Here is a 69,212-nt window from a genome sequence, read left to right on the forward strand (position 1 = left end):
TTCTCCCTTTGTGACTCCTCTTTCCAGAACCTCACTCGCCTCACTTCCCACTAGGGTAGTAAATCTGAGCTCTGCCTTCTGGTTCTTTAAGTGGAGGTTTGGTTTTGTTTTCTTTTGTTTTTAAAGATTTTATTTGAGAGAGAGAGAGAGAGAAAGAGAATGAGTGAGAGAGAGGCCACAAACAGGGGGAGTGGCAGAGGGAAAGGGAGAAGCAGGCTCCGTGCTGAGCAGGGAGCCCGATGTGGGGCTCAGTTCCAGGATGCTGGGATCAAGATCTGAGCCAAAGGCAGATGTTTAACCAACTGAGCCACCCAGCACCCCTAAATGGGGTTTTAAATAAAGTTTAGTTGGCCTCTTTTATTTGATTATGACTATTTAAAATTTGAAAGAAAGCATTGGTCATTTTTGGTGACTAATCCTTTTTGCTGACTCATTTAACAGTGTCATTTAAAGTTCTAATTTCCTTTAAATTAACATGTTCTGCCATTACGTTCAAATGCCTACCTACAATAACAGTCAGAATGTGCTACGAACACTTAGCCACCCACACTAGAACTTTAAATCTACATTCTTTTTCAATGCTGTTTTGGTGAATTTCAATGTGGGAGGTGAGATGATTTCAAAGTTCACATTTTCTATCATAGTCAAAGGCATAATTTTTCTGACATCTTTTTTCATTCTGGATAAGAAATTATACTAGCATAATGTTTTAAATAAAATTTTTCCATGTAACAAAAACGTTTTTCTGTTCAATCTATCTAAGCTAAAAAATCCCAAAAGCATTTATTTACTTACCATAACTGTTAAGAAATTACATTCATTATACCCACCAGCTGTTCTCTTCCACATCATGCTGGAACAGAAAGAGTAGATCACTTTGCTTCAGAAAATCTCCTGTATTTCTCTGTGAACTTCATCAATTGTTTGAGCCTTTGGACAGCTGAGCAAAATATAGAATATACCCAGCCTAGCTTCTGCCTCCCAGAGCTTGCTTCCTAAAGAGGAAAGTTCTTTTCAATGCAGTAAGGAGGAAGAGTATCTTTCTTAAGTGTCATGAGCTCTGCAGAACAGAACGTGGATGTAGAGTCGGCCAGGGGAGAACAGAAATAACGTACAAGGACTAGGACTTGGTATCCGTTCGCTGCTTGCATGAAAGGCATTGGTATTAAAGGCAGGTGACATAACTGCGTTAGATTTGACCGTGAGTACATTATCACGGAAATAAATACCTCATCTCATATAATCGAGAACTCAAATCCTTATTTGATTCTTTAGCTATTACATGATCAATTAATATTAAATTGAAAAATAACATTAAAAAACAAAAGCTGGGTGATGTTAAATACATTTTAAACTAGATACTTAAAATAGCATTTTAAGCATTAGTATTTTTAGCACTAATAGCATTAGTATTTAAAAGTCATTTGGCCCTATCATAAAATGGTATTTGAGGACTTGTTTTTTTAAGTGAAAGTAGCTATCAGTAGAAGTGAGAAGCCAAACTGAATAGCATTATCTTCTTTTTTTTTTTTTTAAAGATTTTATTTATTTGACAGAGAGAGAGATCACAAGTAGGCAGAGAGAGGAAGGGAAGCAGGCTCCCTGCCCAGCAGAGAGCCCGATGTAGGGCTCTATCCCAGGACCCTGGGATCATGACTTGAGCTGAAGGCAGAGGCTTTAGCCTACTGAGCCACCCAGGTGCCCCGCATTATCTTCTTTTGTGAGCTACCATCTTTTTCCACTTCTAAGAAATTTGTTGAGTGCATATGGTGGGCTTGGCACCGTGTTTAGTACAGTCTTTCAACCCAGCGGGTTCATTGGCGCATGGGAACAGCACATCAGCATGGCCCAATTTTGTGGTTGCTCAAGAGAAATCTTTTGTGCAAGTCAGTATACTGATTTTGAAATGCTGGCATCTAATTCATAACTACTTAGGACATTGTGAAGGCCACATGAAACATGGTGAATGGCGCCTTGAGCTCACGGGCTGCTCTCCTGTGGCCCCTGAATTAAGGCAGAACCCTCATGAAACACGAGGAGTGCTGCCCAGCAGGGCACACACAAGCCATTCTCAGTCAATGGCACCTCTACGTGATTTGTTTTAATGCCACCTAGGCACCCTACGTGACTTGTTTTAATGAGCTTTTCCCCAGCACTGGCTGCTCCCAAGACAGTTTCAGCTAGAAAAAATATGAGAGGAAGAGCATAGAGACACAAGTGCATGCGGGGGGACAGCAGGCCTACCAGAGGATACTCAGAAAATGCGGCTACAGACTCAAAAGGAAGATTTCAGCAAGCAATACTGAGCATCTGCTGGGACAGGCGTGCTTTGGGGCCATACGTGCGTGGGAAAGGGCTGCCATTTATGTAGAGATTGGCAGGGGCTTTCACAGTAACCCCGCAGAAGTTAGGCAGGATTTGGCTTTCAGGCCATGGGAAGTGACAGTGCAAATGGAATTGGTGCCTTCTGAAATGGACTCAGCTGATTTTGATATGAAACTGGATTTGAAAGAGAGAGAAGTGTCAAAGAATAAAGATTCCAATGGTCCATGTACCAAATCAGGGACACTGTAGGTGAACCAGGTGTGGGAGGATGGGTAAAAGACTGGTTTCCATTCTAGGGGAGTCAAGTTTCAGATAGGAAATAAACAGGAGGACCAGGGGTCCAGTCCTTAGTAAAGGGGGCTGGGTGGGGCCGGCCGGGAGTCCCAGGCATCTGCGCTGAGAAAGGGATGTGCAGGGGGCACGGGGAGGAAGAAGAGGCCGACACCACGCCCTCTGTGTGTCCTTGGCCCACTGTCCTCCAACTGCAAGTGCAGAGAATGTGTGTCACCAGCGAGGCTCTTGCACTGTGCACACACACTCACACGTGCTTCCGGGCTGACACACTGAGTGCAGTTACATTGCTCAGAACTACTTACAATATATTTTACAAACAGCTTTTGTTAACTCACTAATACGAACACCCTTTTAAGAATATAAATTGGCATCATAAACCTCTTGCAATTAGTTCTTGGGAACTTTGCCAAGTACATCAGGTAGGTCCCACGAAATCCAAAATGTCACATGATGCAACCTACTCTGGCGAGTGTGAACCAAGCTTAATAACAGAATATCCAATACCCATCAATACTCAACAGGAATCGATCTTCCCATGCAGCAGAGGAAAAGTAGATCATTGATGGATACCCCGTAAGACTCCTACCTCCTTTGAGTCCCATTTCTTTTTTAAGATTTTACTTATTTATTAGAGAGAGGATGAGAGCAGGGTGAGGAGCGGAGGAGAAGCAGGCTCCCCACTGAGCAGGGAGCCCGATGCGGGGCTCAATCCTAGAACTCCAGGATCATGACCTGAGCTGACAGCAACTGCTTAACTGACTGAGCGACCCGGGCTCCCCTTGAGTCTCATTTCTGAGACAAGACTCAGGGTAAGCTGAATCACAGGCCCTATAGTGCAGCCCTTTTGGATGTGGTCTTGCAAATGTTAAAGCTGACATTCCAAGAATCCACAAAGAGATTAAATGTGTTAGGCTTTGATTTTATTTGTAATCATAAGAGAAACATTTTTAATAAACTCTTAAGTTCTCCATTAATGTGATTTAAATAATGACTTTATAAAGATTGAATTGATTTGTTTACATACACTTGACTGTAGAAAAATTATTCTGTTTGTTTGTTTACACCATCAAATGCAATCGAGCCAAACAAGATGGTTAACTAAAATGATTACTGAATGCAGCATTCGCTGATGGCTTTAAATTTAGAACCTGTTACTGGTGTTGGGGCTGATTAGATTTGTTCTCTATCTAAATTTGATGCTATTAAAAGCTTTAAGCAATTTAGAAGTAGTCACTAAGTAAAATTCCAACAAGGTGAGAGAAATTCTATCAGAATTGATTCTGCGGTGGTGACTTTATATGTGCACAGATGTTGGCAGGGGTGGGAGGGGTTTCAGTGATGGGGTAGCAAGAAAGAAAAGGGTGCAGGAGGGGTGGTCAGTTGGCATCAATCCAAGAAAGGTAAAGAGCCTTGGAATAGAAAAAGTACTGATTTTCACACAGGGAATCCCAAATGGCCTAAGGATATGACTATTGCTTGTTTCTGTTTCAGAACTTCCAAAAAGCAGGCAAAATAAATGAAGGGAAAGCCAGAGGTTAATATGGCATCATGCTTTAGTTATTCCTCTACAAACGAACCCACAGGGAAATCCTGGTAGCCAGTGGTGGGACCAAGAGTTTTACTAATAAAAGGAACGTGTGGTAAGAGCAAGGATAATCTACACACTGTGCGGAATGATGATGTATTATGAGCACCTTGGAAGCTAAAAACCCACCGCGGGGATCAGACCCATCAAACTGCCAGGGAGGGTCTAATGAAAGAATTGTCCTTGTGCTCCAGGGAAAGAGTGAGTCCAATCCTGGGGCTTCTGCAGCCGGACTTGGGGAGATGTTGCAGGTAGTGGGGACTTTGGAAAAGTGTCCCGTGGGGACAGTATGCCATTTTCAATGGCTGTGCCTTTCAAATATTTTAGGACTGGTCCAAATGTCCTAAGACATTTTAAATGGGAAGGAAACATTATTTCCTGGACCTGAAGTTCTCTGGATATTTAGATTCTGTTCCTCACCAGGTGTGTGGGAGAGCGCATCTGTCAGTAGGTCAGATCTAAGCCGGAAGGTTGCCCTCATTATCAATGCAGCTTAGCCAGCTCTAGGAAAAAGGCAGCAAATAATTTGGATCCCTCTATGTAGTTCCACCTAGCAAAGAAGAAATCAAGAGAAACGCTGTTATTTCCATTCAGATGATGGGGGAAGGCAGTCTACGATGTAAATAGGAAGATTTGGTGATGTGAATTCAATCTCCAGTACGGAGCACGTGGGGAGGTGATGACGTGGAGACCCGGGGTTTGTGCAGTGAATGACAGCCCCCCGCCCCCACAGGAATCCACTGACCTGTTGATTTTCTCATTCTGAGCGTGCTCCCCATCATCAACAGCGCCCAGCGGGAGCATCATCACACTCTTTTGGAGGGTGTCCTGGAATATTCTGGCAATTGGTATGGTTGACCCGTCCCGAATCATGTCTGGCTCTGTTCCAAACACTGAAGCACAGGGACAGAGGGCATTTGAATGAAATAATGACAAGACTACCCTAGTCATCTTCTCAAATGTAGTGTTTGTTTTATCTTTCCCCTTTTTTTTTGTTTATTTAACCATTAAATTTGCTGCCTGGGGTAAGTAAGCTTCTTGATACCATGCAGTTTTTTCTTCTAAAATAGTCAATAGAGTCAAGAAGAAAGCCATGGATGCATTCTTTACCATTTAAAATTCTTTTAAATAAAATTTTTATTTTGAAGTGCAGATTTTACAGAAAAGTTGCAAAAGTAACACAGAAAGAATTCCCATATGTTCCTTACTTTACTCTCCGTGATGTTAATATCTCACGTAACAATCGTACAATTATACAGAACAGGAAGTTAACATTGGAATAATATTATTAACTCCATTCAGACCTTATTTAATTTCACCAATCCTTCCCTTTATCCATTCCAGGATCCAATCCAGAATCCCACATTGCATTTTGTCACTGCTTCTTATTCTCCTCTGGTCTATGACAGTTTTTAATCTCTCCTTGTCTTCCATGACCTTGACCCACTTGAAGAGTACTGATCAATTGTTCTGTAGTGTCCCTTCATTTGGGTTTGTTTGATACTTTCTCATGATTGGAAGAGATCTTGCATTTCTGGCAAGAGCATTAGAATACAATGTACCTACTTTTATGGTTGCTTCGTGAATTAAATTATTTGGAAAGTGGGACTTCTTTGGTTTTGTAACCAGTAGACAAATAAACAGCTTTATTCAATTACCACCTGAGTGTTGCGGTATTTGTGCTCCACTGTCAAGGTAGCCCATGAAACAGTGTTAATAGACACCCGAGGGCCTAAGGAGCAATGACTTCAAACCATCCAGGCCGGAAGATGAGTTGTCAGTGACGGGAGTGGAGACACAAAACAAAATGAAGTCACACAAGGTAGCATGCCATGATGCCCTGTCTTCTGTATCCGCAGAGTACAGTGTGAGTGTGAGTAAAGACGAAGTACTTTGTTGGAAGAACTGGTTTTGCACACGATAAACCAAAAGGTACCTTTCCTGCAAGAGTATTTCTGGTCTTCACTGTTGACCTTGACATTTCAATCACACCTCCCTCTTCAGCTGGGATTACATTCACCTTCCTAGTATCTTTTCTTCCTCTTTTCTTAACTTCCAAACTTCACTGGTAAAATACTGCTACAGCTGGGAGCAGTAGGAATGATTATGTAGAAAAGTGGGGCTCTAAGTCTTAGGCCTGTCCTCTAATTTTTAATGTCTCTGTCCTTTGTACAGATAACCCTGATAAAGTGTTAGTGCTCCCAGGTGGTCTGGACCTCCAATTCCAGCTCTGCTCTGTTAGGGAAGTGCCTAAGGCCTCAGCTGCAATATAGTGCCAGAAGTCCCTAGAACCACGTGCAGGGTTTCCCCACCTGGCTTTTGGGGACACCCTGAAAGTCCCACTGCCTTTCGGAGGGTCCACTATGTTGCAGGCATTGGCAGTGTCACCTTCCTGCTGCAGAAGCCAAAGAGACTGGATTTTCCTTCACCCTGCCCAGCAGCCAGGACCCAGATGTGTGTCCTGTGCTCACCAACCACATGATTCTGCCCAGGACATGAAAGCATAGGCAGTCAAAACAGGCACCATCTGAGAAATTCCAAATACGGCTCTGCTCCCTTCCCTACTTCCAGGGAAGCAGAGCGACCCTGAAAAGACTACTGGTTCTAGAGTCAGATAGGCCCGAATTGAGTCCCTGTGTTTGATAATTTTATAAAATGAGCATCCGCAAGAAGCCTCTCTGTGGAAATCCCAGGTGGCCTGCCATGGGGCTGTTCGTATCAGAACTGGGCCCCACGGAGAAAGAATCTTAAGCGACTCTGCAGTGAACCCCGCCCAGAGCCCGACGTGGGGCTTGATCCCACAACCCTGAGATCATGACCTGAGCTGAAACCGAGAGTCAGATGCTCAACTGACTGAACCACCCAGGCGCGCCTAGCTCCTTCATTTTTAACCCCAGATTTCCTATTCTTCCATGCAAATGCAGCTATGCCTTTTAAAGGACATTTTTATACATTGGCCATCATTTCCATAAGTATCAGACACTCACAAGTCCGTCATTTTGTCCCAAATTCAGGCTTCCAGATATGAACCCAGCTTTGCCACTTCCACCTGGGTGCCCTTCATTCAGTAAATTCTTAAATCTCTTCCAGGCTTACTTAGTAAACTGGGGCAGGCTGTGGGGAGGGGTCAGGGGGGCAGTGCATAGGAAGAACCCTGGATGGAGTTGCTGACACTCTACGGAGCCTGTCTGAAAAGGAGGGCCGAACGGAAATTCTGAATGAGCCTGCTTTGTCCACCAGCCCCACCAGGCACCACACCCTGGTCCCACTGAAAACTGTCAACTCGAGGTACCGCACGTCTAACCTGTTCTGATGGCTCTTTTTGCTGCAAGATACTGATTATCTTTAATATTTGCGATCCACGGCTGCAGTCCTAGCGTCATAGAAACAGCCATCTGGTTGGAACTGTTTCTTTTGGAGAATATATTTTCAAGATGCTGTTTCACCTGAAAAGGAACATTTTCAGTTATATGAGAAAATTTCAAGTTATTCTCCCATGCAGTGAATAAACAGCAGTCTTTGATCAAGAAACTGAAATCCCGGCCCAACAAATTTGAGGGTCGTGATTTTACCCTCATTCTCGCGGAGGGCTGAGTAAGCGAGCAGGGCCCCGGGACTGAAAGCTTTAGCAGTGAGAGAAACGGGTCTCCCTCCCTTTCTATCTCCAATCCCCTAATATCCTCCAGTTCTCAGCCCTGCGCCCTCCCCATCCTGACCACAGTGACAGACTGCTCATGTTTGGCAGTTATGAAGCACAATGCAAATTCTCCATTTGAACATCCCTCTTCTCAGACTTGTCAGTACCTTAATGACAGCTTGGGGAATATTAGGCATTTGTTAATTCTTGAAAAGGGGGGGGGGTGATTCCAAACCAAGCTATAAAGGAGCCTTTTGTCAGCCTCCTTCTCTGTCCCCTGGGCTCCATTCCAGTGGCCACTGTGGAAATCCTCCCAAGAAGAACTCCCTACTCTGAAATATCCCTCCCATTCATCCCTTCAACACGCATTTGTTGAATGCCCGTCACGTTGATAGGAACGGTACTAGGTGCTGGGAACACAGCTGTGAGCAAAACCAGGGTGGCAGGGGGGTCCCTGGCGAAATCCATACGTTGTAAGAAAGAGAAACACCACATCCAAAACAGGAGGGGGGAAGGGCAGGAAACAGGGATGGACACAGGGAAGGAGGTTGTTTTAGGATGTAATTAACGCTACAAAGACAGTAAAAGAGGTCACCGGGGTATAGAGATGTGGGTGACGTATTCGCGGAGCTCATTATTCAGAGTGTACTTTCTGTTGAACTTGAGGTAAACTGATGATAGTTTGAGAATTTAGACAGAAAACTCCTTCCAGATAACATTTTCATTAAAACGGCTGCCTTCAGACTGTGGACTCCAGACACCAGGGCAAACCAGCTACAGGCCTGAGCGCCTGCAGCCCCATCAAGCCACGGGCAGCGGGCTTCCCCATCTGCGCGTCAGCCAGTCTTGCCCTGATGTCACCTGTTCAATGCAGAAACACTTCCCATCACTCCAACCGCAAACGATTATTTATCTGACTCCTGTAATCGCATATAATTACAGACAGAGATTTTTACCGAACGAAAATTATATTGGTTTCTTGACATTTGTTCCAGTCCCTTTTCTATCGGGGAAAAAATGGAACTTCAGCGCTAACAGCTGAACAGCTCACGGACTCCGGAGTGCGGCTGCAGGGAGAACCACGCACATCTGGTACCTGTTTTTCCACCGCAGACGTATCCATGTGAGGGACCAGACGGATTGAAAATTTCCCTATAACTTGGCCAGGGATGACTGTTTTAGCTCCAGGCTCATCAAAAGCACCCTCAATCCCATGGATTGAAAGAGATGGGTACCTCCAGAGGTGCATTAGAATCTCCTCCTGAGGGAAAACAAGATTATTTTACGACATAAGAGAAGGTTCCGTTAAAACTCTGTTGACCTGTGCCGCCTGTATCACCCGTCTCGGTACATCTCTGACACCGCTCATGACAAGTTAATTATCACCTTCCGTAGACGTGCCTGGACTGTAGCACAAGTCCTTCCCCTCGGGCCCCGAGTCCCTCTGCCGCCCCCACCTGAGCGAGCTGCTCCATGGACGCAGGCCCCTCATCGCCTCAGCTCTGAAGTTAATAGATGGCAAAGGGGCTTTCAGAATTGGGGACTTGATTAGAAACTTCTATCCCCAATCACCATGATGATCAGTTGCACAGAAAAGGCATTCTCTTTTCCAGAAGGCTTCAAAGAACTCAGCATATGTTTGAGCTACTTTTCTTGCCTGCTATGGCCGAGGCAGAGCTGGCCGCAGGGAAGAGATCTATCACTTCTGTTGGACATGATTTTCCCCCTCCTGGCACCCCCCAGAACGAGCATTAGCCACCACACACCGTAGCAGGCACAGGATTTAAAAAGAAGAAGGGGAAAGAAAACATGCAAATTTTCCAGAAATGAATGCTTTGGGCTCTGTTTTTTTTACTACCCCAAGGTAGCCATGTAGCGACGTACAGATGAGCCCCAAAGGCTCTTAATTCTGTCTGCTGAAATGAACACTTAGAGGGCTCGGAGCTAGAAAAATCTCAGAGCGTTTTCATCTTTGAGCAGGTAGGAAGCACGGGCAGCCGAAGGCTGGCATGGGATCAAGTCCAAGAAACTGACTTGGAAAATCACTTGGAACTGAGTGATGGCCGCCTGAGGCCAGTGCCAGTCGGACCCCAGAGTAAGTTCTGGCTGCTCTAGACTGAGGGAGGTAAGTGGCCACGAAAGTGAAATTCTTCCTCCAAATGACCACCCACACTCAGTTCTGAGATGCGCAGATTCGCAGCCCATGGTAAATGTGGAATGGGAAAGACGGGCTTTATTACTGGCAGGCCTTCAAAGTAGCCACCAGTTGTGACCATACCTTGGTGTCAAACAGAAATCTCTTAACCCGGCTACTTCTACGGTATTCTTCTAGGTCCAGATGGATGGCTTTGTACATTTTTCTCTCCTCTTCCGTAAGAGGTGCCACCTGGTCATAGATTCCGGGGATCAGAATGTGCCCAGATGAGTCTACAAGACTACCTGCAAAGGTACACAAGGGAAGCAAAGCCAGGAAGAAGTTACGGGGGCGCTGATGTTCTGGGTCCTGAGCAGGACCATGGGTGACTCTCCTGGGGCTGCAGTGGGCCTTGTGACAGGCCCTGGTCCCCTGGCAGAGCTACTGGCACCATCCCCACCTCCGAGGGGGTGGCTGGAGGAAGGAGCTGGTCTCCAGGCAGACTCAGGTTGAGTCAGACTCGTTCCAATGTCCACCTCGTCAATGGAGAGATGGAAGCACACGGGAACCGGCTGGGACTTGCCTGCCTTACAGAGTTTCAATGACACCGCCTGTGTTATAAATAAGGTTCCGTTCGAACTTTCAGTTGATCCTGAGTTAAAAAGTACTGTATGTTCATTATAAAAACTTCAATGCGTATGTATGTGTCTACACAAACATTCCTGAGGAACTGACAATCCTCTTTGCTTCTTGGCTTCTCTCCCCCTGCACACACCATCATATAATAAACACTCACCTTTAATCAAAGCACAATACCCTTGAGGTCTAGCCTATAAGGCTTGCCTCAACCACAAACATCTCCAGAGCGAACACGCAGACGCACTTGTCTATTATTTATGAAAGCTTGGGGATTACCAGGAATGGAGGAAGCGACCACCAGTGACTATCCACAGAGAAAGTCGAGGTGGAAGCTCAGTAAACACTGCCCACGACCTCGAGAACGTGCTTACCAAAGCAGCAAACGGACTATCAGAAATGGTGACAAATGTATTCTGGGCATCTAAATTCACCCTCAGGCCCCCTGGGGCCTTTCATTCAAGTAAAGACACTTCAGAAAAAAAATGCACTCCACATTCTTAATGTGACTATAACTTGACAATGTCAAACTACTGTGAAGCACTGTATTTTCAAATCTTCCTGTCGAGGCCGACAATTACAAAGCAGAGGCTGGAAGGCTCCGGTGGGACCCCCCTCGCGACTGGAGGCCGGCTATGTTCAAGGCACGAGATGGATGCCGGGGACCAGAGGATGTGTGAAGACCCCACTTTCATCAGCAACAGCGTCACCACTCAGCACACAGGCTAAATGACAAGTGTGACCCTCCCTAAACCCAATGGCAGGTGATTTGGCTCTCTGTGTAGACACAACAGAATCCACGGTAAACACCCTAGCAGCACCCACAGGGATGGCCGTAGTGTGGGACATACTGGGTGTCCCAGCATTGAGATGATCCTAGAAGGCGAACCCCAAGCTCAGAGATGTCAAGGCAGCAAAATAAGAAGGGAAGGCTTTGCTGTTTGGTTTTCAACCATGTCCTCCTTAGTGCCCGCTCCCGGTCCCCCGCACACTTCACCCAAAATTCTACCGCCACGTTGGGGTAAGGTCTGCAGCCTACTGTGCGTGGAGCAGCCTCTGGCAGCACTGACTTACAGAATTCCCTGCATTTAGCCCAAAAAAGCATATAACATAGTAAAAAATGGTACCAGCCCGTTAGTAAAATTCAAGTCAAACAAACGCTGGATGCCAGTGATTGGGACTGCCTGTCGTTGACTTGCAGGCCACCCTCTGTACCCACACCAAAGTCAAAATCAAACATAAAAGCACCACCAATAATACAATCACTAAGTCTTCCCTTAGCTCATGTCCCTAAACTTCTGCTGACATGCTCATAGGCAAGGACAGAGCTGCAAAGAGTAAGCAACAGACCCTGCTCACAATCTGCCTGGAAAGAAGCAGGATGAAGAGACCCTGTGGGACCACAAACAAGCAGCTGCAAAGGGGCACAAACCGCAGGTGCGCAGAGCAGGCTGGGAGCCCGCAAGGGGGGACAGCCGGGGAAAGCCAAGGCGGCATCACCATTGGGCCCCAGAGATGGTGTGAGACGCGCCTGGCACAGCCTCGGTGGTGAGAATCAAGGAGTGCTGGAAACAGCCAAGTCGGCCACACTTCAGACCTGCGATGCTCTAGCGGCCAGGATGTTTGGCCTCTATCCCAACACCGAACTCTGACGTTCTTCGGATTTTTCCAGCTGGTCTTGCCAGATACTGTCATGGGCAGCGTGGAGGGGGTCAAACTAGGACGGGGTTTGCGCAGCGTGGCCTTTCTACATGCTCACTGCGCTTCTCTAGCACCCCTGGCCCGGCCCCGTCCTGGGTATGGTTTTGAATCACGGATCCTGTTTCCTCAGGACGCGGGGCAGCCTTCCCAGCTATGGTCTTCCCAGCAGACACAGATCCCGAGAGCCGAGGGGTAGCATGTCCTCCGCTCCCTGCCCCTCCGACCCCCGGCAGAGGTCTGTTTAGGCGCCGCTCAGCTGAGCACAAGGTGTCCTCCGGCACTGCCCCGGCAGAGCCAGGCAGTGGGAAAACGCCCCCCACGGCTGTCCCTGCTTCTGCGATCCGCTCTAGCCCCAGTTCTAGGGCACTGGCTGCGTTCCCGTGCAAACAGGATGTTGCTGAGAGAGTTCTTCTCCCCACCACACCCCTTTTCCCCTAGAAATCATGATCCTCTGAATTTGAAGTAATTTCTGCAGCCACTAGAGCCTCCTCGGCCAGGAGCCCAGCCGGGAAACGCATGGGAGGCAGAGAGGGTTGAGCCTTTGCAAACTGCACTGGGAGGCAAATGTAATCCTTGATCCCCGGGAGTCCGCTTGGATTTTAACATGTTAATACTATGGGGTAGTTGGCTCTAGTAAGAGGGCCCTGCCCCGACTCCCCTGCTGTGACCTTCCCTGCCTTGCGACTTTTAGGAGAGAGCAGGGAATGGGATTATCCACCACAAGAAAGTGTTGGAGCTGAGGGCTCTGTGCAAACTGGGCATCTGCACCCCTGCCATCCCCCGCCCTCCAAACACACGGCAGTCTAAGTCTCTTTGAAGATGGGGGTGAGCCAGTTTCCCTGTGTCCCCCCCCCCATGGGGACTCCTGTGACTTTCACACAGCTAGCACTCAATAAAGCTTTATAATCTATTAGAAATCACAGTTCTCAGGGCTATAGAGCTGAGGAACTCAGAAGGCAGAGAGATTGGGAACTTGCACAAAGTCACACAGCAGCAGGGGGTTTCCTCACTAATGTGCAGGGCACCTGTCCGCTACAGGGGGAAGACCTGATGGAACCAGCTCTCCTGGGTCATCGTCCCTAACCAGCAGTGACCCCACAGGAAAGCATGGGAGCCAAGACGCTATTGGGGTCAGCAAGCAAAAGTGCTTGTTATCAGTCTGAAGTTCAACCCTAAGTCCTTCGGTCTTTGTACAACACATATGAAAGCCATGCAGATGATCCAGTCCCGAATCACTTCATTATGGACTGAGTATTTGATTTGTCTCCAAAAATTAAAGAAAGTGAAACCATATGCTTTTCATTCTGTTCATGTTCCTGACCTGATTTTTCCTTGCAGGCCCATATACATTTGTAGGACTGAATGGAATTCTATGCCTGGGTGAAATCATATAGTCTAAGAGAATGTCGTGCAATGATCATGATTGGGAGAGACTGAAATGCACTGTAAAGATCTGATGATGTCGGGTGGCTCAGTGGTTTAAGCCGCTGCCTTCGACTCAAGTCATGATCTCAGGGTCCTGGGATCAAGCCCCACATCAAGCCCCACATCGAGCCCCACATCAGGCTCTCTGCTCAGCGGGGAGCCTGTTTCCTCCTCTCTCTCTCTGCCTGCCTCTCTGCCTACTTGTGATCTCTCTCTGTCAAATAAATAAATAATATCTTTAAAAAAAAAATCTGATAAGCCAATCCTAGGGAAGAAAAAATTAGTTCTGGTAAAACAGAAAATTAATTCTTTCACCCCTCACTACCAAATATTGAGTTGCATGCTATCTGAATTCTTCTGGAAACATTTTAAACACTTTAAAGGAAAATGGATTGTTGTTCCCAGCATGGGAAATATTGTCAAGATTTACATTTTAGGAGAACTAGATGACCATAAAGAATAGATAGGTGACAGGCAAATAGAGAAAAAACAGGTGGACGGTAGAGCGTTGACACCGGAGCCAGACAACACATGAGAGGTAGACATAGAGATTTCATTATTTTCTTCGGGGAATGAAGGGGCAAGAAGCTCAACAATTATAGAGATGGTCCTGAAGACCACCCAGCAGGTGGCCCAGGTGCGCTCATGGTGCCCAATCTGAGACTGCCAAGGCCAAGGGGATGCAAGTGAGTGGCCAGAGGTAAAGCCGTGTCAAATAAAGAAAAGAGACTTTTGCTGATCAATCCCCATAGAGGACATGATTTTGGCAGTTTGCCCAAAAGGGGCATGCTGTAATATTTGCATAAAGGAAACCTGCAGGCCAAGGAGACATATCCAAGTATTGTGGAGTCTGAAGAACACCAAATTGTGAACATAAAAGGGCAGCGTTCTTGCCAGGATTGCAGAAAGGGGCTCCTCCAAGTGAGGCTCCTGAGGATGAAGCTTCCTTCACCACCGGGATCCAGCCCACATGCAAGCAAGGGCGACAAGATGAATCAAGGCGGTCAGAGAGGGCACACTTGCCCCCCCGCAGAGCACACGCGTGCACACAGCTTCCGCCCGGAACTCCAGGCGCTCTACGGGAGGGCATGAGCAGGCAGCAACAAGCAAACCGACGGGGGTCGCTGGGCCACTGGAGGCCACAGAACTGGACGCAAGGAGCCAGGTGGTGCCGCTGTCTTTGGCATCATCTCTGGATGCTTCTCCGGACACCCCTCTCAGCTACTGCCCCCGGGTGTGGCCAGATGTGTCACAATACCCAGTAAAAGAAAGGGGGGTGAGCTGAGGAAGAGCTTCCATCAACGAACAACAGTGATGTGGACTTAATAAGCCCAAGGAACATTTAGCCAAAGTGGGGGAAGCTAAGAACATGGTTTTTCTTCTACTCCACCCTTGCCTGAGTCAAACAGAACCATATTCTAGTAGATCCTTGATGCTTATCCTTGATGAAATGAAGGGGTGCCTGGGTGGTTCAGTCAGTTGAGCGTCCAACTTGTCATTTTAGCTAAGGTCATGATCTCAGGGTCATGAGATAGAGACCTGCGTTGGGCTCCACACTCAGTGGGGGTCTGCTTTTCCCTCCCCCCTGCCTCCACCCCACCCTCTCTCTCTCAAATAAATAAATCTTTGGAAAAAAATGAAATGAGATAAGACATTACCAAGAAGAGCAACCAAATCGGCCATTGGTTCGTTGAGGATACCCCCAAAAGTTCCTGAATGAAAATCCTGATCTCTGCACTTCACCTGGAAGACAGGTAAAAGAGAAGACAGGTGATCACCTCTGTGGTTGCTCTGGGGATAGCTTCCATGTGGCCGAGAACAGCCCCACACGATAGCCCTCAGGACTCAGGTGGCTACCTCCCAGTCACATGACTTAGAGCATCTACCCCTTCCTTGTCTTCATTTCCCATTCTTTCCTGAACCCCCGAAACGGATTTCAGTCCTCAGTTGTTCGTCTCACACAGCTCTGTCTGGGGCCGGCAGCCCCTTCTCCAGGCGGCTGAAGTCTCCGTATTCCGCCCATCTATCTCCTTCCAGAAACATCTTCTCCTTATTCTTTTCTTGCAGTTCTATTAGTGTCTCCACGAGTGACTTTCTCCCTGCCTCCCATTCTGGAGCTCGGTCCATGGCTCATAAAAAATGAATGGTTCACCATGGAAAGACTTTCTGGTTCTAAATTGCTGTCAGTATGAATAGAAAAGCTAAAGGAAACTGAACTGGATATCGTACTTGGGGATCACAACCACCCAGGACCCACTTTACAGGTAAAGAAACTGAGGTGGTGAGGTCAAGGTGTCCGCACGAGGCTGTGCACCATGGGAGTCAGATTCCCATGCAGCCCAGCCATGCCAGTGCCCCCTCCTTCTTCCCTGACCACACGAGCACATGGGGGTCCTGCATGGACCTGTCACGACAGCCCCTGATCAGGCAGTCAGACTCACAAACCCCTGTATCCTCTCCCTCCAGAAAAATGCACACAGCATGGCCACTCTGGTTGGGACACTTCCTGAATCCCCCAGTCCCTAGACTTCTGGGACCCCCAGGCCATGCCTCCAGCTCAGAACTCTGCTCTCCCAAGAGCTTTCTCTCTTCCCCCCAAGATCCCAGGACAGACTCCTCCCTCCACACCACTGCAAATACCTCTACCCTGAAGTAGCTGTTCCCTCGCGTGCCGTAGGTGAGAGCTGGCTTCCTCTGGCTGAGCCACAGGTTATCTGAAATGACGATGTAGTCGACACTGGAAAAGAACTGGTCCTTCTCCTTTCTGACCAGCTCCTCCAGGCCCACAGAGCCTGCTTCCTCCATCCCTTCAATGACGAATTTGATATTCACAGGGAGATCCTGAATCCAATAAACAACAGAATAAACCATTCAGGCAAAAAAATCACAAGACTTGCCCATTCATCTTTTCAGATCCAGAATTTGTTTGCATGTGACATAAACTCATGAATTATTGCATACATTCAGTGTACGGGTTGCTCATACTCCCATCAGCTCCGTTCACAACAAAGGAGTTGTAACCAAGACAGTGAAGGGGAATATAATGGAAGACCAATGTATATGGCCTCCAGCATGACCCTGATGGGTTCAGCATGAACCCTAAAGGATGATTCAGGGAAGAAATTCCTGCAGGAGAAGCAACACCCTCGCTGTGGAGCTCTGCTAGGCCCCCACAGAGACACGCTTTCTTCCTTCTACCCAAAAGGAACCTTTCAAGAAAGGTTACTAGATTACAAAGCTCTTTTCCATCCTCATAATTCTGAGCATGATAAATGAGAACTCTTTCCTTTGAAAGACTGTCTAATGTTTAAGCCTCAGGATAATTTTTATTTCAAGTATCTGTTATTTTTCAGTTCTGAGTTCAATCTGCCTTTTAAGTTATTCAAAGGCTTTGATCTTGCAGCAAAATGGAACTTGAGTTTTTCTCTAGTTAATATTAGGGCACAGAATAGCTCCTTTAAAATTTTTTACAATGTGCTTTCCCCCATTTGGTTTTGATCTTTTTGTATCTTTATAATTTATAACTTCATATCTTTGAGAGCCACATGAAGAAGAGAGGTCAAAGTCTTTTCCTGGAGCATAAAACACACACAGGAGAACTTTAGAAGTAATTCCATACAGATAAATGATGGCACAAACATACTAATTAGTGAGTGGGATTGACTCACCAAAGATTAACAAAGGCAGGACGAGTGGAGGATTATGTATTAGAAAGTAAGTGACCTTCGGTCATTCAGTTGGTTAAGGGCATTTTGGGATAATGATTTGTTCAAATGTATCCCTTGCATAGATTTATTTCTATGTGTCTTAAGAAGTTAAACTAAAGTTCTGAGTTATTAATATTTGAAAGCTCTTTATTAACATTTAACTAGAAAACAATTGCTGAGAAGTAGTTGGATAGCTTAAGAATTTTCTGGCAAAACGTGATTAATAATATACAAGCCAGAAACCACAATGTGTTGGGGGAGGGGGACAGGCCAGCTGCCAGGCCTGAGTTTTGGTGTCTGCTCTGTCACTGACACACAAGGGCCCCGGGACAAGCCATCTCAGCCCTTGGCCACTCAAATCCTTACCTATGCAATGTGGGTATTAATAGTTGTCTGACTTTAGTAAAATGATCCAGTGATGAGAGGGCCTTCAAGTGCTCAGTAAGCGACACAGAGGATGGGAGGGTGGAAGAATGGGGGGCACGAGAAAAGAAGAAACCCCCCTCCATAAAGGACCTCACCCTCACAGGCACCAGGTTCCTCTGTGTGTGATCTCATCGACTCCACTCCAGATTCCTGAAGCCGAAATAACGATACCTACTTCACAGATTAGGTCAGTGAGGCTCAGAGAGATCAGCTGATTCATCCAAGGGCAGTGAACATTTCTTATGTTTTGTTTGTGATTATGTAGGTTTCAGAGGGGACAGTTAAAAGCAAAGTAGATTTTGGCCTTTATACAGGAAGTTTCTTATAAATATTGCTTTCTCCCTTGGGAGAAAGGGAGGGAGGAAGGGACAGAGGAGGCAGGAAGTTGTCATCATCTTCGTGGTTGTCATCATCATCATCACCATCACCTTGTCATCATCATCATCATCATCGTCATCGTCACTGTTGTCAACCTCATCATCCCAGTCATCATTGTTATCATTGTCCTCATCATCCCTGGCATCGTAACCATCATCGTCATCACTTGTGATTCTACTCATTGTCATTGTCACCATGGTCATCATCGTCCTCATTGTTGTTGTTATCACTGTCATTGCCATGCCCTTCATTGTCACCATCATCGATATCAATACCGATATCGTCATCGTTCTAGTCGTCACTGTTGTCACTGTCTTCATTGCAGTCATCCTCGTCATCGTCATCACCTTCATTATCATCGTGGCCACCACCATCATCATCACATTCATTAGCAACATCATCGTCGTCATCAACACCATTGTCCTCATCGTCACCATGGTCGACATCATCCCTTCCCAAACACCTGGTCACCTACTTCCTCCAGGGATCTGAAGGTGCTCACGGCATTAATCCACGCTAAAACAGGCCCTTTGTTGTCTGTTGCTCCTCGTCCGTAAAGTTTTCCTTTAAAAATGAGGGACGAGTGTTTAGAAAAGCATAGATACCTCTGCCAAGTTGAGTGAGTTAAAAACAAGGGTAGTTTTATGGGTAATCATTTCAACAGTGCTTTCCATTTTCCCAGGCACAGATCTTGCTCCGAGGCCACAAAGTCTGATTCCTGATGTACAAACAGTATGGTCATTAGCTCATCAGATGATATAAACTAATTTGAAATATACAGGTCCCTTTGGCCTCAGTAGGAATTAGCTATGTCATCCAAGTTCACTGAAAAGGACCTGAGGATTTGTTGCACAATGTCATGGAACATAGTCTCTCATTTCAAGATTTTATAATTAGTAGAAGAATGAAAAAAGGGTATGTGTGTATCTCCATTAACCTTTTTTCTTCTTTCTTTAAAGAACATAATTACACTTAGTATTTTAAAAAGGAAAATGTGTGACCTGGACAACTTTTTCCTCCCAAGAACTCCCATGTTGGGAGTTAATTTGCCCAGGGGCACACGTCGTGGGTACATAACTCATAGTTTCTTTCACAAATGAGAAAAAAGCCAGCCTCATTGGACAGCTAGCAGACTATGAGACTGGTAGCATCTTGTCCATTCTTAACAAGAACAGGGAAGGCCTGGAGCTGGGGACAGGAATCACATCTATGATTCCTAAGCCACAAAGAACCCAGTACCGATGCGTCACTTACCATCCACTTCCGTCAGCGTGTAAGGATCTGTGAGCCACCCGTCTTCCTTTCTAGCAGGCTGCACGTCCAAGTGGCCATAGAAGCACACAGTGGGTTTCTTTGGATCATTCCCCAGTTCGGCCAGGATGATGGGAGGTATCGGGAGAGTCTGACCATTAGGCAGCTGGAAACACACACACACACACACACACACACACACACACACACACAAACAGATCACATTAAAAAAAAATAATAATAATGTTTAGTTTGCCCAGAAAATCCAGACCTGACATTAGGAGTCCTGTTTCTACCCCTGGGTTTTTTGTAGAGCCCACAAAGTTTCTCTACTCCTCACTTTATCTGCCTCTAAAATGGGTACCATGGGGCACTTAGTTAAAACACACAAGATAATTAAAATTAAAGTGCTTCCTTGGTGCACAGGGGCAAACAGTAAACTTAATCAAATAAGCTCTCCAATATGAACTCAGACTCAAATGGCTTAAATTAGGTGGACGTGGTCCTTGAAAACACACACCATTTGGAGACACACCCGGGCTGAGGCAGGCAGCACCGGCGCCTGCGTTAAGGATCGCCATTTGCCCCTGGGACACAGTCATAAGCAGTGACTCTGATCATCAAAGACTGGAGCCTTTGAGAAAGTGCATCTGAAAGTAAGGGAAAGGGCGGTTTGGGAGAACTGCGGCCACATGTGAAGGGGGTGAGGAGTGCAGGGAGGGGCCTTCCCAAAATAAGCTGGCCTTTGCTCACCCAGTCCACTTGCTCTCCCCCGCCCCCCAGTCCTGACATGATGAGAAATCAGTGATACTGACTCATCTGGGACCAGATGTCATTTTTTATCCTTATTGGGGATGGAGATTATGGGAGCATTTTTGAGGAGGATCAGATCGGAGTGAGTCGCAGTCTTCCAACACCCAAGGGCAGGCCTGGCCAATGCCCGTGAGAGTGGCAGCTCGTAGAGAGGAGGGAGCCACCCAGCACCTGCTGATCCCCCAAGTCCACGGAGTCCACGCTGGCCCCCAGGCGCCGGAGCTCGTCGGCTGCCAGCGCCATCATTCTGAGGAGCTCTTGCCTGAGGCGGGGCAGGGGCTGCACAGAGTCGCTCTCCACGGCCACCCACTCCTTAAGTGTCTGTAAGGGAAGGTGACAAGGTGATTCGTCTAAGGCAGGGTCAACCACATCAACCACGTCCACTCTAGGTGGTGACTCGAGGGCTGGAGGCACCAAACCACCAGTGCTCGCCACCTGCGCCCAAGACGGAGCTGGCCAAGGCGATATTCAAGGGTGACGGCAGATGGGCAGAGACGTCTGCTGCATGAAGAACGGGGCAGGACCGGCCAGGGAGAAGGCTGCCTGCCTGGACACTGGGCCTGTGCCTCCTGGGATCCACCATGTCTGGTTTCTCAGGAACCAGGAGCAGCTGGCTGGCACCCCTCCTCTGGGACCCTGGGTCTCACACAAATGTCCCCGGAGGCCTCTGGAATGTGCAGCTCACTCTGAGTAATCACACAGTGGCCTCAGCTAGGCCACAGAACACTTCCTGACCACCCCTCACAAGTTGGGTTTGTGGTCGTCTTCCTCCCCACACCTCCAGAATCCGGTAGGCGGTGTACCCCATGGCTGTGCAGCCAGACAGCCTTGGCTCTTGGCCCGAGTTCCATCCATTTGAGTTGAATGATTTGCGTATGTTCCTCAAGTTCGTAGCCTCGCCTCCCTCTTCTGGCAGTGCCCTCTACCAGCAGGCTATTGCGAGTGTGATGCTGTCACACAGTAAGAAATACCTCTTGGTCTTTATCCTGGGCTCTTAGCCAGAGCACCTACAATCTTTGTAACTTCCTGTGCCATAAAGAGACTCGCTCTGTCCAGAGTTCCTAACACAGAGCTCCTAACTGCCTTGGGATTTCCTGGGAGACGGGAGCCTATTTGTTCTAGTGGCTCCTGGATGATGGCTGGTCCCTGGAAAGACCAAGCCATGGTTAGAAGCTTGGGGCCTCCCACCCCCTTCCCCCGGGAGGGAAGAGGGCTAGAGCTGGGTTAATGATCAGTCATGCCCACCTGATGAAGCCTCCATAAGCACCCTGGGAAGTCTGGGGCTCCGAGATCGTCCAGGTTGGTGACTGCAGCCTGGGAAGGTGGCGAGCCCCAACCCCAGCAGGACAGAAGGTGCCTCCAGCCCCTGCCCTATGTGCCTCTTCATCCAGCCACTCATATCTACCCTTCATCGTGTCCTTTATTACGTAACAAAGGGCACACGTAATTGTCTTCCTGAGTTCTAGAACTGTTCTAGTAAGTGATAGGACCAGAGCAGGGTTCATAGGAGCCCCGATTTACAGCTGCTTGGAACATGTAAGCCACTGGGGCCTCCCTACCCACGTGCGACTGGCATCCACTACTAGTTGGGGGGGGGGGCAAGAGGGTGACGCTCACACCAGGCAAGTGGTGTCAGAAGGGAGTCAGACTGTGCGATGCCCCTTTGGTGTCCAGAGAACTAGCCAGTTGCTTGAAGTGTGGAAAATGCACACGTCTGTCCACAGAGTGAGGGGAGCCGTCCAAGAAAACAAGCATTCCTTCCCGTGAGGATTAGAAAAGATGACGCGCATAAGACTCAGGTCAGTGCCTGGTCCCTGGCAGGCGCTCCGTAGACATCAGCTAATATTGGATCATTGATAACAATCAAGCATTTCCCATTAATGGGGCTCGAGTTGCTTATACTGGGCTTGCCACCATTTTTATTAAAAACCAAGCCTACTTCGAGTGACTGATCTTAGATTCCCCAACTTACTCCAGTTAGATCTCTGTCCTGGTTATAGTACTTTCATTTGTATTATGAAGATATTAACCAAACCTAAGGAATGTTGTGTTTCACACCTTACACTGGAATTTGTAGAGCAGATGCCGGCACGTGATCCATAAAGGTAATGGATGGGACCACGTGAGGGTGCTGCGGAAAGGAGCGTTTGGGCTCAAACACCCAAATGACCATATCTCCACGGCATGCTGTCCCTCTCCCCCTGTCTGAGTCCCTGCTCAGGCTTCAAAAACCCAGTAGGCACCATGTCACGTCAATATGCCAATGAGCACGCGGAAGGGTGTCGTGAAGGTCAGGTGCAGGACCAGTGGCCATTCAGCACTGTGTGACAGCGGAAGACACAAACTCTTGACTGTTGCTCACATTGGCGGGGAGCTCCAGTGTACATGTACTCAACACAAATGGCGGGCCACACGTGGCATGGGGGTTCGGGGACAAGGTCCCGTGACTTGTCACAGAGTCACAGGCTGTGGTGGACTCACCCATGTGCCGGTGGACAAGCGGGTCAGCGGAGGAGGAGGGGACTTGCAGGCTGATGGTGGCTGTGCCCCTTCCCTGCCCCCACCTTTCTGCTGCCCAGCCTGCCTCCCCCCTCGCCACCCCCGCCATCTCTTCTCCCCCGAGATGTACGCCCACACCACAGGCAGTTTGCCACGTCGTGAGTTCGGAACGGAGCAGAGGATTATAAGGGAGGAGATAAAGTGCACGTTGCACAAGGACTACAGAATTTTGACATTGAACTCGGCAGAACTCTGGACCTGAAGCTTGCTGTAGCCAGCCCGTAGTACTCTGGGCTGGTGTCAGCGAGGGGTGGAGTGGGGGATGAGTCTCAGGCAGGCTTTGCCGGAGGAGGGGACCTCAACAAGGGCCCCTCTAAAGCAGGGAGCGGGGGCTCTGATGAGCTCAGCGGGCATCATCACTACACAGACAGCCCAGATCAACACGCTAGGAATGCCGTCTCTAGAAGGAAAGGCTGAAGAGGAATCTCTTCCCGAAACGTAACCAGTATTTGTTAGTTTAACTCAGTGAGGAGTCATAGGCATTTTACATGGAATTAAGTTTTCAGGCAAAAAAAAAAAAAAAGCCCCCAAACCGCACCTCCCAGCAGATAAGCATTCAGCCAGCTACCCAGAGGGTATGTCCCACAAGTACCTGATGTGTATCGTTTCTCCTACCTCTACAAACGCATTCTGATGGAGATCAATGTACTGGAAGGCCTTGTCCAACAGCCCAGCGGGCGGCGAGGACGGACAGAACATGCTTCTCTCCAGCAGCAGCAGGGAGGCAAGGACAGAGGACGCCTGGAGTGGGCCAGGGGAGGGACAGCAGAAATAAATACCCAGCTTTGGACTTTCAACCTTCCAAATCATTCAAGAATGCTTGTGTTATCCAATACGGCTGCTTCCAGTCATTGGGACTAACGCAATAAAGGTGGTAGAACAGGAAATGCATTTATTGCTTTATCTTCCCTGAAACGCTTCATTTTCAACGTTTAACATTTCAGGAAGACAGAAACTAAGAAAACAAGCTTGTCTTTCAGTGCTGCACTTAGGTTTTGTCTGTCCTGCAATCCTTCCCGTGGGCTCTCATCCTGAGAAGGCAAGCCGGTGCCTCCACCCCTGGTGACCAGGGCAATATTTGTGAGAGAGAGGAGTGGGAAGCACTTTTCTGTGCAATCAACCAGTTTATTGGAAAAAATACATATATTGTGTAAGGACTCTCTAAAATCTGGGGCGGTCTTGTGGGTTTCTCCTGTCTGTTTCTGCAGGCGCAGGACCTGCCAAAGAAACTCACGAGCCACGAGCCACGCCGTGACACAGGACAGGATGCAGGAGGCCATGTAGCCCCTGCAGCCACACTCTCCTGGGAGGCCCAGCCCTATCTCTCCTCTTCCTGCTTCCATCCCCTTCCCTGCCCAGCAGACCTCACCCCCTCCTCCCTCCCCTGTGGCTGCTCCCCAGCCATCCCCCCATCCCCAAGGTGGGCTCCAGGCTGGGCTCCGAGCAGAACAACCAGGTCCAGAGGAGAGGAGGCCGACCAGGTTCCGAGCTAAACGAGTGCTCGTCTTCCCACCCAGCTCTTCCTTCTGGATTTTTGTACTTTTTACCATAGAACTATTTTAGATATAGGCTACTCCCTCCCTCCCTGATCCTCCGCTTCCAGGCACAGGCAGGACCGACCAAGGCCAGGACTGCTGTCTACAGATACACGAGACTGCGACTCAGCAGTAAGATCCAACGTGACCCAGTTTAAAAGCAGGCAAAGGATTTGAAGAGAGGTTTCTCCAAAGAAAACGCACCAGTGGCTTATAAGCACATGAAAAGGTGCTCCACCTTATTAACCACCAGGGAGATGAAAATCACTTCACACCCAGAGAACAGGTAAAAGTCAGGACCCCAGTGACAGGGGGGGTGTGAGGAGAAGGCCCCTTCCTGGCCCGGCCGGGGATGGTGGCCCAGTCCTCGCCTTCCTGGTGGCAGCTGAGGGGCAGAGCTGATCCAAAGGACCGTCCACCCACGAGCGGATACACAAAGACGTGGCCACGGCCACACACAAGGGGCTGTCTCTCAGCCACGGAAACAGACGGAGGGCTGAGCCATGCCACGGCAGCCACGAGCCTTTAGCATACGGTGCAAAGGGACGGACGCAGGACACGAGATACTACAGGGGCTCCCGGCCCGTGTCTGTGAAATGTCCAGAGCAGGCAGATCCCGAGATGGGGGACCTTGCTGCGGAGGGCTGGGTGGATCGGGGGAAATGGGGAGCGAGCGCTGACGGAAAGGGGGTTCCTTCTGGGTGGCTGGAACGTTCTGAAATTGTGACGGCTGCACAGCCCGATAGACTCATAGCCGCCAGAGTGGGCACCTGGGTGAAGTGTAGGGCCTGGGAATTAGGCTGCAATACATCAGCAGAAGCACTCATTGAGTAATGAGTCAGGGAAATGTTCACAAAGGACGCAAAAGCGTGGGTAAAACTAAGGTAAAAGGGGACGGCTGGGCCGCTCAGTCGGTTAAGCATCTGCCTTCAGCTCATGTCCTGTGCCCAGGGTCCTGGGATCGAGCCCTGGAGGTGCTGAGCTTCCTGCCGGGCAGGTAGTCTGCTTCCCCCTCGGCCTCTCCCCCTGTTCCTGCTCTCTGTCACTCTCTCAAATACATAAAATCTTAAAAAAAAAAAAAAAAAAAAAGTGGGGGGGGGCATGCTCATTGACGAGCGGATTAAGAACTTGGCCCAGTAGATGGAGCCAGCGGGCCGCGGAAGAGCTCCCCTCGCCTTCTATTCTGAGAGGAAGCAGCCGGGCTTGGTGGCAGCAGAGCCAAAAAGCCAAAGGTTTCAAACAAATCTGGAGGAAATGAGCCTCAGACCCACAGTGGCAGGAAGATAGAGCTGTGAGCACCCAGGACAAGCCCTCTGAAATGGAACAGGCTGATAGGCTGATTGTTTGCAGAGGACGCACCTAAATCCGTATGTGAACTCTTATTATTCCTTCGTTCAATTTCCATTAAAAATTATTCGCCGCTCCTCTCTGATAAAAAATAACAAGGGGAATTTGAGGAAGAAAATGGAGCCGAGGCAGAGAAGGAAAACGGCGCCGGCAAGGACCGAGAATATTTCCAGTCTCAGTGGGAACCGCCTCCCCAGCAGGAGCTGCAGGCCAAGGACTGCTCTTCCAGAAAGACGGGTCCTGCACACCCCCCTGCACTCCCTCCCTCCCGGCAGAACACATGGAGCTCTGCCATCCTTTCACGCCACAGAATTCTGGAGCTGCGGAAAGGTGCCCGAGAACGGGTAGGTGAAGCACGGGTCGGAGCGGAACCAGGAAGGCCCGGGCTTCCCTGTGTTCTGGGGAAGAGCAGGGGCCGCCCCCGAGGAAAGCTCGCTCGCTCCCCGGGCTTCTGCTAATTCCAGCTGGTGGTTCCCTGACTTGGAACAAGCGCCCTGTGCTGAATCTCAGTTTTAAACACTTTTGCCTTTTCAGACCTCTTCAAGTCATGCCCAGGTCTGCGGTGTAACCGGCCCCGGGCCCCAGGCTGGCTGCTCCTCCTTGGAGGCTGGCTCTCCCTCCCGCAAGCTGCTGCCTGAGTCCTGGGCCTGTCTTCCCTGCGCTCTCCCCCAGCTCTGAACACGACTGGACAAAGTCAGGTGCTCCGTGTGCTTAGTGGATGGCAGCCTTGAAACCACCACGGGCTGCCTTCAGCAAGGTCCCCCCACCCCCAAGAATAGCAGGTGCCCTAAAAGGGGCTGGGAATGGGGTAAAAGCTGTTGATGAAACCACTCCCTCCCTATCTGCTATTGCTGGTGGATTTTGATGTCGACTAGAATAAACAATAGAAAATGAAAACGCTGTTGCCTCCCAGCCCAGACAGCCCCGGCCAAGCTGGCTTCCTTCCCCACGCACGCAACGGCCGGCGGCCAAACCTTTTCCGCCTGTAAGAAACCTCAGTGCCAGCAGCGACTTGCCCACCAAGAATTCCACTCACCGAGTCTTCCGGAGTCCGCGTGACTGTCTTACAGAGGCTGTTCTGTCCTGTGCCTGCTTTGATAAAATTGTTATCACCCAGAAAAAAAGCTTTATTCACCTACTTTATCTCACCATGACAGGATTAAAAATAAAATCCCCAACCCCAAACCAGGCTTTCCTGACCTAACCAGGTAAACTGCCCCGCAGGCGCTGCACTGAACCCAGTGATCCTGCGGAGATTAACTAACTCTGCCCCCAGAAGCCTGATCAGGCTCTGGGGCGTGGCTTTCAGAGGGAGCCCGGAGGCCGTCTGGGATGAAGGAGGCGGTTTCCAGGAGCAGAACTCCCCCCAAAGTCCCGCAAACAGCCAGTTTCTCCACCAGAGCCAGCCAGAAACCAGAGGGTAGAGGAGGAGCCGGGTGCGGTCATGGGGCACGGGTGGCACGGGGCAGGCTTCCTGCCCCGGGTCCCTGCGGAGGCCTGGGGTCCTGGACGAGGCACCCGGCTATCCTGGAGCCCCAGGCTCCCGGCACAGTGCTCCATCCTTGGGGGCATGACAAGCTGCTCTCGACTGCAGGGGTGCGTGTTCTCTCCCTGCCTCTGGGCTTCGCCCCACGCAGGCCGCAGGGAAGGGGAAAGCAGGCATCGCCTGCAGTGATGTCACCTCAGGGAGGCCTCTTGTGACATTTTCAGTCCCTCCAGTCCGGCCAGGGATCAGGGCCAGGGTCTGGGCCTGTCCAGACATCAGCCAGAGAGGCTGCCCTGTCGTGCGCCGCTTCTGAAGCCTGCTGTCCTCAGGAACCGGCCCGTTCATAGCACCAAAGCAAAGGGCCGGAGAAAGGGCTGGAGGGAGCCAGAGGCTTTGCAGGTGCACGGCTTCGCGAAAGTCACACCCTGAAAGGTGCTGCACCCTGACAGCAGTATCCCTGCGTGGAGCTGAGAATTTCCTCAGAGGCAAGAACCCAGACCCAGGCACAGCCCTCAACACTGGGGTGAAGGGTGTGAACCCCTAGTCATCCGTGGTGCTGTGCCCGGCCAGGCCAGCATCCTCTCTTAGATCTCCCAGCCGTGCTGAGGCAGGAGCCACTGTCCTCTCCTCCTTCCCTTCAGTCTCATTTGATGGACTTTTCGTCCAAGTGTTAGGATCTAATCCACCTGTGGGAGGGACTGCCCGATCTCAGGGCACAGCCGGTGAAATCGGGGTTCTGGCAGCAGCGGAAGAGAGAAGCATCTGGAAGTTCCAGCAGGAGGCGGAGGGAGAGAGGGTATGAGGGTGGTGGGCACAGGGGCGCCCAGGAGCCCCACAGACACAGACCAGGGAGCACAGAGGTGCTCAGGGAGTCAGGCAGTTTGGAGGGACTTTCTTTCTTCTCCTAGAAACCTGCAATTGCCTCCACACTCTTAAGTGTCATAAAGCTCTCAACTCACAAAAAACTCAGTTTGACTTCAGAGCATGGGTTTTCCTTGCCCTTCAGGACTGGGCGTCAAGTCCAGGTGTAAAGGGAGGCTAGGCCGAGCCGCCTCCTGGAAGTGTACTCCCACAGGCGGCTTTTTGGGTGTGAACAGAACATTCCCCAGATGAACGTGTGGGAGCAAGGGCAGGCTGAGGAAAGGGCAGGAACGTCTCCAGCCCACCTACTAGTTCCCTGGGACCGCCGGAACGTCCCACAGACCGGGGGCTTAGAACCCCAGGACCGGGCCCTCTCCCGGTTCTGCAGGTCGGGGGTCGGACGTCGCTCTGGAGGCTCCAGGGGGTCCTTTCTTGCCTCTTCTCAATTGTGCGGGGGCGGCCGGCCCGGGGCCACTCGTGGGTGCACGACTCTGATCTGTGCCTCTGGCTTCACTCAGTCCTGCCTGGGTGTCTCTGTGTCCTCTCTCTTCTCAGAGGGACATTGGCAGTGGCGTTAGGGTCCACCCCACTCCAGTATGACCTCATTTTAGCTGATTATATCTGCAAAGACCCTACTTGCAAATAAGTTCCCATCCTGAGGGTCCAGGTGGACATGAATTTCGACTCAGCCCACCCTGCGCTTTATTTTCTCTACCTCATACTCTGTGGCGTGGTCGCTTAGCCCCCGACTTGCTTGAGGGCTAGGGCTTTTGCCTCCCTTTTCTCCATATCCCAAAGTGCCTGTTGCAGAACCAGACCCCAGCCAGCTCTCAGCGAACAATCACACCCACAGTCCTCCTGATCTGCACTGACGTCACAACTTCTATGTCAACGCTGTGTAGAAAAAGCAAGATCGGCCGCTCATAGATGTGTTTCAGCTGTAACATGGAGAAGGGGAATGGAAATGGAAATTCGGGCTGATCCTGTTCCCTCCCGGCAAGCTGCAGAGTCTGCACAGTCTCCCGCAAACTCACACCTGGATTTATTCCTCCTCCTGCAAGAGGCTCTCCTGGTGTCCGCCCACGATCGCAGCCTTGCCCCCAGTCCAAGTTGTGCATGGCACAGCACACACCAGCTGCTGCACCCCTGCTGGGCCGCCCCCCGCCATGCACACAGGGCACCTCCCCGCTGAGTGTCCTCACGAAGGCCTACCTGCACCCTCCTCCCCTAAGGGACCTCGGATTTCCCCTTACTCCTCAGCTTCGCTGGGTGTGTCTGACATGCTGATGCTCTATCCTCAGCAGCCCTTAGCAAACTGGGTCTTCGTTTATTCTGTTAAATTCTCCTCCGTCCCAGCCCTGTTCCTCCGCCACTCCCTTGACTCTCTTTCTCCAGCTACAACCGGTCGACGTCAGGTCTGTGCCCTCCAGGCGTCGCAGCTTCCCTTCTTTCTTCCTCTGCTCTCCACTCTGCTCCTGGGCTCTCCGCTCTGCTCCTGGACTCTGTGTTTTGCAGGCGATTAGGTCTCTCTTGGGGACCAGTTATTCATTTACCTGAGCTCCCGAGTTTCTCCAATGAGTAATTTCCATTGTCAGGACTTCTAACTTGTGCTTCGTATCTGTCTGTTTTCCACTCATAAATACCATCCGCACACGATCACTGATCTCTTGAATTCAAACACACAGCATTTGCATCCATTTTAAACGTGTTCTACTGTTTGTGCTTCAGAGGACATAAACTCACTTCTCAGTCGATGTGGACTTTCTTGCTGTGAGTCTTCCGTATTCAGGAGTTTCACTAGCAGGCCCACTTGAAGGACCGCTCTTATTCTCCTTCTCCGGAATCATTCCTGCCTAGGACTGTCATGGTTGCCTCTAGTGGCTGCTTCAGGATGCCTGGTCCAGGATCTGGTCTTAAGCGGGTGGCTCGGCGTTCCTAAACAGCAGGCAGTGGGGCTGGGACGTGTCCCCAGCAGGCGCCTCTGCAGTGGTGCTGGCTCCAGCCGCCCTCCCAGCCTGGGCGCTTTGGGCCCCTTCACCCCGCGGGAGTCTCACTCAGCAGCTTCAGCTCCTGCTCCCCTCAGTAAGTTCTGTTTTGTTCTGCTCAGTAGAAATATTTATTATGTTTCTGAGACTCTGTCTTCTCAATTAAAAACTTAAAAGCACATGTAGTCGGGGTATCTGAGGTGGATGGGAATGCTGGTCAGAAGTCCCGGCAGTGATTTCCCTTCCTCGACGGCAAGGGCTCCCCAGCCTCAGTGCGCCGGGTCCGCGCGCAGGGTCCGCGCGCAGGCTCCTGTGGAACACACCTCGCCACAGGCTTCCCCAAACCCAGGGGGAACAGGATTCGCAGGAAGACCATCCCTGAAAAGCCGTGTGCTCCAATTATGGTGCCTTAAAAGGCATAAACATTCATGTCCTGGATACCTCCCGCTTCCAAGACGAGGACATGGGATCTATCAATGACTATGGGCCCAGCACCATGAGTTCAGGATCTAAACCAAGGTGTGCGTCAGTAAGGGCTTGGGGCTTGGTCTCGTGGCCCCTGACCAGTGCTCCTGCAGAGACACTGGACTGTGAGCAGTACAAGGTGTGTAGTTAGGTAACAAGGTGCCCAAGCAAACTGGAAAGCTGAGATCTCTTAGCACAGCAGGCTTGGGGAGCCCTGGGCACTGGCGGTGCTCCTCAGCCTACACTCTGGGGCAGGACCCACCCGTGGACTCTCCCCCTCCACCTCTGCACACTCCCCCTCGCTTCTCTCCCTTCACAAGTTCCCCACACCCTCAGGATGTGCTGTACCTCATTCCTTCAGGGGAAGACAGGGATCAATGCCCCCAATTTTATGTGCCAGTGGCTGCTGAAGTTGACTGTGGTCCTTTTCAGTGCCATGCGTAGTCTGAAAAGGCACCTCTGTTCCAGCCAGGGAGCTTCTGAATGGGGAGGAGAGTCATCACTTGAAAGAGCAATTGAGATGCAGGACACTTGAGGAATTATGGGGGCAGTGGGGAGAGGTGCTTTGGGGACGAGAGTCGGTACACCCAGGTGTGCTGGAATGACTACTATCCTGTGCACAGGGCTGGGAGGGCTGGGGCGGAGCTATCCTTCTGGTTCACTTCCTCCCGCAGCACTTTCTGTCCCAAATCAGTGAGACTAAACTTAAAACAGCTTGTCTGGGCGCTATCTCAGAAGCAATCCCCCCGCATGGTCACTGAGGCAGGAGCTCTGTGGGATGCCCCGACAGCGGGACTGTGTCAGGACCCGCACCCCTACCTCCACTCCGCTCCCAGATGCAACCCCAACAGTGCTCAGGTTTATCAAATATGTCTGCTGACAAAGTTTCCAGAATCTTTTTGGTAACTTGAAACCTTAAAATTTATACTAAGCTAAATGATACTCATTAAATATCCAGACTATTTCTAAATAAAATACTGAAACAATTTATAAACATAAATTTTAAACATAAATTTATCTGGTTTTGGCTTCTTATCACAGAGAGACAAAAGATGGATGAGTCTGTTGGTTAATATATTCTTTTGCCACATTGAAAGTCAGCTGTACTATAAGGAAGCACAGGCCGGTTAGAATGTGACATGAGATTCACACAGCTGCTGAACTACAGAATCCGTGTGCAACAGCCAGCTCACAACTCTGACTGGTGTTTGCCAGATATCACAGCTACAAGGGTTAAGAATTCTAATCTACATACAGTAAGTGAAACTGCTGAGAGCAATTAGGATTAAGAAAGAAACCCTATACACAAAGAACACAAGGAAAGTAAGATATGTTCTTGGTTAAAAAAAAAAAGGGAATATAAGGCGTGAAGATGTATTCTTACTAAAAGAAAAGAAATTCTGTCCTAGTTTAGGGTTATCTAAAGTTTTTCGTTTCAAAATTTAAAAAACAGGAAAATAAAAAATAAAAAAAAAACAAGTATCAAAAGTTGGGAAAAAAGAAAGAAAACGCTATGTTGTGTGGTGAAACTGGAGAAAAGTAAATGAATTTATTATAAGTTTTTTTAAGTTTTATTATCACGAGTGTGACTATGTAAAACTACAACTGAATATTCTTTCTCGATTCAAAGAACAAGATCTTCTTGGATTATTATGAAAGACCTCTCGTCACATGTTGAGCAATCTGCCCAGAAAATAAAGATTATGTGTCTTATCAAAATAACCTGTACTGCACGTTGCCCTCGTCAGGTCTTTGATCACTTAAGAATGCTAAGTCTTTTTTTTTTTTTTTTTAAAGATTTTATTTATTTATTTGTCAGAGAGCGAGCGAGCGAGAGCGAGCACAGGCAGACAGAGTGGCAGGCAGAGTCAGAGGGAGAAGCAGGCTCCCTGCGGAGCAAGGAGCCCGATGTGGGACTCGATCCCAGGACGCTGGGATCATGACCTGAGCTGAAGGCAGCTGCTTAACCAACTGAGCCACCCAGGCGTCCCTGCTAAGTCTTTTCAATATGGAAAGAACTAAAGCGTTTTTCCTTCCTCCTCCTCCTCCTTCCCCCCAAACTATGTGACTTCCTGATTTGCCCTTGAAATGTTTAAATTGTCACTCTGGTTGAATAGAAAACCAAATATTATTTCACATGAACACTGATTTTATTTAATCAAGTTGTAAACCTCTGGATATTTTTGAAAACTTAAAGAAGTCAAATTCTAAATGAAAACTTTGACTAAGACCCAATTTGGGTATTTTTCCAGAGGGTCCCTGGACAATTTCAAATATTGGAAGTGATATTAACTATAATTAACTAAATTATAATTAGGTCTATGATAAGTTAAATTACATGAGAAGCACTATCAAACAAAAGTGATGTTTAGGGGCACCTGGGTGGCTCAGTGGGTTGGGCCACTGCCTTCGGCTCAGGTCGTGATCTCGGGGTCCTGGGATGGAGTCCCGTGTTGGGCTCTCTGCTCGGCGGGGAGCCTGCTTCCCTCTCTCTCTCTCTCTGCCTGCCTCTCTGCCTACTTGTGATCTCTCTCTGTCAAATAAATAAATAAATAAATAAATCTTTAAAAAAAAAAAGTGATGTTTAACTTTCTTCAGGTTGTATTTGTATGGTTACTAATAGAAGTATTTCAAACATTGCATAAAGGTTCTAGAAATCTGTCCATGTTTTTACTGTACATGGAATCCATCACAATCCCAACATTTAATTTGAAATGCCATGTGCCTCAGAAATAACCACATTTCCTTTTCGCTTCAGTCAGTTTGAAACAAGCTTTCGAACATGGTTAGCCACGACCCTTTTCCAGTCTTTGTCACTGGCAGGCACTGCCTCACTCTGGTTCTTCTCCCAGAGTCTCCGTCAGCAGCAGCAGCAGGACGCTCCGCCGAGACCTCACCGGAGGAGCTCTGCGACCCTGCCACACGGCTGGGCGCGGATTCCCAGGGTAAGGAAGGGCTGATGCAATCACAAAACTTCTAACCCAGAATCAAACAAAGCAAAACTTGACTACAAGAAACTGGAGGAACTGATGAGCATGACGGCCATTTTTTCAACTTTTTGGTTGAAATAATGCTGATTCCTTTAAGATTTAAGGAAATCCTTTTTTTTTTCTTTTCTTAAGCTATCTTTAACTTACAGTAATCTGATAAATTATCTCTATAAACAGAATTGAAACACTTATGCTTTTCTCCCTGCCTGATCCCTCCAGATTTGTAAATTCTTACTGAGCGCTCTTATTTTCACCGCACGATAATTCACATATCTGTGCCTATATATTTTACGTATAGGCAAATGCGTACATTAAATAGGAATCTGTCCTCCTCATAAGAGAAGATAGTTTAAAACACTGATTACCAAGACCTTGACTGGAAGGCCGTATTTGAGAACACTGTGCATAGAATCAGATATGTCCAGTTTGAAAGAACTAAAATTGACTTTCCCAAACCAGTAAAGCACCCCCAAGCCAGCCTGGTCCCTTGCTTACAGGGTTTCTAGCCTGACAGGTGAGGAAGGATGGACACTTTCTGGCAGACCCAGGAGACTTCAAATATGAATACCGTATAGTTTCATTTATATGTGGAATCTGAAAACCAAAACAAAGGCACAAACAAAAAAAACCAGACTTTAAACCAGAGAACCAACTGGTGGTTGCCAGAGGGGAGGGGGGGAATGGGTGAAATTTATAAAAGGGATCAAGAGGTATAAACTTCCTGTTACAAAATGAATAAGTGACAGATGAAAAGTACAGCATAAACTACGGAATAGTCAATACCACCGTAATAACCCTAGTGATTATGCTTATCATAGGGAGCACTGAGCAGTACCTAGGGCTGCTGAATCATTACATTGTATACTTGAAAATAACACTGCATGCTATATCCAATAAAAGAATTATTGGTTTAAAATAGATATTGAGGAGCCTCAAGAAGGGAGGGATTCGCCCAGATCTATGGGTACTTGGAGATGAAGAATGATGGCCAGTCCTGGACTTGACTTTCTGGTCTAGAGAGATTTTAAAAGTCTGAGATTATTTAAAGTTCTAGTGAAGTAGACTTAAAAAGAGCCTATGACCAATCGCAGTTCTTGCTGCACTTCCATAAATAAGCAGGCCAAGTGTAATGCTACTAGACTTACTTCACGAATGAATTAATCCTACTGTGACGTCTGCTAGAAATGCAGGTGATGGCGGAGAGAATATTGTGTTTCCAAGAAGAACAGTGGAAGACCCACCATCAGGCCCTCGCCCTACCCACAGTTACCCACTATAAACCAGGCTGGGTCCCCAATTCTTGTCCCTCCAATAACTAGCTACAACTCTCCAAACTAATGTTTCCAATTTTCACCCGCCCTCTGACTTGGAATCACTAAGAACTCAAACTTCCCTTTCTCCCAAAGCCCTGCAAACTGAAGACAGACAACCTGATACAAACTTCGAGAATCCACGGCAGTGGTGTGTGCACAGACACCTTTTCCTGCCTGCGGCTATGCTATGTTCTGGTCAAAGGAAGTTGACCAGAACACCCAGAGCTGTCAGCAGAGTCACCCCAACTGCAAAGCAGGAATTCACCAGAATCACACCCACTGCTCCACCAGCTACCGAGGCTCCAACGCCGGCATCCTGGAAAATCTCATCTGATCGCCCTCTACACTCAAAAGCGGAATTTAGAGTTTGCTGGAATCATAAATTTTTATTTTTGGTTTCTTAGAAGTGCTTTCTCTTGAACAGCTGCCTGCCTGGCCTATCAGGAGTCCTAAAAGAGATCCAAGCAGATGTGGGGCTGCCCGGGGCTGGAGGCAGGGACCAGAGTATAGGGAAGTCATTGTTAAGGTTACGGGACTTCTTTAACGAGCTCGTGAAAACATCCTAAAATCAACTGTGGTGATGGTCACACGGATCTGTGGATACACGAAAAATCACTGAATGACACCCATAAAATGCAGATTCCTGGGCCCCCACCCCAAACTGGGCCCGCAGACGGTGAGGGCGGCGGGGAGAGTTGGGGGCTTAAGAAAGGCACATGCAGGGCTCTCCACATCCACCGTCTTCCCTACAGGTGGCACCTTGCCTTCTGCCTTCAACGGCTAGGAACACTCAGTAGGAGTGTCCCAGCTCCCCCACCACGTGTCCCAGCTCCCCCGCCTGGAGCAGCTGCTGGGCCTCATCCACGCCCATGGCAGGCTCCACCGCTCCCCGCACAACCGCATGCCGGGCGCTGCGGAAGCCCCGGAGAACCTTCCACACACCCCCTCCCCGCAGGGAGACCGGGAGCACCTAGGAACATTTCGGGGGCCGTATCGCAACGGCCCCGTGGGCATCCGCCCGACCCGCCTGCCACACTGGTGCCATGCACAGACTCCTTAGGCAAACGAGGTCTAGCGCTCTGGACCCAGGACTCTGGTCGTCAGAGGGTCTACTCACCACTCTTCCCAGTTTGGGATCCATTGGGCTGGTGTCTGCAGCCTCTAGCGATTTCCCTGGACCTCAAAGGAAAGGGAAAGAGACGGTCTTATCCAGGTCCTCAGCAGTTGTCTTCACTACTTCTGGGCACACTGCTTGCCTGTGCCCCTGCCCCTGTCCCAGGACAGTCAGGCAGACAAGGCTGCTACAGTGGACCATTCACATTTGGAAAACAAAGATGCTTCAGAGACACTCATTCAGTGTGCAGGCCCAGGAAGAGACAATGCATCTCATACGCACAGATAATGGGATGAGGCAGTGGCCTGGAAGTCATCTGATGTCACTGAAGGCCAACAGGGCAGCTCCGGCTGCATCAACAGGTGCTCCTTGGAGCACACGTGGTGGGGTGGCCCTCGAGGGGAAGCAACTGTGTGTGCCCAAGGCCAGCAGAGATGAGACAGAAGCAACAGGAGCACAGTCTATGACCTGAGGGCAGGTGTAGAGCCTCTGCTCTGTCTTCGGGGGCCCTTGTGACAAAAGCTACACGTGAGCTCGACCGGCATTTAGGCACGTGTTAGCCTGCCCAGGCTGCGGTAGATATGCCATGGACTGGGGGAGGCTTAAACCACAGAAATCTATTGTCCCCCAATTCCGAAGCCTGGAAGCCCAAAATTGGGGTATTGGGAGGATTGGTGCCTTCTATGGGCTGAGGGAGAACCTCTTCCTGGCCTCTTCCAGTTGCCGGGCGGTTGGTATTCCTCACCCTGCGAACACACCACCCGATCTCCACCTTCATCCTCACATGCCCTCCCCCCGTGTGTGTCTGTGTCCAAATGTCCCCCTTCCGCGAGGACATCAGTCATGTTGGATTAGGGCCGGCCCTACTCCTGTGTGGCCTTGTCATAATTAATTGCATCTGCAAGGACCCTATATCCTAGTAAGATCACATTCTGAGATACTGAGAGTTAGGACTTCAAGTTATACACTTGGGGGCTGGGGGAGACACAGTTCCACCGCTAATGGGCTGTTTCCAAATCACCTAGAGAGATCTTTCCAAACACACCAGGCTGTGAATCCGGATCTCCAAGAGTTATCGTGGGCAGGGCTGATCCCTGATCTCTCCCACATGCACAGGTGGGACCACAGGACCGTGTCCACTACACCTGGGTCAAAGTTCCGTCTAGAGTAGGCTTTGGTCATGACCCCGTTCTCCAAGGAACTTTTCTTCTTCCTAAATGACTGTTCAAGGTGTGCACTGAAGCCGCCTCTCCACAAAGGCTATTTCAAAGAAGAGGCCAGCGGAATTCTGCAAACCATTTTTTTATGCAGCATTCCTACAGGGGCCATCGTCCTAGGCCACAGAGTAACAGATTCTCCTAAACACAGGTGATTTATGAACCTTGCCGTGAACTTGAAAGGAACAGACTGTACTGGGCTCTCTTGAGAGCCCAAATTGGCCCACTGTCACATGTTGACAAGAAACGGTGCAAAGCCAAAGAAAGGACGGTGTGAACGGCATTGGATCAGGCTCGTCTCCTGACCCCATGCAGCAGCTCCCTGAAGCCGGAGGATGACACCATTACAGTTTTCTCCGAGTGAGTTTACCAAGGGTTCTCCGTGAGTCCTTCCCCATCTGAGGCTATGCAGTCTTTCTCTCGGATGGCCTTGGGACGAACGTCATGGCAGAATCACGGTGCAATTCCCAGTGTGTCTTCCCTGACCCAAGGAGCGATGGCACCGGAAGCCGGACCCATTTCCTGCGTGCACCCCCCCCACCCCCGCCGTGTGGTCAGGAGCGGCCACGTGACCTCCCCAGAGTAAGAGGCCGCACAGGGAACTGGGCCTGGCCTGCACGGCACCTGAAAGCACAGGCTGAGATGCGGCACGGGCCGCTGGAACTGGAACGGCCTCTGCGGAGCAGGAGACGACCCAGAGCAGAGGCCAGGCCCGGGGGACGGAGGAGCTGCCGCGCCAGCCCAGCCTACTTGCGCGGGCTTGACAAGGAGAAACGTTAACGGCCACAGCCGCAAAGGCTTCGGGCACAGTGGCCTATGTCCTCACTAATGCACATAATTCAGGATTCTGACATGTCTGTCATCTTTTCCTGGCGCCGTTCCTGAAAGTGACAAGAGCGGAACAAACTTGCATTTCCCTCCAGCACGTGGAGACACTCAAGTTCCTTCAGGCGGGAAAGGCTCCTCTGAGCTGGTCTTCTGGGTCGAGGACGTGGCCTGCTGAGTTCTGCCTTCCTCTGCAGGAGACCGGGCGGCTGTACGTCGGTCGGGGGCCAGCTGCGCACAGGGGAGTGGCGGCACAGGGCGAGCTTTGGATTCTGCACGTCCGAGCCCACCCCCGGCACAAAGCAGCTTTGGCAATGCTTCGTGACAAGAGTGCAGTCTCGTCCACGCTGCACGACTCTACGCCCTGATTAGGAACCAGAGTGGAGGTGCAAAGAACCCAAGCGTGGTGGCTCGGAGGACTAAGCCACACGAGTGTCCCCGGTGAACGAGTGGTGTTGGATGGGGGAGGGACGGGGAGGCTGGGAGGAAGCTGAAGAGGCTGCAGGGGACAGGGGCTTCCAAACACACTGCAGAGAACCCAGGGCTCTCAGAACCACTTCCCTGTCACCACCCTGCCTCATTCAGTGTTGGGTAGGAGGACCCAGGGACAAGCACCACCACTCTGCCTTTCCTTGTGTGCGCTGGGGAGAGAAGGCAGGTGCCGGGCCCTCCCCGCCCCTCCAATGCCCCCCACAAAGGACAGGGTACCCCACAGTGAGTCCGATGGGCAGGAACTCTCCCAGAGGCTTCACTTCTACTTTTTTATTTGGCAGCACATACTGAGAACAAATAATCCTTCCAATTAAGTTTAGGTTTTGACGAATCATAATAAAGAGAAGACAGGAGACACCGGTACTGGCTTTAGGTCGTGCGAGCAGGACAGAACCCACACAAAGCCAAAGGATAAGAAGGGGCGGCCCCGGGAGGCGCCGGGTGCCCCCGACAATCTCTCCAGCGCACGCATCCGAGTCGGGAGGCAGGGACGGCCGGCCCGCACCGAGGGCTCCATGCAGCCCAGCTGGCCGGCAGCCACAGCCCGCAGTTGTGTGCTGGATCCTGGCTGTTCGCTGTAGACCTCACGCTGCCCACCTCCAGGAATGTGGCATGGTCACTCCACATATGCCGGACGAGAGGGTGAGGAGAGCGCTGAGCTGCACGGTCCTGAGTGGCGGGGACGGGTGGGGACGGGGCAGCGCTCCTCGCTCCTACAGCTGGGACACCTCGTACAGGTAGGCAGCCAGCATTTTGGTTCCTTCTATGTAGTTCAGCCTGATGGAGAAGAACAGGCCGTCGTGTCGGCTGCTGTCCAGCGGTCCAGGCGTGCGCCCGGTGTCCTTTCCAGGGCTCCCACTGTCCTGCCTTGCTGGCCTTTAGTTAGCTGGCCTGGAGAATTTGGCCACCTGGTTCTCAAGTGTGAGTTCAGTCTACCTGCCCCTGCCCCACTAGGGACCCATCCTGGTCGTGGTCTAACAGAAGACACAGGTCCCACCCAGTACCCAGTACTTAAGAAGAAAAGCTTCACTTTGCTCACAGCCTCTCCCTTTGTTTGGGTAAGAGGCCTCCCCTGTGCCTGGATACGCAGGTCTCTGTCCCTTCCCTTGACCTCTGTCTTAGCCGGTGACTAGCCTACCCCCGTGACCCCTGGACAGCTCCTGTTCTCTGTCCTTCCTGGCTCTTCGTATCACCCACGGGTCCTCCCTGCCTGCCTGGACCCTCCGCCTTACAGCACTAACTCAGGGACACCTTCCATCCCTGTTGGTTGAAGAGCCGGCCTCATGTACGCATCAGCTAGAAACACAGAGAGGGGGCTCGGGACCAGCAAAGACACTGACTTTCCAAACAGGCGAAGCACGGAGTTTCTGTAGGAGTCCTGGATGATGTCCTGAGACAAACACGGGCCCTGGCTGAATCCTGCTGTGAAGAACCCCCCTGCCCAGGGCCTGTCGCCGCCTCCCACCGGAGGTGCTCGCTAGCCTGAACACAAGACGGCAGCAAGCAGAGCACTGCCCTTGGGGGGCCTCCCTGCCCGCTCCTGCTCTCCTCTCAAAGCGGCCAGACAGGTGGGGAAGGAGGCGGCGGGGAGGGAGGAAGAAGGAGAGGAAGGGGTGGAGGAGGAGGAGAGGGAGGCCGCGGGGAGGAGGAGAGGGAGGCCGCGGGGAGGAGGAGGCTCACCCTGGCCTTCCTGGGTTTCTCACGGGCAGCCATGGGGAAACGAACGCAGGGGCAGGACAGGGGCAGGACACAGGACCCAGAGCCTCACCTGTTGAGCTTCTCATTCTGGGAGTGGGCTCCGTCGTCCGCGGAGCCCACAGGCAGCAGCATGACGTTCTTCCCCGTAGCCTCCTGGAAGGTCAAAGTCACAGGAATGCTGCCACCTTCCCTGGTGAGGTCGGGCTCGACACCAAACACTGGGGGAGAAGAGTGAAAGACACGGTGAGCTTTCAGGCGGCGAGGCTGGGGACCCGCAGCACTTACTACCCAGCGACAGGAGTCCAAACCCCAGGTGTGGCTCGGGCACGGCACCTCCGCTCTCCATGTGGGCGGCGGGCACGGCCCCACCCTGGGGGCTCTCCTCAGGGCCCTTGCCTGCATCCCCAGGGAGAAGTCTCACCTGTTTTCAAGGCTCTTCTCCCAGCCATGTAATGAGGATGGTTGAAGTCAGACACCCAGGGCTTCCCACCGTGGCCCATGTACACCTTGAACTTGTTGGGGCTATGCAGGTCGGCAAACTTCTTCGTCAGGTAGCTCGTGACCTGCGTCACAAACAAGACACACCGCACTGTAGTCTGGCTTCAGCGCCAGTGCTGAGGTCCCTCTGAGGAGGGTCTAGAGGGGGGTTGAGGGGGGCCCGCAACGAGTCTACACTAAGTCTACACCTGTCTACACCAGTTTACAGAGTCTACGATGGATGTCGTTTCTCACTTCCTGCTCTGCAATACTGAGTACGACAGTGGTAACAAAATCCAACAATTTGAAGCTAAAAGGTACACTTTCATTCAAGCAACCTACCCTTTACAGATGTTCCCACAGGATGATACTTAAATCAAGTCTTTAAAAAACATCCCTTGATGTGCTTTACATTAAACATCCTATGCAGACCGAGACCGGGAGTGGAGCCCGGCACTGACTGGGGCACATCTGATGACAGAAGCTCGGGCCTCAGTTTCCTTGCAAGAAGGAAGTCTCTCATGCCATATCTCCAGGAAATCTCAGAGGGGGCAGGGTTGACTGCCCCCTCTGGGATTTTCCCCTTCTGGAATCAAGCCCGTCCACTCCTCACACTGGCCCAGATGCAGCTTCTGTGGGTTCTCCCTGTAACATACTTGGCCCGAAGCTGGTATCTGCCCGGAAGCCTTACAATGAGGTCAAGGGTCAGGTTTTAGCATGTTTCAGCAGTGACAAAGGTCACACGTGATGCTTTTTATATGGCCTTTATCTCTGATCAGTTTCTGAACTGCTTATTCAGCCAATTACGGGGTTGCGAGGAGTCAAGAAGTAGGGAGGTGTGGGTCTGGGGTTCAGTGCCCTCCTGAAAGTCTTCATGCTCCGAGTCCGCCGTGGCAAAGCCGCCCCAGCCCACGTCCCGGCTCCCTCACATGCCTGCTCGCTGACAACTTCTGGAGTCATGTTGGGCACGAGCCTGATGGAGAACTTGCCAACCACTTTCCTAGGAATCACGGTCTTGGCCCCTGACCCAGAAAAGGCACCTTCGATCCCGTGAAGGGAGAGGGACGGGTAGCGCCATCGGTGCATCAGGATGTCTTTCTGCAGAAAACAAGAAAAGGAGTCAGGGGACAACACTGCTTATGAAGGAGACAGCAATGGCATCTAAGTTCCACCAGGTGGCCCGTGGCCTGGGGTCCACACCATCATGGGCATCAAGTACCGACCCAGGAGGGCTAAGACACGAGCCTGCCCCAAATGTGCTCTGGAACCTGCTTTGACACAGCACAGTGCGAGGGCTCTGTCACACTCCCGCAGCCTCAAGCGTGGTGTCCCAGACCGCCCAGGGCTAGTCCGCCCCACGACCAGCTGGGCTCCCTGCGCCCTGCCCTGGCACTCACCCCTGCTGACCCCGGAGTGGCCCCCACACTCTGTCACACTTCTCTGCCCATCTGTCTCCTGGCGAGAGGAAACTCACGGGCTGGGCCTGGCCATATCCCTCTTGTACCCCAGGGTCTGTAGCTGCAATTCTACTAACAGCTGCATCAGATGTAAACGCACACTCGTGCCACACAAGCCAAGGACGAGACTAATTAAGAAAAAAATCCCAACGCAACTTTTTCTTCATAGTTAAGTAACTACTTTGAGCCAATGCTTTCCACGTGGTCCTTGGCTGTTGAGGACACCTTTAATCATCTCTGTGCCCGGCGGTAAAACATCATTTTGCAAACGCAAATCAGGCAGAAGCTGCCTGCTACTGTGTGTTCTCTGTGTACGTTCTCCAGCTCCTGAGTTGTCAAAAGTCAACACGTGGCATCTTTAAAAACCTCCTCCTTCCAATTCCAAGCCTGGTAATGTGCTGCTTTCCAGCGTCAGGACCACCTGAGGACTTGGGGACACACGCAGATGCCTGATCTCTGCCGGCAGCCCTGGCTCCTGCCCATGGGAGTCCCCAGCACAGGGCCTGGTGGCAGGCGGGGGCGGGGGCGCACCCACCTTGCAGCTGTGCAGCAGAGTCTCCGTCCCCACGTCCCTGGCGTACTCCTCCAGGTCAAAGTCGATCTGGTCGTAGAGCTCCAGCTCCTCCTCCGTCACGGGGGCCACGGCCTCGTTGACGCCGGGGATGAGGATCTTTCCTTTCTTGTCCACCAGACAGCCTGGGAGGGCACAGAGCAGGGGTGCTCACCGGGCGGGCGGCAGAAGCGCAGCAGCAGTCCCACGGGGGACGGGGGCCCCCACCCCAGCAGTTCCAGTTCCTGGCAGAGCACTCAAGCCCTGCCTAGGAACAATCAGTTAAATGTCTAAACAACCCAGCGAGGGGAGCAGTAGCATCTCCCCACTGTAACAGAGATGCAGAAGTGGGGGTGACCTGTCCCCTGTCACGGAACAGGAGACAGACCAAGCAGACTGCCTCTGGCAGGCTTCCTGTAAAAGCCACTACACTGACCAAGAGTTCTTTTTCAATCCAGGTTGCATAAGAAACTAGCGGCTCCCAAACGAGGGAGTCTGAGATGAACAGAGCAGAATAGGCTCCCATGCTAGAAACAACAGGCCGCACGTATGGTGGCCGTTATCCAAGAGGGAAGGGGACAGAGCTTAGGCTAATCCTGGGATGAGGCAAAGTTTCGTCAGCCTTGACCAGCAGGATGCTGCGAGGATGGGGCTGGGCCTCCCTCACACAGGGCGGAGCAGAGGGGGCCCTCGCTGGGGTGCTGGGATGCCAAACAGACCGGGGCAGGTGCCCTCCAAGGGACAGAAAACACAACTGTGTCCTGTGATCCTACGGGACCGCTCAGACAGGGATGACGGAGCCAGGGACTGCCCGGGTTGGGTCCCTGAGGTAAGGCAAGGTTTAGTGACACACAGAGGGGTCCAGGGAGACAGAGGCAGAAACGAAGCATCTTCACCTTTCAAAGGGAGCAGTGAACGGGAGGAAGCAGCAACAGGGAAAGAGACAAACGCAGTCCACAGAGAATGGGGACAGCGCCGAATGCTAAGGACAGCCTGAAACAAGGCCACTCCGGCTTCCCCCGCAAGTCGCCGGGCAGTGAGTGGAACCCGTGCTTACCCATCAGCGTGATGAGATCCGTCATGGCCTCGTGCACCGAGCCCCCGTACACGCCTGAATGCAGGTCTTTGTCACTGCACTCCACCTGGACGGACACAGAGAGCCCTCCGTCAGCCGCTCGGCGGGAACTCAGCCTGGCCACGGTGAACGCAGAACATTCACGAGGTCCTCAAATCCTCAAAATCAAAACCTGTTCCCTCCAGGGACAGAGCAAGGCATTCCTAAATTACAAAACTTCAGCAGCAACAAAAGAAATACTCTTTTGGGAACACAGACCGGGGACAGCAGGGCTGCTGACCACAGGTGCACACACACGGCTTCAGAGACCTTGCGCTCTTCTGCTGAAAGAGGACGCGCACCATGAAAGGCGGCCTGTAAGGACCTTGAGCCTGAGGACCTGTGGCCAGCACCCGCCCTCTGCTCCCCTCACTAGCCTGTGACCGGCGTCGGGTTTGCCGCCTCGCCAGGCCCGAGTCTCCACACCTGTGAAATGGCCGAGTGGGAGTGACTGACCACAGCCCCTGGGCTCTTGTGTCAGACTGTTGGTAGTCTTGAGAGACGAAGGGCTCAGGGCAGCAGTGACCATGATGCTGGCATTTTCAGCCTCCAAAGACTCCTTTACAGGAACCAATTCGCTCAGTGTGCTAGACCCGGCCTCGTCTGTGGAAGGGACGCGGGCTCACCTGAGCCCAGCCCTCCCGCGTTGCCCCTGAGCCCGGCTTCTGCATCAAGCACAGCCACCTGGTCCCCTCGAGATCTCTGGTCTAGGCAGAACTAAGGGCTGAAAGGTGAACATCCTAGTCTTTAACAGTACGTCTTCCTGCAGCATTTGCTCAAGTCAGCTCTTAAATGGCTACAGCAGCTCGTCTTTCCTCAATGGCTCCAAGACAATTCTCCAAACACCCGGCAGCTCGAGGTGGCACAGAATGGACTCCAGCTACACAATCCGGAGGGGGGTCACACGAAGACCCGGCCCACGGAGAAGGCTCTGGGATTCTCCATCGCACGCGGGGCCCCCTCCTACTACGGAAGGACAAGGGAGTCTGCGGGCGGGGAAGAGACCCCACAGAACACGAAGAACTCGACACGATACCTCGATGAAAAAGTAGCAAATGCCCCTGAGCCCGTAGGTGATGCAGGGCTTCTTCTTCCCCAGCCAGTAGTTGTCGGAGATGCAGACGTAGTCCACGTCTTTGAAGAACGTGTCTTTCCGGGAAAAAATCAGGTCGTCCAAGCCTTCGGAGCCCGACTCCTCCATGCCTTCCAGACAGAACCGGACGTTGACTGGGATTTCCTGCGGGAGGGAAACAGGCGTGGGGAGGCCTTCAGTTCTCACGCGGTTTTCTTTCTTAGGCACCACACACAGGAAGTCACCAGACGCTCTGCAATCACAAATCTCACTCAACTTCCTCCAGAGCCATTGGGTGGGCTGTGTGCGCCCTGTGGTGACCCTCAGTCCTCACGTGCTGGGCGGTCCAGGCTCATGCGTGCAGCCGGCCGCAGCCACACCTGCACTGCGGACTCCTGCCAAGGACGCCACAGTATGACCACACTTCCTACCTGCAGGGACCGCTGCGCGCCCCAGCACCCATCAGGAGTCTCCAGGGAAGCCCGAGTGACTCTCTCCATACCACAGGCCACAACACAGTGTGGCAGGGACTGGCCACCACCCCGCACGCCAGAGCGAGAGGGCGCCTGTCCCCATGCCCGGGCGCTCCACACCGCGACCTTCCACGCGCCGAAGGCCCTTCTCCCGCAGAGCCCAAGTAAAGTGCAAGGCACCGCCCCACTTGGCTCCTGCTCTGTCTCCCAGGCTCCCTGGCGCCTGCAAGAAGTGGCCCTTCCACAGAGGAGCGCACGGAGGGGCACCTAAGCAAGGTGACTTGCCAAAGGTCACATAGGCTACAAAATGGCAGAGCCCCCACGTGGACACAAATCCCTGGGGTCCTTGTTCAGAACTGCCCCCAGAAGGCCCTTTGCTCCACCTAGGTCGCCCCCTGCTTCTGCCTCCCGAGCACAATCTTTCCTGGGACCTGGCATGTGGAGGGGCATATGTGAAGGGCTCTGGAGGCTCCGCCCTGCACACAGCACCCTCCTCTTGGTCACCCCCAGATCCCAGGGGGCCCTGGAGAAGGGGGAGCCTTCACGGTCTCTGAGACCAGTCAGCTGGAGGTTCTGAGCCTGTGCTCCCTCCTGTGCAAAATGACACGGTGGACCAGAGAGTCCCAGGCCCTCTCCAGACCCACCACTCGCCCTTTGACAAGAATGCTTGTCTTGTTACTCTTATTTTATCGCAGTACAAGATAAAGCATGACGCAAAAACAGTCTACACAATGTTGAGGAGCAGGTTAAAGACAGTTGAAAAGATCAGTAAGTAACAAAATACAAAGTCTCTGACAGCTAGAAGTCTGGGCGCCCTGTTCCTCCCTACTTTTCTATTTTACAAACTTTAGACAGGGACAGGTATTTCAGTTAAGGAAATGTATCTTAAAAAATAAGAATCTTTCAGAAGGGACGCCTAGGTGGCTCAGTTGGTTAAGGGGCTGCCTTAGGCTCAGGTCATGATCCCAGCGTCGTGGAATCGAGTCCCACATCCGGCTCCTTGCTCGGCAGGGAGCCTGCTTCTCCCTCTGCCTCTGCCTACCACTCTGTTTGCCCGTGCGTGCACCCTAACAAATAAATAAATAAATCTTTAAAAAAAGAAGAATTTTTCAGGAGGATAAAAACCACCCTGAGAAAGCTAGGGGCCGCCCACTCCCACACGGCCCACGGCTTAGCCTCCGGGTGAGGCATCTCAGCGGCAGAGCCTGCGGCTGAAAACTCGTATTTCAGGTGCTGGCTGGGGTCCTGCTAAGTCATCAGTACTATGACCTCCGGGCAACTATAAAACAATTACAATTCCTAAAGCTGGAGAACAAACCTACAATCTTACCTCTGATCCCACTGTGCTGATACAGTTTTGGGGGACCTTGCCTTCTCATATCCTGGGGATCTTTGATCTTTACGGGCTGTTCTGGGAACACACAGCCCTGCTTTGTACCGCTCTGCTGGAGCAAGGCAGTTAGCTGTGATTCGAGTACCTGATTGGTCTTCTGGAAGGCTTCCAGGGCATTCAGCCAGCCGGCCACTGGCCCCTTATCATCGGTTGCGCCTCTCCCATACAATCTGCCTGGAACAGCAATCAGCAGGCCCAGTTACAATCCAAGGAAACAGACAAGAAAGCGCGTTGCTGGTGCACAGCTGACAGCATGTCAGCGCCGCCACGGGCAGCTGGCCGGAGACCCCCTCTTCCAAGCGGAAGCCCCGTTTTCATTCTGTCCGAATCCCGAGTCCCACTCCTCCAGTCTGGTGAGACTCTGCCAGAGAACTCCCCATAGTCACTAAGAGCAAGCCCGTGGCTGCTCCCAGCTGCCCTCCCCTCCTGCCAGCAGACACCGCCGTCAGCCAGCGCCCCTGTCCCTGCCGACCCAGGCCGAGACTGCTGGGACTGCTCCAAGGGGCAGCCGGCTCGTTCATTCCAGTCGACCTCCTCCGCCAGCTGGTAGCAGATAAAGGTAGGCAACCTAGTCGTATGTAGGACCCACGATGCACCATCAAGAGAGAACTAGAAATCTCACATACCCCCAGTTGTGACACCTAATTTGGTAAGGAGAAGACTAGATTCATTATTTACTTCTCCACGGTATCCCTTTGAAAACCAAAGGACACGTCCGCTACTGCTTCTCCTCCATGTCGTTAGTCTCAGGATTCCCCTCTGCACACCCACTCCTGGGACCCCTAACAAAGGCTGGTGGGCACTGGCCACCACAAAGGTCACTGGGCCGTTGAGTCCAGACCCTGCTCCCCACCCTGTCCTATGATGCATAAGCTCACCAGAGGGGGACCAGGCCGGAGGAAGGACAGCACTTGCGCCAGGTGTGCACAGGGCTCAGTTCCTCTCTGGCCAGGTCTGTAACAGCCAGGCCTTGGACTTGCTCATTTCCAACGTGTTTTTAGTATTTGACAGTTGCAGCAAGAGCACCCTGAAGCAGCAGGACGCTCCCAGCCATCGCCACTTTGGGAGTTTCTTTCCATAAACTAAACCCACTTCTCACAAAAGCTACAGAATTCTCCTAAAAAGCATCCTTGCTCCTGTGGTAAGCACTGACTGAATCACTTACTCCGACATTCCGAAACTGTGCGGGACAGAGGTGTCCAAGGCGCTGTGCTCCTCCCTCCCAGGCCCCCCGACAAGGAGAAGGACGCGGCCGCCAGCTGACCACCAGGAAATGTATCTGTGAGACGCACTGTTACCCCAGCTTCATCCACGCCTGAGACCCTACCGCGGGCGCCTGTCTGTCAGATTTGGGAAGGAGGGAGTGGGAGGCCTCCCAGGACAGTGGGTGAGCAGTGCTGGTGCAGAAGCCGGGGTCACCTGGCACAGGTGCCAGAGCAGTGCTGAGGAGAGACATGTGGGAGGGACAGAGGAACCCCGCTGAGTCTCCTGAGAGGTGTCAGGGTGAGACACATGGCACTGAGGTCCTCATGCAGCAGGGAAAAGAGGGGAGGAGGACTCGCAACTTCAACAAGCAACAGGCGAGCTCTCCGCAAGGGGCGTGTGGTAGCTGGGGAGGAGCCCCGCGGGGACTGCGGGCCCACAGGAGCACAGTGGGGGTGACGGTGACCTCTAGGTTTGTGGAGGGGCAAGGAAGGTGGGGGGACCGTGTGGAGGCGGGGGACGGGAACCAGGAGGAAGGGCAGGCCGGAGAGCAGGGGAACAGCCGCGCATGTGCGGGGCTAACGCTCAGCGGGGGCCTACTGGGAAGTCAGCGACCACGCTGTGATCCGACCGTGGCGCGGAACTGAATTCCCTCAGTGACGTTGCTGCAAGTGCCCAGTTTCCTCGACCGTGCACGGTAACGGACACAGCTGACCCTGGGCCAGGGAAAGGTCTGGACAGAAACCCAGCGCGTCCAGCTATAAGGACTTGGATTACAGACAGTCCAGACTTAGCCCAAGGGGGCGACACACAAGTGAAGGGGCTTCCTCATCTGGCCAAAGACAGTCAGGTACAGAGACGTGGAGATTCAGGAATGAAGGCAGGAAGAGGCTCTGTACCAGAGGGGTCAGGAAGAAGGGAGGGCAGCCTGGAGTGGGTCCTAGACCGACAGTCTCAAGTGCCCGTGGGTGTGTGGCCCAGGCAGGGCTCGAGGACCATTTCCGAGTGATCATTACGTCCCCAGCCAGTGCACCCCCTCAGATAGAAGAGCAGGAAGGCTTCTCCAGAGCAAAGTATCACTTACCGTCGCGTTCCACCAAGGTGAAGGGCTCGCTGTCCCAGCCGTCCTCCAGGGCTGCGGGCTGCACGTCCAGGTGTCCGTAAATACACACGGTTTTCTTCTGCGGGTCGGAGCCCAGCTTGCCGAGTAAAATGGGAGGGAGCGGAATCTCAGAGCCGTCAGGGAGCTAAGAGTCAAGAAGGAAGCAATCGAGCACAGCCTTTGTTTAAAAACCTGGTGCTTATAGTAGATATTATTCAAGTATCTGGACCATTTTATGTGTTCTTATCAATCAGCCTATATCGTAGAGTTCAAGAACACAGTGTTCTGCTGCAGCAGTAATGGACAAGACATTCCTTCCCCATAATCCAGAGCACTTAGACTGTATAATGTTCACCAACTGTAGGCAGTTTGGTAAATTTTTAAAAGCTGATTTTTTTTTTTAACTTTTACATTAAGAAAGCATATTATGAAGACTTAAGTTTGGGGTACAACTTTGCTCAATATTTTTAAAATAATGGATGAAAACTACTACCATCTTCTTTTTTTTATTTATTTATTTGACAGACAGAGATCACAAGCAGATGGAGAGGCAGGCAGAGAGAGAGAGAGAGAGGGAAGCAGGCTCCCCACTGAGCAGAGAGCCTGATGTGGGACTCGATCCCAGGACCCTGAGATCATGACCTGAGCTGAAGGCAGTGGCTTAACCCACTGAGCCACCCAGGTGCCCCTACTACCATCTTCTTAAAACAGGAGCTACACATTTGAAATTCTGCATGTGGATCACAATTGTGCACAGAAAAGGATGCAGACCGGGACAGAAGAGAACAGAATTTGTAGCAAGCCACAGTAAAACCAGCAGAGAGAGCCGGAGCTCCCTCCTCACACTGAACCAGTCTCCCATAAGCCCCTAAGATCATGAGTGCGGGGGGCGGGGGGTGGGGTATCAGGGTATCAGTCAGAGCACTAAGTGGACAGGTGCTCTAGGCCGCCAGGATTCTTGCAGGATCTGTCTTTCCAGTGAACTGCACTTGGAAACACTCACCTCAGTAACTCTTGGTAAGCCACAGCACCGGTGCAGCCCTGAGACTGACTCAAGGCCGCCCCCCCACCACCCCAGGTGAAGCACTCCCAGAGCTGGGTTTGTGCACTGCTTCCCAAAGGACAGCCCCAGCCTTGAGGGGTAAAGAATAGTTCCTTAGACTCACGACCCTGGTCACACGTGACATGTGGCACTGTGGCTGCCACTGGTCTGCCACTGGCCTCAGGAGAATCATGATTTTTAAATGACTGATTTTCTCTAAATAAATTTCTATTCAATATAGCTAAAATACTGAGACACTTTACCGTTTTTCTGAGATGCCAATTGGGCCCACAGATAAATTTGTGCTGAAATTCACACTGCAAATTGCAAATCTCTGCCCGGGCATCTCTAACTACTTGCAACAGGGAAGAAGGAAGTCTGGCTAGAATGAGAGTCACGTGCTTACGGGCTACCACGGAACGGTACCACTCCCCTGGAGGACCTGTCTGGACAAATGTCTTCGGCAAGGATTCCACACGTCTCCCCGCTTCTGCCCCATCCCCGCGGCCACCTCCCTGCTCCAGCTCCCAGCCCTACACTCACGGCCCTGGCGTCCCGGGCCTGAGTCCATCCTGTACACTTGGTTCACTTCTTCCCTCACCTCACCGCTTGCTCACAAGCCACGACTGTCCCATTTCCTCAGCACTTCTGTCTGGAGGTCAGGCAGGACCAGTGACCAGGTCCCCCACATGTCCTGGCCACGCGCCCTTTCCACCCTCCTGCCTGAGCAGCAGCTGGGCAGCAGACAGGCCCGACTTGACGTTCCCGCAGCAGCCGAGGCAGTGGGCCCGATACCAAAGAGCCTGCCAGCAGCCTTCCCCACCGTCCATGCCCACCTTCAATCCTTGCCCGCCAGGGGCCCAGGCTCTGAGGTCCATCACTGAGACCCGAGCTCCAAATGTCACTGTTCCCCCGGAAGCCCGAGGATGCCCCGGCTTCCGCACCTACCCGTGATAACACCCAACTCCGCCTCCACACCTGCCGCACGTCACCACGGCTTCCTAAAGTACGGATCACTGCTGTGACATGAAGGGACAGCAGAAGAAGCTGCCACCTTACACTACAAGGATCTCTGCAGAACTTTTCTAACGGTGATGAAATCAGTCAATTCCTTGATAAGAACAGGTCTTACGTAACTCGGGAGGGCTGCGGTCATTTATCTTCTGTGGAAGGCCCTTTCTGAAGAAACGCACGCAGTGCTAGTGTTAAACAGAATAAATCTACTGTAATGAAACAACTCTTGTCAATTGTTTGCCAGCTAGATTTCTGTTTTGTTGTTTTCTTACTATATTAGGAAAAAAGGGAAGGGGAGCAAATCAATTATGCTTCTCAAGAAAATATCAAGTGGGGAAAAGTGTCAGGAAGATACAGTATATCTTAGGTCAATTATTACCTTTCTGGCCAAATGAAATCTCGCACATACAATACTGCGTGGGAATCAGGACACCCATGTGTGAATCTCCTTCACCGTCAACTGGTTGTGGGCGCCCAGCGGAGACACAGCCCGCCTGGGCCTCTGGGTTCTTCTCTTTATGAAAAGACCACATGCCACTGAATGTCCACACATAAAACCCTAAGATTATAATACCAGCAGACACTTCGGTCACCAGTCAAGAGAATCGAGATAAGCCAAACCCTGTCACCCCCTGTAATGTAAAAGAATATTACAAACTTGGAAAATACATGACATGACACATGCCATTGGTGTAGGACTTAAAATCATCTGAAACTAAAAAAGTGAAATAATATACCATTAGTGCGATGGTTCATTCATGTCAGGAAGAAAATGAACCAATGTCACCGGTCAGAATTCTACAGTAAAATGCAGCTGGGCCCCCAGGCCCAGTAGCTCTTTTTCAGGAATGAACTCATATAAAAGTGTTGTTTCTACCAGCGGGGACACAGGGAGCACAGCACAGTGACTGGGGGTCTTTATCCCTTTTACACCTACACAGACAGTGTACAACTTCCTAGTTTGAATGCACACGGCTTTCTAGGAGGCAATCTCAGTAATTTTCAAAGAGTGACCATGACATTACTTCTTCTTTTTTTTTTTTTTTGAAGTAGGCTCCACACCCAGCATGGAATCAACTAGGGGCTTGAACTCACAACCCGGAGATTAAGAACTGAGCTGAGTCAAAGTCAGATGCTTAACCCACTGAGCCACCCAGGTGCCCTGACATTAACTTACTTCTGAGTAACCTCAACACTTGAAGAAAAACGCTGAATATTACAAAAGCTTTGCCCCCATCCAGCTGAGAAAATTATACAGGTTAGTATCCCAATCAAGACTTTATTTGTTTTAAAGACAAGCAGATTATCTGAAGCAAAAGATGTTTTAAGAACATGCTGAGTCCTACCTGCCTGGGTGGCGCAGCTGACTGAGCGTCCAACTCTTAATTTCAGCTCCAGGCATGATCTCAGGGTTGTGAGATCGAGCCCCATGTTGGGCTCTGCATTCAAAATGGAGTCTGCTTGAGATTGTCTCTCCCTCTCCCTCTGCCCCTTCCCCAGCTCACATGTGCCCTCTCTCTCTCTCTCAAATAAATAAAAAGGAAAAAAATAAAAGAAAAAAGAAAAAGAAAAAAAGAATGTGCTGGGTCCTTAGGTAGGTCTGCTAGCTGTGGTTCTGTAATTCCCAGAGCACTAGTGCCATACCTTCTGCTTTCCAATATCTACCAATTCCACTGAGCCACCCAAATGCTTGATCTCTGCAGCAGCAACTTCCAGCATCTTCCTGATTTCGCCTCTCTTCTCGGGCCACGCAGATACACTCTGGATGGCTACCCATTCTGCGAGTTTCTGTTTGTGGAAAATAAGCAAAAAGGGATTCTAGAAAGGTGTTCCTTTAAGGAAGGAAGAGTATTCACAAATTTGCTGCCTGCAACCACTCCATTTTTAACATGATGGCTAGATGTCAAAGAAAAGAGCGATCACGTTTGTTTTTTGTTTAACATTTTAAAAAAACCTGGCTGTATCAAGAACTACAGCATAACAGAAAAATGTCAGATTGTGTGTTTTTAACCATTAAGCATGAGATGAATGTGAAATGTACAAAGTTCCATAAATAAGTCTGAATCTAACAAAATTACGACTACAACATAGAGAAAATACGCCAAATTTTCACAGTCTAAGTTAGTTTGTTATTCATGCTCACTATGGCCAAGTTCTTTGCAGTATAATTGTTAGACTGAGAGTCAAGATTTCATCTGAAATGTCTTCCGAGAATAACTTTAAAGCACAGTTCTCTAATGTCAAGAAACAGATTTAATTTACAACATTACCAAATCATTTAAAACAGATGAAATGCAAAAAGGAAGTTAAATTTCTTTAGTCTCTATGTATCACATGAAATTGTACATGCAGATTAAATAAAAATCTCTCATTAGCTCTACTATTTCTGGAAAAATATATTTTTTGTCAAGGGCTAAAAGTATAACTGGCATACTATTACGATGAGGCCGAGGAGAAGACTCTAGCTAATACACATACACTTCCTGGTAACCATTTCTTTCGTGGTGAGAGCTGTAAGCGCCACTCTCTCCGCGAACTCTAAGTGTGTAACACAGGACTCCTAACTACAGTCACCAGGCTATCCCAGTGAATCCCTGGAACTCACTCATAACTGAAGCCCCCACCCTTTGACTGGCCTCTCCCCCTTTCCGCCAGGCCCCAGTAGCCACTATTCTGCTTCCTGCTTCTGAACCTTCAACTTTCCAAGATTCCACATATAAGTGAGATCATGCAGTATTTGTCTCACTCTGTCTAGACAGTATTTTTTAATACTTAATTTAAATGGGACAGCTCCTACTAGTTTCTTGAAAGTTCCTCTGAGCCCTGCTGGATTAAACCTAATTTTAACGTTTACTACAATAAACATTCCCTTACCTTAATGTAGCGATCCTGATTTTGATCGACATATTTAAACAGGGTAGTGAGGGCAGACATCTTTCAACCAGATCACACACCTTGAAGGCTCCTGGAAGGAAAAACCACCCGTCAGTACTGCCAGTGAAGGGTCTGACTGAGCAGCAGTCTGGAGTCCTCCTATTTAAACTGATAAAGAGCTGCCCCGCCCTCAAGGCCATCACGAGGACTCCAGGAAGTGAGCAGAGAAGCGTGGAGAAGCAGTTAGGGTTTCACAGTGATCTCCTTCTCTTTTCTCAGAAGGAAAATATGCACAAAATTCTGCGTCAAAATGGCACATAACCAAAGAAAGGGTCTGAGCTGAAGACCATATCTGATGTAAATTAGAAGCAGGTAGTTCCTGGTAACACTGACTTACCAGCACTCAAATTTTTTGGAAAGCACACAGAAAACTTCCCATTTACTATTACCATAGAGGAAATAATCACTCCAAGGATGCCAGCAAAAGTGTCACATTCTGCTACTGTCACAAATCCACAACACAGCAAACAAAACCCAAGGAGAGGTAGATAAATTGTTTTAAAAGTTGATAATCTGAGCCCAATGGTCAAAGGCAACATGTGACACCCCCACAACGGCCGGATTAAGATAAAGGAACCTCTGTGGAAAGCACAGCCTCCCCCCAGGGTGCATTTGCTATCCTGTGTGGGACCCAACACACTTTGCTCCACCTTGCAAATACAGGGGAAAGGAAATCATCTCACTCGTCATCTTTAAAATGGGAATGTATAGGAAACAAAAAGGATCCTGGTTTGGGGACTTCCAAAACTGTCTCCACTCTCCGACTGACATTTCAAATTCTATCAAGTGGTAAGGCTGGCCCAAAGCAGCCATGGGAAGAGCTCAGCCAGACCACAGTGATACCAAGGATGTCAGAGATGCAGCTATAGTCCCAAGATCCTACAATATCTAGGTAGTTCTAAGGCCTGGACATACTGTAGACACAGAGTACTTTTTTCTGGGTATGGGCTTCCAAAGTGATTGCTCAGCAGAGGAGTGACTGTATAGTGACATGAGGCCTGGCAGCTGTTGAGCGGATTAAGGAAGTTACCCTCTAATCCGTGCGCAGCAGGACTTCGGTAAGGGCAGGGCAAACCACCCAGTTCTCAGAGCCTTCTTCCTCCTCTCCAAACCACAACCACGGAGCATAAAATATTTACAAAGCTCCTAGTCAGCCTAGCCTGCTTCAGCTGAGGCTTTTATCTGAAAGACAAGACAGTCCACAATGCTGGAGAGGCATTTCATGAGCACTAGTAAGTCAAATTTTCATGTCACCAATAATGCAAACAAAGAAGCTATCTATGACAATTCGCTACGCTGGGCACTTTTCCTTCAGGTCCCTGGTCATGATATAGCCCAAATCCCAAGCTCACTGAGCACACTCTCATTGGTGCACCCAAATTAACCAACAGCAGGACGCCTGGGTGCCTTAGTCCATGAGGCGTCTGCCTTCCACTCAGGTCAGGATCCCAGGATGCTGGGATCGAGTCCCACATGGGGCTCCTTGCTCAGTGGGGAGCCTGCTTCTCCCTCTGCCTGCCACTTCCCCTGCTTGTGCTCTCTCTCTGAGACACACAATCTTTAAAAAAAAAAGAAAAGAAAAATTAAGCAATGGCCTTCCATTGGTTCACCCCAATATATAACTACCCAAGCTGCACTTTTCCCAAAGACTAAACAGAGGCAGGCCTGCTCAGCTCTCCATGCCAAGTCCTCAGGGCTGGCTAAAAAGTAACTCCTTCCCGGAATTAGTAACCTAGTCAAAGGAGGTCAAGCCAGGGCCAGTGTCGTCCTCCCACTCAAGTCTGGGTTATTCCTGTCCCAACCTGCCACTCCTCCCCATCCAGTCCCCAGCCCACGACCTGGGGCCACTTTCACTGTCCCCCCCCCACCCCTCCCCCGTGAATCCCACCGATGAAGGTAAAAGCGATGCGTGGGAGTGAACAAGAGCACACATTATGCTTCCAAAATAAATGCCAGGAGCTCTGAGATGTCCTGGGGGCGGGGGTGACATTCCGTAAATGATGAGGCCAGGGAGAGGCCCGGCCAAATGAGGCCGGCAGCACCCGGGCCCCTCCAGCGATGCCTACGGCTGACTTTGCTCTGAGCGTCCCCAGCCTTGTCCCTCGGGAATTCAGGGCACACCGTGGAGTAAAGAGACGCACGAATCCTGGCTTTGAGCCCCCAGAAGCCAGTGAAACCGGGGCAGGAACCTCCCACGCGCCACTCGGGGGCTTGATCCCAAACACGCGTACAGACCCTCCTTCGCCACTCGTCCCTGCACACGGGAGGGGCAGTGGCCACACCGCGTCGGCGCGAGGAGGAACGTCCCCACCCAGGGGGCGGCTGGCAGGGGCAGGACCCGGGGGCAGGACCAGCTCCATCGTCCAGACGAGGAAGCCGCAGAGGACACGACGGAGCGAGCCGCCCCCGGCCCGAACGCGGCCGCCTCCCGGCCTCAAACGCCGGCGGGCCCCAGCGACCCCTGACCCCGGGCCTCCGCCGGGCGCGGAGGGGCTCCGGTACCCCGCGGGGCTCGTCGGGGGCCAGCAGCGGACCCTCTGCGCGCCCTCCCCGCGCCGGCAGCCCGCAGCGCCCCGGACCCCGGGAAGGCCTTCTCCCGACCGGGACGCCCGCCCTTCCCGTCCCTGCTGGCCACGCGGAACGGGCGGCGGGCCAGGCCGCGGCCCCGCTCCCACAAGCCGAGGCGCGACTCCGGCCGTCCCCCGAGACGCGCCCGCCCCGGCCCCACCGAGCGCGCCCGGTGCCGCCCGACTGTGCCCGCGGAAGCCCCTCACCGCAGCGGCCGCCGCGCCGGTTCCGCACCACGTGCCCGGTCACGCCCCTGGCGCGGGCCCGCCTCCCGCCGCCCCGCCCACCAATCCCCGGCCTCGCTCGGAGGGCTGGCGGGGCGTCCCGCCCTGCCCGCCAATCCCAGGCCTCGTCTGCAGAATGGGCCTCGCCCCGCCCCACGTCGCCCCGCCCCGCCCCTTTCACCAATCACCGGGCTTGTTGGAGAGCCGGCGACTCCCCGCCCCGCCCTGTCCCGTGGCTCCGGAGTCCGGCGGGGGCAGGTTTCCCAGGCCGGAACCCCAGGCCGGAACCCCCCTCCCCGCCTCCCGGCCCGTTTCCTCCTTCTCGCCCGGTTCCGCCGGGCGGGGTTCCGGTCCGTGGACGGCGAGGTCCTGCGGTCCCAGGAGGGGGTCCACGCCCCACCCTCGGGCCTCTCGGGCTGGTCCGGGGCGGTGCCACCTGCCGCGGGCCGACCTGGGTCGCCGGGCCGCCCCAGCCCCCTTTCCGAGGGAGCAGGATTTAAACCCTGCGGTCCCGGGAGGCGATGACGGAAGAAGACCCCCCGCTGATTTTTGCGGTGTGTTCTCCGCGGGACCGGGGGTGGCGGACATGTCGGTAGAGGAGACCCCGACGAGTTCGCAGCACCTGCTCCTCTCCCACGGGCCGTCCTTTTTTCTTAATGGCAAGTTTAATAGTTGCTGTAAATACTTTGAACTAAAATGACCCTCCCGTAAGTTTTCCAGCTGTATCAGGTTGGCGTCAAATTGTAACTCTTTCTGATTAAGATGGAGCAATGAGGGACGATCACGATCATATAGATCACAGTGGTACCGTATCCTATGACGTTCCAATTCTACCCGCACCCCTCCGGCAAGTCCAACTGTACGAAGAGCTTTTAAGGTGGGAAACTTATCTATATTAAATAATCTATGATTCATTTGTAACTTTTTTCTTGTCGTTGTGTGTTTTTTTATTTTAATTGAAGTGGAGTTGACCTATAATGCATTAGTTTCAGGGACACCACCGTGATTTAACAATCGTAGGAAGTGCCCACCACAGTGAGTGTGATTACCATCTGTCACCAAAGTTGCTACAGTATTCCTGGAAGTTTGTGGCGCTGAATCCCCACCGCCTAAATTGCTCTGCTCCCACAACTTTCCCTATGGCAACTGCTATTTTGTTGTCTACGTTTGCGAGCCTGTTTCTCTTTTGTTGTTTTTTGGATTCCATGTAAAGTTGAAATTATAAGGTTTTTGCCTTAGCGTAAGACCCTCTAGATCCATGCAGTTTATTCTGAGTGGAGAGATGTTCTTTTTTTTTTTTTTTTTTATAGCTGGGTAATAGCCCTTGTGTATATATCTCACAACTTCTTTATCCATTCATCTGTCGATGGACACGGGTTACTCCCGTATCTTAGTTATTGTAAAATTGTAAGTAATGTAAATTATTGTAAATAATGCTGCAGTAAATAAAGGGGTGCATAGATATCTTCAAATTATGTTTTCGTTTTTTTCGGGTAAATACCGAGAAGGCAATTCCTGGATTGTATGGCATTTCTATTTTTCATAGTTTGAGGAACCTCTATACTGTTTTCTAAGTTGCACCAATTTACCAATGTCACCAGTTTTTTTAACCACTTCTTTTTTAACCAATGTTGCACCCATTTGCACTCCCACCAATAGTGCACACAGTTTTCTTTTTCTCCACATTCTCACCAGCGCTTGTTATTTCTTGGGTTTTTCAAATTAACGATCAAATTGTAACATGTTAATACTTGATAGTCTTTTATTGATGATTCTGTCATACTTCTCTGCAAGAGACTATGTATGGAAATTTAAATTAGTATTTACTTTACTATAGCTAAAATCTCTAAGTGCTAAAGATTTTTTTCTGGATTAAATTCTCATTATAATCATTATTCTATGTGATTGATAAAAACCACCTAAAACAGGGTGCCTGGGTGGCTCAGTGGGTTAAGCCTCTGCCTTCAGCTCAGGTCATGATCTCAGGGTTCTGGGATTGAGCCCCCCATCCCAGCTCTCTGTTCAGCAGAGAGCCTGCTTCCTCCTCTCTCTCTGCCTACTTGTGACCTCTCTTTCTCTGTCAAATAAATAAATAAAATCTTAAAAAAAAAACACCTAAAGATATTATAGTTAACCCTTAAACAAAACAGGCATTAGGGGTACCAATCCCCTTGGCAGTCAAAAACCCATTCATAAGTTTTGACTCCCCAGATCCTCAATGACTACAGTCTTCTGTTGACCAGAAGCCTTACTGATAACATAAACAGTTGACTACCACATATTTTATATATGTATTATATTCTGTATTCTGTAAAGCATATATAAAGTACATATATTCTATAAAGTAAGCTAGAGAAAAAATGTTAAAATTATAAGGATGAGAAAATATATTTACAGAACTGTACTATATTCATTCGAAAAAATCCACGTGTGAGTGGACCCATGTAGTTCACAGCCATGTTGTTTAAAGGTCAACTGTATACATTTGACAAAGAATTTTTAGATATTGAAAGTAATTTATTGGAAATGTACCCTTTAATCATATCTATTGGGCTTTTAAAAAATTGGCTTAGATATCTATAAGTGAGATTATTGCTGGCATGATACAAGGTTCAGTGAAAAATACAGCAAAAAGAAGATATTTAGAGTAGAATCCATAATACATTACCATTAAACTTACCAAAATTTTATAGCTATGCAGCAGTAATGAGAGCAAAGAAGCTATTGGTAAATTAGAGCAAGGGAGAGACTTCAGTCCAAGTAAAAGTGAATATTATCTGTGTACCTAATAATCATCTGGCAAAAGTTGATGGAAACATTTCTCTTACAGATCTGAACTAAGATATATTAAGAAAATACAGAATTTACTCTTGAAATGGAACTCTTTTACTTGGAAATATGTTAATTGTCAGAAGCTGGTCTCCTTCCTCTTGAAATAATGCACAATATGCAGCTAACAGGCATCCTTGATGAAGGAGGTATTCTCTAACAATAATATACTGTGGTATTTCGAGCTGCTCCTTTGTTTGGAACATCTGAGGCTTTTTAAAATTTTTTATTTATTATTTTTTTTAAAGATTTTATTTATTTATTTGACAGAGAGAGATCACAAGCAGGCAGAGAGGCAGGCAGAGAGAGAGAGGAGGAAGCAGGCTCCCTGCTGAGCAGAGAGCCCGATGCGGGACTCGATCCCAGGACCCTGAGATCATGACCTGAGCCGAAGGCAGCGGCTTAACCCACTGAGCCACCCAGGCGCCCTAAAAGTTTTTATTTCTAAGTAATCTCTACATCCAACTAAGGGCTCACCCCAAGATCAAGCCCGGCACACTCTTTCTATGGAGCCAGCCAGGTGCCTCCTATTTGAGGCTTTTGGAGCTAAATGTACGGCACTTAGAATGATGCCTGGCACTGGCTTGGTCTGTTCGGGCTTATACATGACAGGAATTTACTTCTCACAGCTGTGGAGGCTGGACGTCCAAGACCACGGTGCTGTCCGAGCTGGTGTCTGGGGAGAGCCTGGCTTCCTGGTTCTCTGTAGACAGCTGTCTTCTCGCTGTGTCCTCCCATGGCAGCAAGGCGAGAGAGCCCTGTGGGGCCATCTTTACAATGACACAAATCCCATTCCATGACCTAGTCACCTCCCAAAGTCCCCACCTCCAAATCGCCTTGGGGATTAGGTGTCAACACATGAACTTGGGGTGGGGAGGGCACGGTCGGTCTGTACCATCAGTTTGAAAGGGGGCAGGAAGGCAGGAAGCAGGACAGCAGTTATCAGTCCAGTCCGCTCTAGGAGAGAGAACATGTGGACTTTGAGCAGCTGGAAATTGGTGCCCTTACAACCTTGAGACCTCCCTTAAAAGTCCTCGTGTGACCCCAAGTATCCCAGTCTGAAGACCACAGCATTCCATGGCTATTCAGTACAGGAGCTGACGCTTGAACCTAAGTGTGCACAGCTCGGAATCCCCAGCAGGTGGCCCTGCAATCCAGTTGTTTTTGGGTAAAGCCTACTTTTCCCGCCCTGTTACAGCAAGTAGTCTGATCTGAGCTTAAGGAGATAAGTAAATAGTTTTCTCTTTTTGCGGGACTTTTAGGAGCAGGGACACCATAAAAGAACCCAAGGAAAGAGGTATGTGGACAGTTGACCAGTGGTTGGCTACATCAGAAAAACTGATGTGACTTACTCTGAGAATTTAAGGAATATAGCATTATGCAAGTTAGTGCTGATTACAGACCCACTCATAAAAGCAGTAGCTCTTACTTTCAGTTACCGTCATTTCCAGTTCCCAGCACGAGTCAAATCGTATTAACCAGAATCTCAGTTAGTTCTATGTAACCAAGCTTAACTAAATACACAGCCATGGGAGCACCCATCACCCTGAAAAACAGAATTTCCCTGGGCACAGAGGCCGCTTTGGGGAACGTAATGATTCTCTGGGGCCACAAAAGCAGAGGCGTGCGAGGTAACTGCATTAAGAGGGCACCTGCCAGGGACACAGCGGACAAGAAGCAGAATTCTAGGAGGCGGGAGGGAGCAGCTACAAAGCACCCGAATGGCTCCCCATACTGTTAGCCTAAAGCAGCTGGTAAAGTTAGTCTCCCCCAGAACTGGCCTCCTCTCCGGCCCTGCTTTCACACCCGTGGCATCAGCCAATCCGTTTCTCCAGCCCAGAATGTTTGCATTTCCTTTGACCGACCTGGCATTCAGGATCAGTATGCCTGTCACCTGCTGTACCCCGCTGTTGGGGACAGGACCCAGGGAGCCTGGGAGGTGCAAAGGCGGAGAGGGAAGTTTTCAGTTTCTGTCATACTTTAATTTCTGTCTCTCGCTCTCTCTGATCCCACGGGAGCGTAAGGTCTGTAAGGACTGGGGCTCTAAGTAACCCCAGCCTAGCATTAAGGGTTAGATGCTGTAGTTCTGGCTTGTTGGCTCATGTTGTCATGTCTGGGCAATATGGACAGTATGTTCTCTGTTTTCCCACAGGCATTCTTAGCCTTGTGTTTTTTTACTAAAGATGGGGTTAGGCAGCCATGTGTCTGAACAGGAGCCTTGCTGTCAGTTCAATGGTAGATATTCTTTTTTAACATTTGGTGTCTTGGAGGTAAATTTTTGTTAATGTGTTAGAGCCACACATAGATCTTTGCAACCTAACGCTTTTAGAATGTTCTGGAAGTCACAGCAGTGTCATACCAGCGCAAAGCTGTAAGTAAACACGTTGAACCTGAGTCTCTGGCACTGACAAGTCCAGCACTAGGCATACAGTAGGCACTCATTAAGAACTTGAAGAGTGAACGGACAAATGAACGGGTGGATAAAGCTATTTTTTCTCCTATTTGTTCCTCTCCTGCCTTGGATTGCTCTCAGACAGTTGCACTTTGTAGCTGTGGTGATTTGGAAGGAAAGCTAGAATGCTCTCACTTCCCCCTAGGTGTCTTGTATTGTCAAGCAAGATTATATATTGATTGGAAAGGCTTGAGACTCAATCTCACAGTTGCTTACTCATCATCTGAGGTCGGACCTCAGAGTGAATGCATAAAATTCTACCTGTGCAAGTTTTAAGTGGCTGTAGCAATCTAATGCATGGCAATTCCATCCAAGACCAAAAAAAAAAAAGTCAGGGATCCTTCCAACTCCTGCGAGGTTTCAACACAAACCAATATTTCTGCCGTACACATGGTCGTTGGACAGAAGGGGGAAGCCCCCTCTTCAATTCCTTTTTTTAAACTAGTTTTTTAAATTTTATTTATTTGACAGAGAGAGAGAAGAGAGAGACAGCAAGAGAAGGAACACAAACGGGGCAGAGGGAGAGGGAGAAGCAGGCCTCCCACTGAGCAGGGGCCCTGATGTGGGGCTCGATCCCAGGACCATGGAATCACTACCAGAGCCAAAAGCAGACGCCTAAGGACTGAGCCACCCAGGCGCCCCTTCAATTTCTAAACAGCTTTTGAAATCGTATGGCCAGTCGCCAGCTGGGTACGTGACCGAGTTTAAATAGCTTCCAAATGGTTTTGTGTTTCCAGGTATCCCTGAATTAGATCTTTAGGTTTAGTCTGAAGCTAATTTGTAGTAACGTCCCTTTGGATTTCTCACATTAATTAAGAATAGGGAAAATGCAGAGACCCCCTTAGAAAGTACTGTTTCCAACACTTGCGACATTTGCTAATTCACAAAGCACGTTTCTGTTCCCCGCCCCTCCATCCGCAGAGCAAACCGTGAGACGCTGTTTTCTCCCTCTCTGTCCTGCTGCCCCCGCATTCCCTTTTCTAACGTGTATCGGATGCTTTGAGGGTGGAGTGGGGGTGACAATGTCTTCTAACGGTCGTGACAGCATCACCCTGTTTCTTACCAAAAACCCCTGAAAGACTATGGAATCCATGATTTTTTGCCTTCAAAAAAGCCACGATATGTCTCAGTATACAAAAATGTTACCTTTGACAGAATCTCCATTTTCTTTTTATTGTGGTCAGAACACTTAATGCAAGAGCCACTCTCTGAACAGGTTCTTACGTGTTCTCTGCGGCGTCGTCAACTAGGGGCGCACAGAGATGGAGAGCCGGTTCCCCTGGCCTGACCGAAACTTTCTACCCACCCAACTGCAACCTGCATTTCCTCTCTCCTGGCCCCTGGCATCCACCAATCTACCCTCTGACTCTGTGCATCTGACGACTTGACACTCCTCATGGGACTGGAATTGTGCAGCCCTCGTCCTCTGTGTCTGGCTTATTTCAGTCAACATCACGCCCTCTAGGTTCAGCCATGTGGTCGCAAATGGCAGGATTTTCTTTTCTTTTTAAGATTTATTTATTGATTTATTTGAGAGAGAGAGCACGCACGAGCGGGAGAGGCAGACTCCACACTGAGCCCAGAGCCCCACACGGGGCTTGATCTCACAGCCCTGAGATCGTGACCTGAGCTGAAATCAAGAGTCGGCTTGGCTCTTGGGCCAACCGAGCCACACAGGCGCCCCAGGATTCCCTTTTCTGATGCTGAGTAATATCCCATTGCTTGTGTATGTCACATTCTCTTTATTCATTTGCCCACCAGTGGGCATTTAGGTTGCTTCAAAAAACTTAAAAACTGAAATTATCGTGGGTAATTTATGCAATCCCACTTCTGGGTATTTATCCAAAAGAACTAAAATCAGGATCTTGAAATGATATCTGTGCTCTTCTGTCCAATAGAGCATTATTCACAATAGCGAAGATGTGGAAACAATCCAAAACGGATTTCAATTACCTTCGGCATTTTTAACTACTGGCTTCACAAAGTCCTTCACTCCCTGTGCTTCAGAGAAAAACAGTAACTTGTCCAAGAAACAGACACTGCGGCATTGTCTTTGTGAGTGTGTCTGGACATGTGGAGAGAGAGCCAAGGTCACATGATGACCCACCGAATGAAGGGAGATCACAGAAGGTTTGGAGTCTTGCAAGATGCACCGTAGGCCAGGCCAGCCCACGCCCACAGCAGCACAGGAGAGAGGTTTGGGAACCTGTGGCTCTCAGTCACATGATGCCACGGTAGAAAGTTCTGGAATAAGGGACGAGGAGGACCGGTTATCAAGCTCACTTGCTGGATTTCTGCTTACAGGTATATCTTTATTACAACACTGAAGGATAAAAAAAAAATTCATTTTAATCTTGTTTCTGTGTGAATTTCCAAGTGCTGTAAGAATTTCAAACTGATTTGGGGACTTTGCAACCAATAATACTAACTGACATTTGTCATTCCTTTTAAGGTGACCGGGTGTCAGGACTCCTCTCGGAGTGGGCGACAAGTCTTCTGGGATGATGTCCTCTCTCGGCTTTGGGAATACCACTGTCCTTTTCTGACTGATACTTAAAAATACCCAAATATTTAAGGATTATATTCACTAATTAACGAAGAAGGGATTTTAATGTTTCAGCCCGTGCTCCCACTCCTCATCTTGTACTGCTTATTTGGAAAGGATCATTTAATTAAAAGCACAAGACACCGCAGCTTACCTCAGATTTAAAATAAAGGGTATAAAACATAACAGAAACATGTGTGCTCACCAAAAATTATACCCACTTAGATAACTCCCAGTGTGTGTCTGCCAGAACAGCTCTCACGGGTTGCATTCAGTGGTCCATGATCTTTCCATTTCCGCCTGTTTTTACGCCAGGACAGTTTATTCTGATGATGTCAGGATGGCTAGGACATAAGAGTTTCAGTTTTCCTTTTTGTGATCAACAGACTCGGCTGTTACCTTTCCTTGTCTTATTGGAGAAGGAACGCATATATTGGGGGGACTTTAAAAATTCATCATTTGTTGACATTTCACTGGCAGTTTGAAGCTATTTTCCCCTGGTTTGTTTTTCATGTGAGGGGTTGGGGGGGAGGGAACCGATCCTGTTTCAGAATATAAACAGCATTAAAACCCTTGGCAAAGCAAAGGAAAGTTGAAACCGCTGAACGTTCCAGCACATATCAAGAGTTCTGTGTGTTTTAGGTGATAGCAATCTGTCCACAGGCTGGAGGACGAGGGGGGCCGCGTCGTTACTGGACAAAAGCTGTACATGCGCTGGGAAAATCTATTTCTCCTCTGGACATAGCAAAATAACCAAATGCACAGAGAAATGCACAGCTGGGTGGTGGCCCTTTCTGCTGTCCTCAGATATCTGTCACCTCCCAGGTAAGATTCCAAAACGGTGGCTGGCCCGGAGCATCCTCGGGAGGTGGTCTAAGGGACATTGATGTGTTACTGGCCCTGCCATTTGCTTTTGGGTCCTGTCTCTGGCTGTGAGACAAACACCATGTTGCAAGTGCGGGGCCATCAGTGCTCAAGTGCGGGGTTTGTTCTCTCTCGCTCTCATATGCACACGTAGGCTCGCCACACTTGCGACCTGTTTTCTAATAATTTAATAACATGTGTATTAGTTTCCTGGGACTTCCAGAACAAAGCCCCACATTCTGTGTGGCCCCTGAGCACGGAGAGTGTGCTCCTCCACGCTGGTCTGGAGCCCAGATGTCTGAGGTCAAGGCTCAGCCGCGGGATGACCCTTCTGAAGGCTCCAGGGTAGGAGCCCTCCTGCCTCTTCCAGTGTCCAGTGGCCCCCGGGGTTCCTCGGCATTCCTTGGCTTGCAGCTGCCCAGCTCAAATTCGTGCCTGCGTCTCCGGGTGCACACCCTAGGGTCCTCTCCTCTCTCCTGAGGACACTCCCCATCCATTCAGCAAGAACTCCTCCTAGTAAAGTGGCTGCAAAATTCCAATCTCCAAATAAGTCCCCGCCCCAAGATTCCAGGCGGATGTGAATTTGGGGGACACTCGGCCACCCAGTAAACAGGCGTTTTGCAGTGACCTTCTGTGTGCACAGTATCAGAGCCACCCTCCAGGTCCCTCCTTCAGGAAGCTTCCACGGACTTCATGCCCGGCGGGTCCCTCACTCTGGCAGGTCCGTGCATGGGCTCAGCCAAGCACACAGCCTGGTAATCCGCGTCCAGAGCAGTTTCTGGGGTCCACTAGTACTTCCGGGAGGAAGAAGAAAAAGAGGAAGAGGGGGGTGCCTGAGTGGCTCAGTAGGTTAAAGCCGCTGCCTTCAGCTCAGGTCATGATCTCAGGGTCCTGGGATCGAGCCCCACATGGGCTTTCTGTTCCGCGGGGAGCCTGCCTCCCCCTCTCTCTCTGCCTGCCTCTCCGCCTGCTTGTGATCTCTCTCTGTCAAATAAATAAATAAAATCTTAAAAAAAAAAAAAAGAAAAAGAGGAAGAAAAAGGAGGAAAAAATGGAATAAAAAAGTGTGGAAAAGGACCACGAACAGAGATGAGACACTGAGGAAGGAGAGGAGAAAGCAAGACCCTGGCTGTCAAGCTGGCTCACGGCGGCAAAGCATCTGCTGGCCTGCGAGCGAGAAACGGCACAACTTGTCCATCTACACGCTGTCTCCGTGCTTGTCTCCGAAGCACGAAAGTGCAGGTGGAACAGTGCCAGAGATCGGGCTTTCCAGTGGCTTCACTCAGATGGGATCACAGGGTGCGTGTGCAGTGGGCCACATAGCCCGCGGTTCCTGCCCCCCACTGGGTGTGGACAGCAAGCTCAGGGCGCCCTGGGAAGAGCTGTGAGTGCGCAGGGGAAGCTTACTAGAACCCAGTGACCTTGGGGCACTCTAGTCCCTCCTTGAGGGTGTAAGGCCACCATACCTGCTATCCACAAACAAGGACACCAGGATGGCCAGATACTCAGCCGGTGCCTGGTCGAGCCATGGCCTGCAGAGCCTGCGTGTGATGGAAACTTTGGGCCCAATCGGAGAAGTTCTTTACCATGAAGTTAATGAACTGTACGGTTCAGGGCTCCTCTGCCACATTTGTAAGGCAGTATCCACTTTTGCACCTTTGTTATTCATCATTTTATGTCTGTTTTCTTCAAGAGAACATTTAAATTCCAGATCCTGGGGGCCAGCCTGGACTAACGAAGGATGGTTGGAGCTGCCCAGAACCACCAGGCAAGACGACCAAGGCCCACCCAGCCCTGGGTCCCAGCTGCTGCCTCAGAACATTTCAGAAGACACGCGGGTTTCACTCCGGAGGCTTCTGCTGTTCCCCTGTGATCTACTGTGTGCAGCCTAATTTTGAAAATCCACTTTGCTTTTCACCATATTAATTTTACAGGAAATAGAATGGAAGAAGTGGTCTGTATGAGCGATCTCATAATTACTTTTGGCTTGGGTTTGATGATCTTCAAGAAGTACCTCCGCTCATGGAGAAATCCCCTGGGCAGCTTTAAAAACCCCATCACCGCCCCGTAGTCTTCTAGTGGTTCTGGTATAACTGGTCTGAGGATGCAGCCTGAGCCTCAGGGTTCCTGAAGCGCCCAGCGCCCCTGTGTGGAGGGCCACGGGCGGGATCCAAGTTCGCCCACCTAGCGTACCTGTGTCATTGGGAAGAGCGTCGGGGGCAGGTGTGAGGGGACTTCTGTGTACTTTCAGGAGGGTGACAGGCCAGGAAGGAGCCAGGGGCACAGCAGGAAGATGGGCAGCAGGTGTCCTTGTCCCTGCCGCATTTCCTTCAGGACCCAGCAAGCCCTGGAGCAGGGGCCCGAGGGTGTGTTCTGAGCACCTGCAGGGAGTGGAACCAGGCCCAGCCCGGTGGGCGGCTTAGACCCGAGGCAGGGGAGGCATTCACGTGACTTCTTTCAGTCTGGGGGAAACAAGAATTCCCTCCATACGACTCAAGACAACAAGTTTCCCATTAGAGCTTTTATTGAGCAGATGGGGTTCCGTTGTTAAATGCTACGGGAACACTGAACCAAGTTGCGTTCCCCTTCAAAACACTGGTCTGATGGGCGCACACAGGCAAGATAAAGAAGCATCGAGTTCGAAGACGCGGGCTGCTCCTGGGTTAGGTCGCGGGTCTTCCAACGGTCAGCAGTGGCTGTCGCTCGCCCTTCCAGGGTCAGTACTCACTGTGCTCTCAAAAGAGACGAAAAGGACTTGGAGCCTGGTTTGGGGCGGAGAGGAGCTCATCTAAGGAGCCCGAGGTGGCCGCCGTGCTCAGCACTCAGGCGCTCGCGTCTCCCCAGCCCGCTCGAAATCTCTGGTCGCGGCTGAGCACCCACTCGCGTTCGGAGCCCACGGCGAGGAGCGTCACAGCCGCACGGTCCGTTCTGGAGCTGCCCGGGATGTCCACAGAGTGTCCTGTCTTCGGGCGGCCCGGCTCCCCGCGGCGGCGGAACTGGCTAACCAAAGTGCAGTGACTCCCCGCAGCCGTCTGCGGTCCCGCAGGCTTCGGGGCTGGAGGTCGGCAGTAACGGTGTCCGCAGGACGGGATCTTCTGCGAGCTTCTGGGGAGCATCCACACCTTCGCCTCTCCTAGCTTTTGGAGGCTCCCTGGGCTCCTTGGCTCACGGCCCCTTCTTCCTTCTCCAAGATCCTTCCCTTAATCACACCTGCAGCGTCCCCTTGGCTGGGTAGGGAGACATGCCATGGGTCTCAGAGACAAGGGTGTGGACACCTCTTCTGTTGTCATGACTCAGCTTCCCACATGTGCGAGGTACCAGTGGAGGAGTCTCCTGGGAAATGAACAAACCTGGATCCAAGAACCATCTGGAAAGTCCAACTCTGCAGTGTCTCAGATGCACAGCTGGGGGGCTATGCTCCTGCACCGTGAGTTTCAGCTTAGCCACAGGCTTCCTCTTCAGTTTGCTCACATCAGTAGAAATGCTCAGCCTTTCTTGTCTGCCCTCCTTTTGTTGATAACTATCTTGTTTATGTGCGTAACGACCGTTAACTGGGACTCTCCCGATAGTCTCTGTCGTAGCAGCAGAAACCGCTAAGACGAGCACGTGCGCATATTCTGACTGGCCCTGGTGCGGGGACCACACCAGCCAAGCAGGACTGGCTCAAGGGGTGCCCCAAAGGGTCCTGTCAAGATTAGCC

At 50.6% G+C, this 69,212-nt stretch overlaps 3 protein-coding genes and 1 long non-coding RNA gene across 13 annotated transcripts; 2 read left to right on the forward strand and 2 right to left on the reverse strand.

The window, feature by feature from the left end:
- Nucleotides 1–3,517: 3,517 nt before the first annotated feature.
- Nucleotides 3,518–36,156, reverse strand: CNDP1 (carnosine dipeptidase 1). 4 transcript variants are annotated; one of them, XM_082698675.1, is made up of 12 exons: nt 35,971–36,156; nt 23,487–23,612; nt 20,484–20,633; nt 19,503–19,665; nt 18,724–18,812; nt 16,378–16,578; nt 15,396–15,480; nt 10,120–10,280; nt 8,938–9,102; nt 7,509–7,650; nt 4,950–5,097; nt 3,518–4,754 (listed from the first exon to the last, which is right to left on the reverse strand). In XM_082698675.1, the coding sequence occupies exons 1-12, from the start codon at nt 35,992–35,994 to the stop codon at nt 4,688–4,690; spliced, it is 1,521 nt and encodes a 506-aa protein (XP_082554801.1). In that variant the 5' UTR covers nt 35,995–36,156; the 3' UTR covers nt 3,518–4,687. The 4 variants fall into 4 exon arrangements, with proteins under 4 accessions (XP_082554801.1, XP_082554802.1, XP_082554803.1 ...); XM_082698676.1 differs by lacking the exon at nt 35,971–36,156 and adding an exon at nt 26,790–27,163; XM_082698677.1 differs by lacking the exon at nt 35,971–36,156 and adding an exon at nt 26,728–26,772.
- Nucleotides 21,805–35,259, forward strand: LOC309847852 (uncharacterized protein). Of its 3 annotated transcripts, XM_082698685.1 has the most exons (4): nt 21,818–21,848; nt 22,037–22,111; nt 33,309–33,495; nt 34,947–35,259. In XM_082698685.1, exons 2-4 carry the CDS (start codon nt 22,092–22,094, stop codon nt 35,061–35,063), a joined length of 324 nt encoding a protein of 107 aa, XP_082554811.1. In that variant the 5' UTR covers nt 21,818–21,848; nt 22,037–22,091; the 3' UTR covers nt 35,064–35,259. The 3 variants fall into 3 exon arrangements, 2 of the variants coding, with proteins under 2 accessions (XP_082554811.1, XP_082554810.1); XR_014302673.1 differs by lacking the exon at nt 22,037–22,111 and having other exon boundaries at nt 21,805–21,848; XM_082698684.1 differs by lacking the exon at nt 21,818–21,848 and having other exon boundaries at nt 21,855–22,111.
- Nucleotides 25,511–26,650, forward strand: LOC309847853. The gene is made up of 2 exons (XR_014302674.1): nt 25,511–26,097; nt 26,288–26,650. It is a non-coding gene; the product is annotated as an uncharacterized lncRNA (long non-coding RNA).
- A 2,600-nt stretch (nt 36,157–38,756) lies between the features above and the next one.
- CNDP2 (carnosine dipeptidase 2) lies at nt 38,757–56,906 on the reverse strand. Of its 5 annotated transcripts, none has more exons than XM_082698681.1 (13): nt 56,759–56,814; nt 55,061–55,212; nt 53,971–54,061; nt 52,741–52,884; nt 49,023–49,185; nt 46,821–46,909; nt 44,834–45,034; nt 43,741–43,825; nt 42,669–42,829; nt 41,610–41,774; nt 40,621–40,762; nt 40,270–40,417; nt 38,757–39,278 (listed from the first exon to the last, which is right to left on the reverse strand). In XM_082698681.1, exons 3-13 carry the CDS (start codon nt 54,028–54,030, stop codon nt 39,215–39,217), a joined length of 1,422 nt encoding a protein of 473 aa, XP_082554807.1. In that variant the 5' UTR covers nt 54,031–54,061; nt 55,061–55,212; nt 56,759–56,814; the 3' UTR covers nt 38,757–39,214. The 5 variants fall into 5 exon arrangements, with proteins under 5 accessions (XP_082554807.1, XP_082554806.1, XP_082554805.1 ...); XM_082698680.1 differs by having other exon boundaries at nt 56,706–56,797; XM_082698679.1 differs by lacking the exon at nt 55,061–55,212 and having other exon boundaries at nt 56,805–56,906.
- Nucleotides 56,907–69,212: the final 12,306 nt, after the last annotated feature.

This window comes from Mustela nivalis, assembly GCF_964662115.1.
Source record: "Mustela nivalis genome assembly, chromosome: 14".
Taxonomy (NCBI): Eukaryota; Metazoa; Chordata; class Mammalia; order Carnivora; family Mustelidae; genus Mustela; species Mustela nivalis.

What these genes read in the sequence shown, in the direction of transcription:
- CNDP2 (XM_082698679.1), bottom strand. Translation starts at nt 54,030, where the DNA reads ATGTCTGCCCTCACTACCCTGTTTAAATATGTCGATCAAAATCAGGAT. An exon ending in CCTTCCAGAAGACCAATCAG is followed by an intron (nt 45,035 to 46,820) that starts GTACTCGAATCA and finishes TCCCTCCCGCAG; the next exon opens with GAAATCCCAGTCAACGTCCG. An exon ending in TTTGCTACTTTTTCATCGAG is followed by an intron (nt 43,826 to 44,833) that starts GTATCGTGTCGA and finishes GTGTCCGTCCAG; the next exon opens with GTGGAGTGCAGTGACAAAGA.
- LOC309847852 (XM_082698685.1), top strand. Translation starts at nt 22,092, where the DNA reads ATGACGCGCATAAGACTCAG. An exon ending in ATGACGCGCATAAGACTCAG is followed by an intron (nt 22,112 to 33,308) that starts GTCAGTGCCTGG and finishes TTTTCGCTTCAG; the next exon opens with TCAGTTTGAAACAAGCTTTC. An exon ending in GCTGGGCGCGGATTCCCAGG is followed by an intron (nt 33,496 to 34,946) that starts GTAAGGAAGGGC and finishes TTTCTCCCAAAG; the next exon opens with CCCTGCAAACTGAAGACAGA.
- CNDP1 (XM_082698675.1), bottom strand. Translation starts at nt 35,994, where the DNA reads ATGGATCCCAAACTGGGAAGAGTG. An exon ending in TGGACTTGGGGGATCAGCAG is followed by an intron (nt 19,666 to 20,483) that starts GTGCTGGGTGGC and finishes GTGTGTTTCCAG; the next exon opens with CTGCCTAATGGTCAGACTCT. An exon ending in ACAGCTACTTCAGGGTAGAG is followed by an intron (nt 15,481 to 16,377) that starts GTATTTGCAGTG and finishes CCTGTCTTCCAG; the next exon opens with GTGAAGTGCAGAGATCAGGA.